The sequence below is a fragment of the Strix uralensis genome, chromosome 1, assembly GCF_047716275.1.
Source record: "Strix uralensis isolate ZFMK-TIS-50842 chromosome 1, bStrUra1, whole genome shotgun sequence".
Lineage (NCBI taxonomy): Eukaryota > Metazoa > Chordata > Aves > Strigiformes > Strigidae > Strix > Strix uralensis.
Genome location: NC_133972.1, coordinates 37,464,646 through 37,536,734, shown reverse-complemented (window position 1 = coordinate 37,536,734; position 72,089 = coordinate 37,464,646). Strand labels below are relative to the sequence as shown.

General features: G+C 39.7%; 2 protein-coding genes across 6 annotated transcripts; both read right to left on the bottom strand.

Annotated features, from left to right (window-relative positions):
• Positions 1–5,414: 5,414 nt before the first annotated feature.
• POLR1F (RNA polymerase I subunit F) lies at positions 5,415–9,089 on the bottom strand. Its single transcript, XM_074863144.1, has 4 exons — positions 8,830–9,089; positions 8,575–8,716; positions 7,262–7,470; positions 5,415–5,886 (listed from the first exon to the last, which is right to left on the bottom strand). The coding sequence occupies exons 1-4, from the start codon at positions 9,042–9,044 to the stop codon at positions 5,490–5,492; spliced, it is 963 nt and encodes a 320-aa protein (XP_074719245.1). The 5' UTR covers positions 9,045–9,089; the 3' UTR covers positions 5,415–5,489.
• A 22,636-nt stretch (positions 9,090–31,725) lies between these two features.
• Positions 31,726–51,627, bottom strand: TMEM196 (transmembrane protein 196). Of its 5 annotated transcripts, none has more exons than XM_074892020.1 (5): positions 51,330–51,627; positions 38,765–38,821; positions 36,717–36,971; positions 34,780–34,853; positions 31,726–32,449 (listed from the first exon to the last, which is right to left on the bottom strand). In XM_074892020.1, exons 1-5 carry the CDS (start codon positions 51,492–51,494, stop codon positions 32,443–32,445), a joined length of 558 nt encoding a protein of 185 aa, XP_074748121.1. In that variant the 5' UTR covers positions 51,495–51,627; the 3' UTR covers positions 31,726–32,442. The 5 variants fall into 5 exon arrangements, with proteins under 5 accessions (XP_074748121.1, XP_074748130.1, XP_074748140.1 ...); XM_074892029.1 differs by having other exon boundaries at positions 51,336–51,627; XM_074892039.1 differs by having other exon boundaries at positions 51,348–51,621.
• Positions 51,628–72,089: the final 20,462 nt, after the last annotated feature.

Here is a 72,089-nt window from a genome sequence, read left to right as displayed (position 1 = left end):
TTAGTTCTTGAGGATAGGTAAAGTTGGAAAACTAAAGCTCATTCCTCCTTACCCATCTTTACCTGGGACAGTTGGCTCCAAAGGAACTTGAATCCATTGTCAGGCTGCAGTTGCTCCTAATTGCGTAACATCGGGTCAATTGAATACCTTGCTACAGCTGAATTTAACCCAGCTCTAACTTAGTTATGTGTAAAGTCATGATGAAGGACGTAAAAATCATGATCTGTGTCTGTAAAAGACTTATTTACTGGCAATATTGGAGAAGCATGAAGTTTGATTCTCAGAGTCTTATTTTTGTTCACATGAATCCAGAAGACAAAATATCTTCTCCCTATCAACAAACTAAGTCTACTGGATACTGAAGTCCTTCAGGCTTTATTAAAATGACAGAATTTCTGAAAGCTAAATAGCAGAAGAGAATCAACATTATGGTAAAAAAAATATATGCCTTATTTGAATTAAATTATTTCAGTCCTTTCATAGCCAGCCCTAACAATCCTGAGAGCATCACATCACATAATCTCTTCATAGGTATATGGAAAAAAATACAACTCCAAAAGTTTGGGTATGTAACTATCCCCATGCTTTTTACAGAAAAGGTCTGTACTGTCTGAGGGCTATCAAAGATTGGGATACTTCCAAAGGCAAACTGCTTATTCAGAGGAAGATTTGATCAAGGCTCATGTTTTTCAAAAGACCTTAGGGCCTTTAAAAAATCCTTTCCCTAGAGCTCATCCACTGGGCTGTTTGGGCTGCATGTTTTAATCAGCAAAAAAATGCCAAGTCAAAAGCAAACAAGTTATTTTTAAGAGAATTAAGGAAAAGACAAAGAGCAAAAGTTAACATTGCAGATCATTGTAAACTTCAGAGAGTACAAAACAATTGTTTTAATGAGAGCCAAAAATACTTTCTTCTAAAAGCACTTGCTCTTCTGCCAAGGGCATGCATACACTGAGAGACATGTTTGCAGAACCAAAATATTTATAATACTACTAAGAAGCAGTCCCTGCTTTAGAACTTATTATAGCTGGTTAAGTTGGAACTACATTTTTCATAACACAGACAAAAGATTGTCAACCACAGACAGAAGTGAATATTGGCTTTGTTGCCAACTTAATGTTAAAACAGGAAAAAAACCCAGCATATGTTTTCTCTAGATCACCTGATAGTTCCCTTGATGTAACTATCAATATAGTTATAGGACAAAATACAATTTTACTTTCTAACCTTATCTTTGCTATGTGACAGAAGTGAGTTGTACTAGAATGCACTCTGAAAAAAAACAGAAGGGCCGTTCAAACAAATCTGATGTCACCTGGCCTCACTGGAGGCTTTGTTTGTTCTCTATACTCAAAAATCTCAGCTCAACTCAAAATTCAATACAACTCTTCATTTGTAGCCCAGGGGAACACAGAAAGCTAAACATTTATGATGATCAAACTTCATAGAAACTTTTATGGAAAGTGTCAAGTTTGTCTTCTTTCCTTTGTTAATTTCAAGCATTGGAAAATCTTACTTTTTTTTTTTTTTTTTTAAAGGGGAAAAAAACAAAGAGAAGTGATTTAAAGTCATGAATAGAGTGGCAATTCACTTTTGAAAATCCAAGTTTTCTTGCCATATTTAGCTAATGCCGAAACAGTGTCTACAGCAACATCAACAGTGCAGCTGTGAGGCTGCCAATACTTGCTCCAACTGTGGAAAGTACTTTTTTTAAGTCTTTTCTTCACTTCTTCCCTTCCAAAGACACAAAACATCAGAAAACAGCCAACTGCTTTGTACAACTGTCAGACAAAGGAATCTACAATTTTATTTTGTAGCACAGCTGCTATTTGCATATTAACCTAGCAAGAATTTAATGCAACATGCTACGGTATTTGCAACATTGGAGCCACAACTTGTCCAACAATCGTGAATTGCCAGCTCCTGCATTTAATTTAATTTTTAATGCTCTCTTCTGCTGTAAAGCCAAGAAAGAAAACCAAAAAATGATACAAGAGGGTGCTGGCCACACTTGTGTGCCAAAAAATTCCTACTTTTAAATAAGGCCCAAAACAGACACATTACATTAAGCTTTCAGAAAAGTTGCTTAATACCTTCAAAAAGCCAATTTGCATAGTTTGTTAAATTACAGTAGGCAATTCTCTTTCAGTAAGAGAATGGCAAAGAAGCAAAAATGGAAAAATAGCATTTAAAGTGCTGAAAGTATTTGTGCTATCTATGTTACTTGATTGGTTAGATGCAACTTCAGTTCTTCCCCCCCCCAAAGTCTCCCTTCTCTCTAGGCTGATGAAAAGCTGGAACAGAGCAAGACAAACTCTTGGTGCTATAGGCTGGTTCTGTGAACTGGTGGGGCTTGGCTCATGCCACAGTCACCAACAGTGGGTCTGCTGCAGATTTTTTCCCTTCCCTAAAAGGGAAAGTGAGCTATAATGATTATTAAGGACTAATAGATGAAGTCATATGATTCTTTGGCTCATCTGCAATAGCTACTGCTTCCATCCTTCTCTTCCCATAGGCATCAACAAGAAATACCTGCAATTGCAATCCTCCTCTCTGATACATCCTCTATACCTATCCATCTAACTTCTTCCCTGTACATCAATCCATTTAAAATAAAAAGGGGGGTGGGGGTGTGGCTAACAGAATTTCTGATTGTAAATTGTCCCAACCTTCTGCCTGTCCTGTGTATTTAAATTTTAAGCATGTTAGGGTAGGACTTTTTGTTTTACTCTCTGCAACACTTAACATACCAGATAGTGCCCTCAGTTGACCTTGTAGTGTGCTGTAACAAACACATTACAAACATTATCTGACTTCTCAGGTTTTATCACAGTACAGGAAGAATGGACAGACAAGACAGTGTTCATGAAATTGCATACTTCAGGTTTCAGCACTGTTACATGTAGAACATCGTGGTTTAACTCCAGCCGGCAACTAAGTCCCCTACAGCCGCTTACTCACTCCCCCCCCCAGCCCCCCCCCGCCCCCCCTCCAGCCTTGTGGGATGGAGGAGAGAATTGAAAGGGTAAAAGTGAGAAAATTTACAGGTTGAGATAATGACAGCTTAATAAGCAAAGCAAAAGCTGCACACGCAAGCAAAGCAAAACAAGGAATTCATTCACCACTCCTCATGGGCAGGCAGGAGCTCAGCCACCTCCAGGAGAGCAGGGCTCCATCACGGGTAACGGTGACTTGGGAAGACAAACGCCATCACTCCAAACATCCCCCCCTGCTTCCTCCTTCTTCCCCCAGCTTTTTATTGCTGAACATGATGTCATATGGTAGGGGATGTCCCTTTGGTCAGTTGGGGTCAGCTGTCCCAGCTGTGTCCCCTCCCAACTTCTTGTGCCCTCCCAGCCTTCTCACTGGTGAGGTGGTGTGAGGAGCAGAAAAGGCCTGGGCTCTGTGTAAGCACTGCTCAGCAATAATGAAAACATCTCTGTATTATCAACACTGTTTTCAGTACAAATCCAAAGCACAGCCCCATACTGGCTACTATGAACATTAACTGCATACCAGCCAAAACCAGCACAAGAAACAAAATGGGAACAATTCATGTTCATTTCCGGACTGTCCAGAAACTGGTTTCAAGATCAAGTACACTTAAGAGCAAGCAGGAGACAATATACTGAAGGTTCTGCTGCCCTTAAACAGCTATTTAAGCTCATCTTAAAGGTCTTCAACAACTCTTAACTTGGTTACTCTTGGTGTTGTAACTTTAAAACGCCTTGTCCTGGTTTAACCAGGATAGGGTTAAGTTTCCCCAGCAGTGGGGGGAAGCTCTAGCCGGGTTATTCAGATACCATGCGGACGTCACATCCTGGCAGGTCACATTTCCTGGCGCGGGAGCTCGGTGCACGTGTGGTTTTGTACATCTGCTCTTCTCACTGCTGTATTTGGTAGCTATTTTGCTCTGTTCATTGCTATCACTATTACTGTTATTGTTATTGTTGTTGTTTGTTGTGTTGCTATTGCATTATTGTATTAAACCTTTCCTTATTTCAGTCTTGGGGCTTTGTATTTCACTCCCTTTGTGGGGGAGGCATTGCGGTCGCGTGGTCTCAGACCCCGGCAGGGGCTAAACCACCACACGCCTGTAATATACTGCCATGCCATCAAGCCTGGGAGACAGAAACCAAGATTTGTCTTGGTAAGTTTAGAGCTTTAGATACATAAAAAACATACCACAACGTGAGTCCTAAAACAAGTATTATTGCACTTTAAATTTAGAACATGTTCAATGTGAATGGATATAAATCTAGTAAAGTGAGCTACTAGCATCAGCACAATTACTAGAGCAAAATGTTTTGTCACCTAAGAACAGATAGATGAACAGCAAGTTTCCACATACATGCTGTTCACTTACAAGGTTTCCAAAGAGCTGGTCATCTTCTTGCAATACGTAAATCAATACCAAAGTAATCATTGCCTCCTACCTGTTAAAGACTTACCCTAGACCATGTCACACCACAGTTCTTCCCAGAACTCCTCACAACAGAAAAGAACTGCAACCACAAGTACCGATATTCAAAAACTTATCATACATGTACACCAGGAAAATTAGTTCTTAATAAAGGCACATTTGTTAATGTTTGACTGTCATTCTCCCATTTTCAAAACTTTCCACTAATTCCAAGTTTGGAAAATACTGACAGTAGGTACCTGCTATTCTAGACAGCAGTGTTTGAAAGTTACAGCTAGTACAAAAAGTTGGGAGTAGCACATTAGTGTTTTTTTTTTTTTTAAAGAAAACTGTGAAGTCAATGAGCTTGATGCATAGAAATGAACTTTATCAAAGTATGCTCCATTACCAACCGCTTTATCAGCCTGTATCTCAGTGGTATTCTAACCTGTAAGGGGTACTTCAGTACATTGATCACATTAATCTTCTCCTGTCTTCCCTGCTGGCTCTGACTCGAGTGACCACACTGTTTTCCTAGAGTACCGCCAAAGGTGTTTTGAAAGACACAAGACACTTGAGTTTGAAACTCTGCAGCTTGACTTAAATGTTAAGCCTTCACAGGCATTGATGACCCCTTACTACAATTAAAAAGAAAAAAAACTCTTCTCAGCCCCTGGAAATTCAGGTGTATTTCCCAGAACCCCAAAGATAAGCCTAATCCACTCTCACAAAATCAAGACAAAGAGCAGCATTAGAGTAGCAAAGATTGTAACTAGCTACTGGTTAATGCATGGAACTGGGAAGCAGACACAGAGGTGATGCCTGTGTTCTTGAAATTATGTTCCACTGTTCTTCTGTGCCTTTCCAGTAAATAAAATAGGCAGATATTGCTTCTATCCCATTTCTTCTATCACTTCTTTAAAAGCTCCTGCCTTTAAACCTCTTTGTGCACATATGCACACAAACATCCCACCTAGCAGAGCAGATTGTTTAGTAAAGAAATATACATATGCATTTTTAAAACAGGATTTTATTGAAAGCTTATGAAAGACATCTGAAATCTTATTCAGGAAAGGCACATCAGAATTTAGTCCCTTTTCTTTTTAGCTTTGGGTTCTTGTGACAGCTGAGATAATTCACTTTCCTCAGCTTCATCGCAATGCTTTCTTTTCTTTTTCTTTGACTTTTTATGGTCACTTTGGTAACCACTGGAGTCACTGGTAGGCAATATATGTTCCTGTTCTTCTTGCTTATGCTTTTTCTTTTTCTTCTTCTTTTTGTTTTTATCATCACATAATCCATCCACAGCATCAACACTTTGCTCTTCTGCATCTTCTGTCCCAGTGTTACCCATCTCACCTAGAGGCTCCTCTGTGACATTATCTCCCCCAGAGTCATTCAAGCCATTTTCCTGGTGGTCAAGCTTTTGAATTTCATCTCCATTTGTACTGTCAGTGACAGCCTCAGATTGTTTGGGCTGCATGCTGTAAAGAAACATACAAAATAAGGTGACAGTAGAGACATCTAAATGCACCTCACACAATGAAATGTCAAAATTTGCTAAAACATGGTATTTACACCAAGTAGATAAAAGATAAGCATTTGCTAAAAACAACAGATGGAGAACACGATACTCTAGTTACAGAAAATCATAAACCCAGTGTAATACCTTCAGGATAATACCCAACTAGCTTCCTTCTTACCACACAATCAATATTCTCTTTCAAACCTTAACCTAAATTTTTTCTCTAAAATGCTGTACAAACCACTTTGATATTCCCACTTTTCTTGTACTCCTTCTGCTAATTCATAATTACATATTGTGTAGTAAAGCTTTTTTTAAGTTATTCACAAACATGCACAGCCAACAGCCTGTTCAATTGTACAAGACACGCTGCCAGTTTTACCAAGCGATTACCTTGCTGAAGACTATACAGTTAAAACAAAGGTGATGCCAGAAAAGTCAAAAAAAGAAAAAAACCCTAAAACAAAATTAAAAAACCCAACAGGTACCTTGCAACTGAGAACACTGGAGAAAATGCCTATAAACAAAAAATATGGAAAGAATGCATTTAAAAACCATGGAGGAGGAGATGTCCCCAGAGGCTCTGAGGAAAAAACTGTGAAGTTTCATTGTAAATTCACTGAAACAATCCAGAGCATCCTTCCAGATTAAAAAAGAAAAAACAAACAGAAGATGTTATGATTTTGCCAGTAGTAGTCATACTGTACATTTAATTAAAACCATAACCACGCTGGTAGAAAAAAACTGCTCAGCAAATGACCATCTGAAAAAAAAAAAATCTGAATGAACTCTTTTAAAGATATCACTATTAAATTTTTTAGCAAGCTGCTCTAAAAATTCACAGAAGCTTAAGTGAAAGGAGAAAGGTGATGCCTTTTTTCCTATCATCTTTGATACTGTTGTTTCAGCAAGCATTTAAGTCATCCACATATATCTATGGTTATGTGTGCATGTGTGTGTAAACACACATTGTGTTCAGGAACTGGACACTTGTTCACCTGAAAAGACTATGCACATTCGTAAACACAGCTACTCTAGACATTTGGGTGTGCTATTCTGAACATGTATTATTTATGCAACCAACAGTTCACAGATCAGCTCACTCAAACTTTTAAAGCTTAAAAAAAAAATAAATCTATTTTTCCAGAGAAAACTTTCATGCGAGTCCTCAACAGTAGAAAGTTTAGTTGAAGAGAACTAACAAGGACTACATACAGACATGGGTTTGGGACAAAATAAGAAAGCTTTAAAGCGTAAGATGTTAAGTCAGATCATTTAGCTTGTAACAAACCCATTAAAATAGTTAAAAATATTCTCTAGTAGGGCACAATTACCTGCTTTTAGTGAGTCCTCCTCGAATGAAGAACACCCCAGCTGCATCAGAATCCAAGTGCAACACTTGAAATTTCAGTTCATCCCCTATTTTTAACCCCAGCTCTTGCCACTGTACAATCGACATTTGTTCAGGTTTAGGGATAGAAGCATTGAAGCATCCATGTATCAGGCAGCCAATGTGACTAGGGGCCACTTTATTAATTACACCCTAAAAAAGAAAAATCATGTCATATGAAGTTATAGTAAGATTAACCCTTTAAATGCACACAACATATATTTAGCTTCCTATATGGACACTTTTCAACTTTATGCACAAGTTATGAAGCCAGTTTATCTACCAAAGAAGCTAACTCTTCTTCACCAAAATCAAAGCTATTCCTATACACTCTTCAGAACTGAACCTGCATCTGCAAGAGAAAGAAAGTCAAAACATGGGATTTAGCCACAGTGAGTACCTGAACAGAACAGGTAATTCTTTCCTCACACTACAGCCATCAGCTTTGCTTTAAAGCTATTTCAAGTTTGATTTACTTGCCTAAAAATGGCCTTCATGCTGACACAGCACTACTTAGCAGGTAAAGACACAGAGGACACATAAAAAGCTTTCAAGTGCTCCATTCAGTGGGTTTCTGTCACATTTGCATGTCAAACATTATTCACCTTTGTTTCCCCACAATGACAGTTTTTCCATTATCTTCCTAGCAAAAGGACACATATATTTCTTATCCCATTCAGACGGACACAAAGCTATGCTGCAGAAACTGTGGCACAACAACGAATGTAAGCCAACTCTCAACTTACCTTTCCCACAAGTACTGACACAAGGGCACTAACAAGCTTAAAGCTATTCTGTGAACTATACATTTCCTTTTACTGAAAGGCAGGCTTCAACTCGATGTACTGCTCTTGTACTTTAAGGAAATAAACCCATGAGAACATCCTAAACATTCCTGCCACTATTAAATAAGAACAAACACATCTATTTGAGAAGTACCTGCTCTTCAGAAAGAAGCATCCATATAAATAATATACAAAATTATGATATAGTATTTAATAATATGTAATCTGATACAATATTTTAATTGTATATAAATTTAACAACTATAGGAACTGACAGTACAGGCAGATGAAAACAAAAACTACTACAAACTGCTAATAAACTACTGTAAACTACTCGTACACGAATAAGCTACTAATATAAACTAAAATATAAGCCCACCTAAGTCCCAGACCTCTGTTGATGATGGGGATAAGCCAAGCTTCGATTACTTAATAAAAAAATGCCCCGTTGGACGTCAACGCATTTACCTACCACCAGTTTTTTCCCTTTCTTGGGGCTGAAGATGATGAAGTCCGCCTCGATATTCAGGTGGATGAAACCTTGGTCGTCGTAAATGTCACCGAGCTCCCCCACCACTCTGATGTTGTCGTAAGCCACCGGCACGCCCTGAAGGCTGGAAGGAGAAAGGGGGGGGGGGGGGGAGGGGGGGGGCACCGTTAGCTGTTAGGCCGCAGCCAGCCACCACAGGGGCGCGGGGCCCGAGCCGAGCCCCTTCCCCGGCCGCACCTCTCCGAGTAGCGCAGGAGCTCGGCATCGAGCTGGGCGCGGATGCCGGTGCGCTTGCGGCCCAGGTAGCGCGGCGCCAGCGCGATGTGCCTGCGGCGCGGCGCCACCACCAGGCACGAGTAGCGCCGCCCCACCAGGCCGCGGGCCGCGGCGAAGGAGGGGATGGACGGGATGGCGGCGGCGGCGGCGGGCAGCGGCCTCCCCGCCACGGCCATGCTGCGGGCCAGCGCCAGCGGGGCTGCGTGGGCGGCGGGACACTCGACGGCGCGCCGCGATGGCGTCACGGCACCATCCGGTGCGGCGGGGGCGCGGCACGGCGGGGGCCCGGCCGCGGGGAGTGACGCGCTTCCGAGCGCGGTCGGTGGGGAGCGGCGCGGTCGGTGGGGAGCGGCGCGGTCCCTGCGCGGTCCCTGCGCCGCCGGTTGGGGCGTGCGGGCCCCGCAGGGCGGCCCGGCCGCGGCGGGTGCGGCAGGCGGGGTGGGAGGTCGCCCCGAGCAGCCGCGGTGGTTGTTTCGGTATCGGGGTGCCCGGGGGCGTGTGGCCGTGCCGGGTTGCGGCCCCCCGGTCCCGGGCGAGCAGCCGTGCCCGGCTCCCCTCGCTGTGCCGCCGTCCCGAGCAGGTGGGGTGGGCGGTGGTGGCGCCTCGAAACAGGCGTGTATCTCCGTTACCGCCCTGATCTCCGCCTGGGCGCTCTGGGACACACCGCTTAGTGCCTCTTGAGATTGTGCCTCCGGGATCAGCAGCATTTTATTCTCTCTTTTCAACTGACTTTGCATCTCCTGACCCCCCTCACGCATCCAATTGCCCCATGAACCTAAATCAAATATTTGGTAGTTTAGACAGAAGATTGTTAAATTTAAATCGGACGTTTGGTAGTTTAGACAGAAGATTGTTAAATTTAAATCGGACGTTTGGTAATTTAGACAAAAGGTCAAATTACCTTAAATGGTGTTCTTCGTATATGGCAATTTTAAGAATACAGAGTTTGTTTTCTGTTGCTGGGACCTAGATCTAATTTGTGCATATATTGAGAAATTTTGTAACACTTTTATTAACCACATACTAGAAGATAGGAAAAAGCTTACAAAAGTCACAAAAAGGGGTGCTGGTGTACTGTATGCTGAAATGACAGGCAAAGTGAGCCACAGTAATAGCAAAAAAAAAGCTTGTTGTACCGTTGTAACTGATGGAACTTGTGGCTGGTTAGTCAAGACTTTGTCCAGAGAAGTCAATCATTGTATGAGTGCAAAGTTAAACAACATTGCCTTGAGGTTTTATTTTAAATTAACTGAACTGGTGCAAAACCTTGAAAAGGTATTCTTTCTTTGACTTAAATCTAATTTACATCAGCTTAACTTGTTTTAATGTACACTTTCACACTGATTGAATCTGCATGGGGAGTTAGAAATTTTTGATGTATCAATTTTATTAAAGGTGTTAAAATTCCTTTTACACTGTGGAGGCCTCAGAAACACTGTTGTTCTGTAAAAACAGCCTTACGTCAGATATCAGAAATCCTTGAACTCCCTGTAAAATGTTGTGTTGCAGAAGCCTTTGAAAGTACTCAAATACTACATCACCAGAAGGTTTGCTTTGACTGAATATACTGTGAAGACAGGACATTGTTGGTTTCACAGGTAAAACAAATGGTATAATTTGCAGTACTTTACTGCAAGTAAAGTTGTATTACTGTGAAAGAACTGACATAAAAATGGCTTTCAGATGTTGTACTGAACTTGCAGAATTGAAAAAGTCTTGAACTACTGTAATCTGTATTCTCTTGTGGCTTTAATCCTCCAAGGTATTTAATGTCTGTTGAAATTAATTGTATGTTATATGCTCTCAGCTTTCTGGAAGAAATGTCTGTATTTTTTTATTTCATCTATTCAGATCATATTTAAACCTTGCAATGTGCTTTCAATCTTGGTTAAAGACTTTATACAATAACTGTGTGCACTTCTATTCCTAAATGAAATATACGTTTTATAACTCTTATTTACGAGTGGATTTAGTTTGCAGTGAGAACATGTAATACACTAAGGGCTACACTCAACTTTATCCGGGATAATAAAAAACCTAACTCTGCTCCTTAAATAGAAATTCAGAATAAGATGGAAAGGCAACATGAACAAACATGTGGACTTTTGTCCTTCTCCCTGTAGTCAGGTTGGACAAGATGGTGCCAGAAGGGCTCCCTCTCTCTGCTCCTGCAGCAATCCAGGGTTATTCCCGTGGACTTCTGTCCCCAGAAAATCCCTACAGAGATCAGGTCTGCACCTTCTAATTGAATCTTCATTTACGCCTGCTACTGTGCTTTGGTTTTCATTGCAAAGTGCTCTTGGGACCTCCAGATTTCCTTTCAGGCTAAAGTAATCTGGACGGTGAACTCTAAATCCTAATGGTCATTAAGTCTATGGGGTCAGGCCGGAGCTAATTCAAAATAACTCCCTTGAAACTTTTAGTACAGGTACCTGGTCCCGGCACCAGCTGTTTTTCTCTGCGAACCCACACATGTCAGGTCATGTTGCTTGCTGATGCAACATAGCATACCTGGACCAAAAGCAGTGTTGTCTTGCAGTCTTCTAGAGACTTCAGACCCATCATATGACTTCAGCTTTCATTACCTGATTGTAAAGGATGTCCCAACCAAAGAGAGGAATCTCAATGCTACTGCCACCTCTCCCAGTCACAGTTCAGTTCTGAAAACCACCTGGGCCACTTAAATCCCGATGTCCCCATGTTTATTTCTTGTCTTCTTTTTCTTCCTTAGTTATATATCTTCTTTTCACTTCATGACATTAACCACTTAAATCCTGATATCCGCCACATTTGTTTCTCATCTTCTTTTTCTTCCCTAGTTATATATCTTCACTTCATGACATTAGCTTTCAGTTTAAAACCAGTCTGTCTCAGCTGACCTTTTAACAGCACTGCAGTGAGCCTGTGTGTCCAAAAAGGCAGCTAAAATCAATGTTTAAAACAGCACAGTGTTGGTACGTTTGCCAAGTCTTGCAGTGGCTGATAAAACTGTGCCGAGCCTGTTTTTCTCTAGTGTTCAGGTTGCCAGTAACAATCAGGACCAAAAACAAAAGCTGCATTTTCAATCACTGCTGTTCTTTTCCTTTCTGTTTTATCTGTGTTTGTCTTGTTTTCTCTTTATGGAAAGAAGGCCAGACTCCAGTAAGGATATTCATTAACAGCCACATATCCAGCACCTCTCAGCTGTCTTGTCTTTTTTTCACATACAGTCATTGCCATCTTCAATCCAGGTTTCTGAATTGACATCATATGTTGGGTAGAAGCTTCCTCCAACTGCCCATTCATGCTCTTTTGTGGCAGCTGCAGCTCATTCATTCAGAGGGCAGCCTCCATCTAGCATTAAAATCCTGCCAACCTTAGCTGCGATGGAATATACTGCATCTCATGCAGAGTGGAAGTGTCTGTGGCACTGTGCTAGAGTAGAAGATACACTCCCTCTTAGGGCTGTGTGCTCAAAGGACTCGGTGTGTTTTGAAAGTGAATCCATCCCAGGTTCCTCATCACACAACTCGTGCTTTATAAAAAAGAGAAATGAAGAAATGCCTTAGAGTTACAAAGAAAGGGTGGATACAGTAGAAAACTCATGCTCAGAATTTTTTTGTCAAGTATTTTAGCTGGCTTCACATTTTTAATGTGGTATCATAAAAACCTACAGTATTTTTAATGTCAGTTGTTGCTGTGGTACTTGGAACGAAGAATCAGTACTCAAACTCTCAGTTTGGTTTGAAGTTGTATGGTAATAGGTTTGCTTCAATATCTCTGACCCTCATCCCAAATAGAGATTATCCTAGAATGTTTGGTCAGAGAGAATTAAACATCTAAATGTCATTGAGGGTCTCAACTTGTGGCCCTAAATATGGAATTGTGTTAGGCTAGCTTTGTGGAAGTTTCTTTGAGAGGACCACGATCAGTGTAAGGGATTAGCTACAGTTACAATACTTACAGTAGTAAAAATTCATTTGATGGGAAATGTGAGAGAAATTATTACTCCCGGCAAAAATCTCATTTGAGCAAATACAGGATGGTAAGATGAATACTGTCATTGGCCAAAGAAGGTAGATATTCCTGTCAGTATATCAGGCATCTCTGTATCACTGGGTTTGTACTTAAACAAAATGTATGAAATGCTGAAAATCCACCAGATGGCGCACTAAAGCCTTGATACTGATTAGTGCTGTCATCCAAGAGAACGATAGTAACTGCATGGCAGGCTGAAAATTTAATCCGTGTTACAACATGCAGACTGTGCTTTGTTTTGTGAGCAATTACTAGGGCAATCTTTAATAGCTAGGAAATTACTTAGAGAAACATTAAGGGAAAGAAATGGGATAAGACAGCAATTATTTTTTTTTTTCAGCTGATAATTTGTCTCAATTTGTAGTGACATTTATGATGTCTGGGATGGACATCTCCTAACAGCTGGGGACTGGCTATATTTGCCTTTGGCCCTTGATTCTCCAAGTAGGTTGTTGCCTGCCAGGAAATGGCTGATATGGCTGGCGATTGGTATTGCCTACACTGTGAATCACTCTTCTGGAGTTAAAACATCTCGTCTATAAATATATTACTGAAAGAACTGTATCCAAGTAGCTCCCTGGCCTTACATCTGTGGAAATAAGAGAACCTGCCGTAGGATGGCTGGTGCTGGCTGTGGTGCCCCTCTCCAGCTTTGCTGGTGTTTGAAGGTGTGGTTTCAATGGTAGAGCCATCATGACCTGTGGAGATCTGACTGCTGATCTGATGCCAAGTCTCCTCCACGTTTCCATCCAGTAAGTGAAGTGTGTTCAGATACTGGCTGAAAGTACAGCAAATATGTGAGAACGTGACTTTTCCCATGTATACAAGAGGTGATGTTGCCACAGAAACAAGGAAGGGAAGCAGCCTATGCCAACGTAAAAAACAGTAAGGCTTTTCTACAGCATTGTAAATGCTTCTGATGAATTGTGCTAACAAATGAGATGGATGCACAGGTTGGAAATGGGGTAAAAGAGGTGTCTCTTAACAATCTGATTGTGTTATTTTGCAGTTCATACTATGAGAAACTTCAATCAACCCTTTACTCCAGCTTTTTAAAAATTGTCAGGAAAGATAGGAATTAAGGATCCACAGGGGACTGCCTCCAGAAAAGCCTGCTGCTATTAAGAGTAGAAAATGTCTTTTTGCCATGCTGCTTTTTGACTCCTGTACTTCTTCAAAATACTACAGAAGACAAAATAATCTTCTGGTTCTACTAGTTCTCTGTCTTTTTAGTGTTCATATCCTGTTAAATCATTCTTTAGAATTGTGAAGACATAATGAAATGGAGAACATTCAGACATTTAGACCTAAATCCTTGCTCAGACAAAACTCTAGAAATTATATAGTCTTTGCTGAGGCTGGGAAACTGTTAATCCTTCTGGCCTGGAGACCAGGTCCCTAATCTGAAGAGTTTGCCATTTAAGAGAGATCCAAAGTTACTACACATTTGAATGAAAGATACTTGACTATATCTGCTAGGCTGCTTTCAAACTAAAGCCCCAGTCCTGCAATCTGATTTTTGCAAGTGAGTTTCAGAAGGGTTGACACTCAAGAAGTATTAAAAACAAGGATGAGGTATTCAGTTATGTGGATTTTTTTTTCTTTTCATCTACAGACTTTAACAGGTAGATTATCACCTGTATTTATGGTAACAAATTATTCTATTTTCTTTTATCTGTATTTTCTTCTGCAGTTAAAGGTATATGTTTTTCTATTGGAAGACCAGAAAACCGAAGCCTTTACCCAAAATGTAATGGAAATGAGAGACAATTCTTTTCTGAAGTTCAAAAATGTGATTAGTTTTTGTGTTGTGACTATATGGTTTTGGTTTAGATCAAATATGGACTTGTTTGGATATCATCAAAAAGTTGTTCTTGTTATATTTCCAGCCTACAAGAATGAAAAAAAAAACCCAAACCCTCAAATCTGATGGGAATTCTGTTCTCATATTGTAGACCAAAGAGGCTGAGTAAGCATCATAACATTTGGTTGTTTGTTCTGTTTATTCTCAGGAAATGCTGGGATACCTTTTCCAGGAATATCCTTTGTTAACTCAAAGATAAGCTTTTAATTATTTTTAATCAGTGTATGGTATGTAAAAATCTGCCTAAATGATCAAGAAATTCTTCCTCAATCCCTGCTTGAAGATGAACATAAAAATAATGACATCAGTGTAAAACAATTCCAGATTTATTATTTTTCTGCTGCCCTTCTCAGGCAGTGTATACTACTTCAGAAAATCTTTAATGTCATTGATTTTCTTAGAAGAGCTGAGCCTTTGACTATCAATAGCAGCATTATCTACCTTCAGGTAAATAATAGTAGTAATTATTCTGAGTGGATACTGAAGAGCTCGAGGTCACCATTTGTGTTTGAATACTGCAGCTCCAGGTGCTGAAGCAAATGCACCTGCAGTAGTTTAGATAATGTCCAATGTACTGGGCCTATAGTAGCTCATCTTGAAAACTACTTGAGTGTCACCTCTGAGTGATTCAATGCTAGGTATCGCTTGATGTGTGCATGATATCTCTGAATGGTAGGGTTTAAGAACAGACCTAGCATAATTTTTAGGCAATTGCCAGATTGTCCTAGTTCAAAGAGGAAATTTTCTGTTCTCGCTTAACTTCCTGCTGAGTTCATGGTTTAGTTTGGCAGCTCACAGAGTTCTCATTGAACTGATTCAACTGCTTACCATCACATCCATCCACCCACATGCAAAAATCCCAAGATAACGGAAGTCATGGTTATAGTAAAAAAAACAAAACAAAAAAAAATCACACATCAACCAAAACAAAACATGAGAATCAGGGTCTCTTCTGTGAGAGTCATGACAAAAGTACAATTTTAATGTTCCCTAGACTGGTGAAAGTAGTAAAAAAAAATGCAGTGTAGGCAAAATCTTGCTCTTGTTTCAGATTCTCTTTTCACTTACTCAAATCCCTTAAGAGCATGAGAAATTTATGAAGTGCAGCATTGTCCTTTATGTAAATTTAAATGTGACATTAATCACAAGGTTCTCATCATTACTTTTACCATCACCATCTTCCTGGAAGCAAATGAAATGCAATAGTCAGATCCCAAGATATTTGTTAGTCTTCACTCAAGCAAATTTCAACTGAAGCTGAAGGAATTTGTCTGAGTAAAGACCAACATGGCATGCTTGCTCCATTGGAGAGGTACCCCAGTATGGCCTTCAACATGACACCCATTCTCCAAGGTCTGTTTGACAGAAGTGTAGCCCTTGGTTGCCATCTGGACAATGCAGTGCTCTGCGTTTCTGCTCTGGTCCAACAGGTAGTACTGGGCCAGCTCTGCCAGCACTGCCTTGCACACAGGGTAGGCAGTTACTTATGCACCAAGTAGCTGGGGATGAAGTCCCTTTTGTGTGATGGAGGAATGGTGTAATGCCTGCTGTGCTTCCGTTTTCTCTAGAGGTGGACCCAATGAGTTGACCTATATTAATACGTATAGTCAGCAATTATTGCTGTCATTTTAAAATGCACAAAAGGCAGGAAATATGAGTGGCATTTTCATGAAACAATGGCAACTGGGAAAATGGGTGTAGTTATTAGCATCATGTAGGGTAATAAAATATGACGATGCAGTGGATTGTCTTCTGTGTGGGCCTTAGAAATCTACAGAGGGGTCTGAAGACTTAAGAATACATTGTAAAAGTACATCTGTTATGTATACGAGGAATAACCTACTTTGTCTCTAATTCTTGTTTGTGCATAATGAAGTGGGACTCTTCAAGTGTTTGCTGGACCTATTCAAAAATACCAAGCTGACTCTGAGTGGAGAGAACTCTTCTTTTTCTGTTTCATTGTGAAAAGAGATGTAAAGGGTCTGAAAACTGAAGTGTCTTGACTGGGTTTTTACTTTGATTTCAGTACATTCTGGATTGGGCATTTAGAAATTATTTCTGCCTCTACTACACAGAATTAACATGGTAGCCATCCTTGAGCACTCTGGCTAGTGAAGACACAGACAGTTCAGTCCCACTTAGCCAGGTTTACATCATCAGTAAATATGGTTAATGAAATATCTTCAGTGAGTAAAGGACATACATTGCTGTGCCATATTTGACGCAGGGAAACAATAGCACAATGACTATATAATGGAGAGGCTGAGAGAGTTGGGCTTGTTTGGTCTGGAGAAGAGAAGGCCAGCAGGGGAATTAATTTGCTGTCTTCAATAACCTAATGATTAGCTATGGACAAGATGGCCCCATAGTCTTCCTGACGTGCAGTGAAAGAATGAGAAGCAACGGGTGCAAGTTGTAGCGGGGGAAGTTCTTACTAGGTACAAGGAAAGGATTCTTTACAGTTAGGGTGATCAAACACTAGAACAGGTTGCCTGGAGAAGCTGTGGGATCCCTGTTCTCTGAAATACTAAAAGAATCCTTTGGACCAGATGGCGTCCAAAGTCCATCTGACTTAAATTATCCTACGATCTAGATTAAATGACGTCTTCATTATAGAAAAATAAATATTTGGCAGTGACACAAACAGGGCCATGCCAGTCTTTTAAATCAGAGTTCATACTAGTAAAAGCTGAGGACAGCAGAACAGATATGACTGTGCCCTGCAGCAGCCCTCAATCTGTCCTGTGGTCTGTGAAACTCTTTATTTAGATATCTACAAGGCAGACATCAGCAAAAGCATTCTAGATGTCTCAGAAAGTGCTTAGAAAGTACTCTAGTTGCAAGATGAGATAGTATATGATATACATCACTATACTCCTCCTGCTCCAGGGACAAATAGAGGCCGTAGCTCCATTGTGTCAATTTGTCATGGACAGAGACTTCTCCAGAGACCCTGGTGGTTGTTAGCTGTACTCCAGCTGTGGCCTCACCAGGGGTGAGTAGAAGGGAAGGATCACCTCCCTCAACCTGCTAACAGTATGTTGTCTAATATAGCCAAGGATACTATTTGCCTTCTTTGTGCATGGGAACATTGCTAGCTCATGTTCAACTTGGTGTCCACCAGGACCACCAGGTCATTTTCTGCCAAGCCGCTTTCCAACTGGGTTGCCCCCAGCACATACTGGTACATGGGATTGTTTCTTCACAGATGCAGGACTTTGCACTTCTCTATGCTAAACTTCATGAGATTCCTGTCAGCCCATTTCTCCAGACTGTCAAGATCCCTCTGGATGGCAGCACAACCCTCTGGCATACCAGCCACTGTTCCATTAAACAGATGTTAAACAGTAATGCCATTGTCGTTGTTATCCATAAAATAACAATCACCTTTCAGAAAAATTACGACATTGCAGTTTCTGAGTTCTGCAGTATTCATCTCAACAGAAATCAGGAAATAAGTGTCCTAGATGCCACTATGTGGTTACTGTTGGTTCACTGACATTTAATTAATGACGTTTGTTGTACTGCTGCTCAGCAGATATTTCAGGTTGCGTAGTATATGGTGGACGAGGCAAAGCATAACTAACATGCTTACTCAGCACAACAGCAGTGTATTGCATCAGCGTACTTTGCAAATCGAAATAGGCTTTTTCAAAGCACTGTGTGCTCCAAAAATAATGTGAACCTCCAACTGCAACTCTCAGCGCTGTTTAGTATTGTGACATTGCTGATATTTGCTAATGATCATGTGCTGAAGGAAATTCGGAAATGTCACATTGCCAGCCTCCAGTTGCACAGCATTTTAAATCTCAGCTGTTCAACAGATCACTTTGCTCTGGAAATGGGCTTCAGTGAAACTGCCTATGCTAACACATAAACATATATCAAAGGGTTGGCAAGGGCTGGAGTCTTAGGTATTTCCACAGGCAATGTAACTGCCTGGGCTAGGCTGGCCTTTGACAAAGAGGGCAATCCAGCAAGATTTTGAATTAAGAGGTTAAATTGTTCTCACACTTGTGAACCAGTCTCCTTGGATCATCCAACATTCTGCAGTCTCCCTACAGCAGTTGCTGTGGAGCGTGTGGGGAGGAGAGAAGTCTAGACCAGGCCAGCAGGGCACAGAGCAGTCATTTTAACTACTTAATGCTGATCTTGCATATAGTCTATATACAGACCCTATATTCCCCTTATATATTCTTATAAGTCTTTGAAGACATATGAATTGGAACTTTTATTGAAATCAGTGTAACTTCCCACAGGGTATTTCTTCATTGCTTGCGTTTTTGCAAGGATAAGGACTGTGCATATTAGATAGACGTGAAAGATGAGAGACGTGAGTGGGAAGCTGAAATGCTGAGTGTGTTTATTTATAGAAGTTTATATTTGGAGCTTAATGAGCTAATAGTGAAAGAATTTAAAGAATACATATATGTTTTAAGGAGGAATTTGAATCTACGGACAGCTTGATTGAATCGTGCAATTAGAATAATTTGCACTTACCATGCAGACATTATTCATGATTTATACTCTGTAAACATTTATATTAGAGTGTTTTGCATGGCTTTAAAAATATTTGCTTTTGTTTTCTTTAATTAAATTAATTTATTATAAATATCTCCAGCTATTTGTGGTGCTTGCGAGTGTTCCCATCAATAAAGGAACTCAAATATGCTGAAAGAAAATGATCCGATTTCCTGAAATGCATCAGTTAAACATGCAGCTTAGCTGTTTGAGTATTCTATCTGCAAAATCATCTAAAAAGCATTCCTCCTGGAGCTGGCTACTATTATTATGGCATTATTTGAAATTAATAAGAGGCTCATGGTGTGCAATTTCCTTTTTTTTTTTTTTTTTTTGTCGCTACTGTTTAGGTTAATAAGTAGCTAAAGGGTATAATAACCCTGTTGAACTGGTGAGGCAAAGCACGCTGGAAGTTCTTACTGGTAGTGATAAGAAGCCATATATTGCTGCTGTTAAAACAGTTCTTTCTGCTATTGACATAAAAGAGTTTCTCAGAGACCTAACACTGGAAATAGAACACATTTTTCTTTTAAAATTATGATCATGTGATTGGTGGTTTCCTATACCATTTTTGTAAGCCTAACTTTGTGTTTATGTTGAAATGTCTGTACATGTGTCTGTAAGACATGTTGCGTAACAGTTAAAGTTAAAATTAGATTTTTGGTTCATTCAGTTGGCCCTGCTAACGACTGCCAGAGTGCAGCAAGGACACTGTCCCACAGGACCTGAGCTAGAAGAGCAGAGCATGTCCTTGATGGTAACTGGGGTCAGCTGGGGCCAACCACGAGCTCAATGGGTCTGTAGAGAGAAGGCAAGTCTGAGGTCAAGTCTAGAAGTCAGGTTGCTGGGTCAGAGTCAGGTTCAGAATCAGAGAGATTTGAGACCAAGCACGTGTGGACCCGCAACAGGGACCGAGATTGATCCTCCACTTAAAGGCATTTCTGAAGAAAAGGGGAGAGCTGCTGCTGAGGCCTCTTCCAGCTTTTTTTTCAGAGAGCTCTTTCTTCATAACTGTTTCAAGGCTTGACAGCTGCTTGTCAAGCTTGGGTCTTAGCCCAAGCAGCCAAATCCCCAGGAGGGAGGGAATGTGCTCAGGGCCCTGACAGTGATTAAGTTTGAGACTTTGGGCCTATCAGCTTGACTGTATTTATCTTGACTTCAGACTACTTATCCGTTTGGTACAATAATATCAACCTCACAAAGATGATGTAAGTCTTAATTCATGCTCATTAAGTACTTTGACTTTATTAGATGAAATATGGTTTTTTACTTATTTGGACGTATTATTATTTTTACATGGTGTTATTTCAGCCAGTAATAGGGCAGGTATATTTAATTCTTTAAATAGAATTTAAACACCATCTTTCAGTGTTCTTCACAGAGAAGCAATGATTTTGTGCAGTCATGGCTCCCTTTGCATCATTTGCAGGTGATTACATATGTACTCATCAGACTGAACTACAGCTGCATTATTATTATTAAAGGAAGGTAGTTTATCTCACTATGAAAAGATCATATGAGTAACCAAAATAGTCATACTTTGCCATGTCACAGTATCTGTACTGCTTTTAAGTCTATACAATGAGGTCTTTTCTTTCCAGTAGTTCAAACCATGGGACACAATTACATATAGCTAAGGAGAACCTCAGACTTAAAACTGCCTACTATAGCCAGTGTAAGGATTCATACTGTTGTCAGCATACAAAGAATCAGATAGTTCCACAGCAATAATAGGACACAAAATCTTGGGGAAAACTAGCTTATCACTACAACAATGGGGTAAAAAAGTCTATCTGGTCCCTTTTCAGCAAGGAAGGATAAAAATAAATAAATAAATAAAACCTTTGAACCTTGAGTTGCTTTCCATGAAGAACAGCTTTGTACAAAAGCTTTAGGTTGGTAAAGTACCTCAGGTTTATTGCAATAAATTATCAAAAATCAAAGTATTTTCTTTTATGTAAAGTATTTTTTAATTATTTTCTTTTTTTATCACAGGTAGAAGAAGCAGCTATTTGTCATCTTTAAAATAATTCCAATGAAAAATTGTTTGTAGAGAAAGAGTCTCTCAGGTGATCTGATCATGGTAGTGGGTTATCATCATTCCTTTGGGCAATGCTATAAGGAAGAAAGGAATACAGAAGTATTGGACACAGTTGTTTTAGGAAATAGTAGGAAGGAACAACCTCAAAACCACTGACTTGCACAAGTTATTTATGCCTTCAGTTGCAGCTTGTACACCTCACTAGTTAATTTTATGCATGTACTATAGGTTTGGATGGTTTTGAAAAGGTTTCAGTGTTAGCCAGTCAGAACTGATTCTTCTCCCAAATCTGCTTTTAACCTTGCTGACTTAAATGGAGATAATGATGTTTTTCAGCCAGGGTAAGGAAGAGGAGATAAAAAAATCTGAGTGTTTTGGTTTAAATCTTTACTTCTCAGAGTGAAAAAAAGTGTGCTAACTAAGTCTCAAATGGGAGTTTCAACTAATGTGCGTTTTTGTTCCCTTTTTTTTACTGCATTGCTTATAGCAAGGACAAAGGATCAGTGATGTTCTACAGGTTCATGCCTGGATATACCAGTGTGGGAACTGTTGTTAGGCTGCATTGTGTTGATGGAATAAAGATCTGAACTGTTGTACAAAAAGAATCAGATCCTATTAAATACTTCAGCAGCTAAAGCGGGGCTGAGATGGATTTCAGGTGCCAATTCAGAAATTACATTTTTATCCTGGGACAAAACTCAGTATGAGTTGTTCTGTGTTGCCTGAAGCTCAGTGTGGTGCACTGGGCTGACCTGCCACACTTCAAAAGGCTCCTTCTCTGACTCCATCCTAAAGCTTGCCGGGAGCCAACCTCTAAGCAGAAGATGTCTGGAGAGCCCTAATCTGTGACATGATGAGAATACTTGTAAAATACATGGATAGTATCAACTGTCTGCTCCCCTCCCCCCCCATCCCCCATTTGTAGTCTTTTTCTTCAAATGAAGGTGGATGACAAGCCCTTATTTTATGCAGTGGCTAGAAGAGTGAGCCAGAAAGTGGCTTTGATTCCCTTCCCAGTTGGAGGAGGTGCAAACCTTCAGTATCAGGGAGTGCTTTAACAACCCAAATGTATGGCTGAGAGAGGACAGGAAAAAAGAGCAGGGTTAAGACAGCTGTCCTGCAGCTGCTGGAGAGGGAGGTGGTATTGGGTAATGCTGATTTTTTTCAGCAGTCTGCTTCTGCTTTCATGTTTGCTTAGGCTGTCGTGGAGGAAAGAATCACTTCAACCACCACCCCGAACACCCAACCCTGAAAGAAATGCTGCGAAAAGCTGACAGCAAAATTCAGGGCTTGTAGCTGACTGTCCTAATCAGTAGTTCCCAGAGCTGCGCTGCTTTGTGTGCTCTTGTGCAGTAAATCATGCATGCTTCATTTCGACAGAAGAGGGCCTCCCAGCTTAACCTTTAGCAAGACATTTGGTGAATACTCCTGAGAAATGGGGATAGGAGCTTGAGTGCATTCAGGCTCTGCAAGAGACTCTTGCTATTGAGATGTGATTTAAGAGGTAGAACCATTAAGTCTTCTCAAGGCAGCCTGAGTTTTTAAGTGCCCAATTCCTTCACAGGTTCCTGTATGGTAAAGATTCAGAGCTCTGGATCCTAAGAGCAGGAAATATTTCCTTATGAGGGGCACAGCTCACCCCTTTCTCCCTGGTTAGCCAAATACCTAAAGACACTTCGGATATTCCACTTTGAGAGCGAGGTACGTAAGAGATCAGGCTTGCAAGGCCTAGCTTGAAGCTACCCAAAACGTTTATCAGAATCTAATGCCTTTTAACGCTGTATTAGACTCATCAATGGGATTTAACTTTACATGGTCTTAAATTATGCTTAGTCTCGGTTTGAGTCCATGTTACATTCCATTTCCATTTCCATTGGAGGCTTTCTAAGAAAATCGAGACCTGTTCTGAAACTCAGGTTCACCATCACAACCAGGCTCAAGCCAAACTCCAGAGAAGAGTGGTGAGAAGAAATTGTGTGCTTTAGTATTCTCCCAACTTCTTCACAGCCAGATGAGTCAGGTGTGGTGTGAGTGCGTGCGGCCGGTTCGCCCACAAGCAGCGAAGGGTCAGATCTTCCAACGCAGCATGGCTGCAGCAGCTAGACTGACAGCTAGTGGGAGCTATGAATAGTGAAGGGCACAGGGTTCAACACGCATGAACCCATGCTCAAGACTGCTCCTAATCTCTTGCTGCTGACCTATCCAAAAATATAAGTAATCTGGGTTAAAACAGCACTACGCTCATTCTGAGTAGTGTCTGCTTCTGTAATCACCCCCCGTGCAATCAGTGGGACTGCTCACGTGGTACTGTGAATTGAGGGTGTCAGTTGGAAAAATACACTTTTTTTTTCATTCTGTTTTCATTCTGTGTCTCGGAGCAGAAGGCCAGTGCCTACATTAGTGTTGTGCATCTTTAAGCCATCTCCACTGATGCTTGCTGATAGGAGGAACTAAACAGCTCTCCCTGGAAGCCTTCTCCCTGCTAGGAAGAGAGCATACCAGTGAAGAGGACAACTTGGGGTGTCTTTCTCTTCCTCACTTTTTGCTAATTTCGAACTCAGCAGAGAACTGCGAACACTCTTAGGAGGAAAAGGTTTCCTGTCCTTTTTCACAACTGTATTCCAGTGAACCTATGGGATAATCTAACATAATTTTCCTGGCAGGTCACTGCTACTGGACATGTATATTTGTAATTATGCCTGGGCTGATGCTTTCTTTTGGATGAACTGTCTTGCACAGATTTATAAATTGAGAATAATTGATCTTCTTGGCTGCCATACACTTTTGGTAGGAAATATTACACATGTTTATATGGAAAAGTATTTAAAATTCTTATATTTATAAAGTTAACATGAGCCTGCCAAGTTATGAAACTTTATTTGGAAATAAAGGTTCTACTTAAGTGTTCTTAAGACAGTAGTATAAACATTGGAAATGTAAATGCCAAAGATATGAGTGTTGCCAAAGAAGGAGATTTAAAATCAGATTCTTAATTCCAAATAAAAATGCAGTTTTGACAGAACCTTTTCTCTTTGCCAGTAAGCTGGTGGGCATCTGTTATGTTTCTGTTCCTTGACAGACCCAATGAATATCCTGGAAGTCCCCAGAATGTACATTTATTTGAAATCAAAAGTAAATCCTTCCAAACAAACCTTCAGAGTTCAAGCATGAACCCTTTCTGGGGGTTAAGAGCAGTGCATTTTGGGGGAACCATTAAAGAGTCATCTTAAAGTCTTGCAAGTATTGCAGACTAGAAATGTTGGTACTGTGAAGGGTGAAGGATGGTGCAGTCTCCCTCAGGGTACTGTGCAGGCAAGGCAGCTGTGGTTGCACTGACTTACAGAAATGGGCATCTTTCACTGTTGGGTGCTAATGGAAAGGTGGGGAGAAGGCAATAGAAATCCCTTTGTTTTTCCCTTTCCTTTTTTTTCCCTCCAGCAAATCTGTACTTAGAAAATTAATCTATTCTGATTGATCACTTCTGTGCCTTTGGTCTACACATCCAGTTGCTATTTTTGCAGAGTCCAGGGTGATGCAGATTAAGGGCCTGATTCTCACATTGACACCACTGCAAACCAAGAGTAATTACTAGTCATTGGACTCATTTCAGTGTTAGGCTGTCATTCACAAAAGAATCCTTGTTTGAGACAGTTGTCCAGGTTTAACTCTAAACATAAATCTTAGTCCCATTGCTCTCAGTTCCTTAAACACATGTTTACATATATTCCTGGAAAGGAACATTAATTATTTGAGAAGTTGGGCACCATGGCACATGTACATACTACCCTTTGTTCATAAAGCATGAACAATTAATTTTAAATATTTTTCATTATTTTCTACGTGTTATTATTATTTTCAAACCAAATATTTAATATAATACTATACAGCATAGGGGAGTCCCAAACATATGACATAAAAGAATAAATTGAGCACAAAAAAAATTGTTAAAATGAAAATGGATTTAAAGATACATTGAACAAACTTACTTTGTTTTTCTTTTTTTTTTTTTTTTTACTGTCATTAGATGTATGACACGCCAATACATCATTAAACCTTTTTCCTCAGAATTAGGTTTTTTTTCCGAATATTCCAGTCTTGCAACAGGGATGCAATTGGTTCCTTTGTGCCTACACTAGTTCATCACTGCAGCCATAGAATTACTACAGAGTTAAGAATGTTGCAACACTTTATTGAACGGCAAATTACAACAAATTAGTAGTTATATATCCCTGAAGCTGTTTTGTTGGATGCTCATTCTGGCTGCTTTACTTGCCAAGAGACTGTTATGACTCAAGTCCATAGCATAGACTCTGAAAAAGCTAATGTATATCATAAGAGTGGGGGAAGAAAGGTCATTCCCTCTTGAGCAAGCCATGTAACATAAGGCAAACATCTTTCTTTTGACTGATAGAAATGTAATCTCCATGTAGTCTTTCAGCTTTGTTTGACAGTTGGCTTTGAAAGCTAGCAAGAGCAGAGCTCTCTCTGTGCAGAGCTAGACATGGGTTTGAAGCAGTATAGGTGCACCTGTGCCACACAGTGCATTATGGTACATGATCTGTAATGTGCAGAAGCAATGTATTCATATGTGTGTGGTTCTCTGTTCAGGTTTGTCAGCCCTACCTCTCAGCATTTCTAATTAGATCAGGTAGAGGAGTGCCTCATTAGTACAGTTACACTTGTAACTAGCTCTGCGTCTGAGGATTATGGGGGTTCTGTAGAATTTCTTATTGTGTGGTGTAAAACTTTTAAGATCCTTGGTGTATAGGTGTCAGTGTTAAAGTAAATTTGCCAGCCTGAAATAAATTCACACTAAAGATCTGGCTATCCTTTAATGGAAATCAGGGAAGGAGACAGATTCCAAAACATAAAGAATTCCTTATTTTCCTCATTACTCCTAGGGGTACAATAGGCCTTTTGTGTGAAAAGAAACTGGGGAAAGAAAGCAGGGAGAGTATAAAATCTTATTCAATTTTAAAATCCTTAAAGATTAGTTCAAAGCAATCAGGGGAAGACATGAGATGAGAACTCTTAGCTTGCTGGCTGTCAGTCCAGTGTAACTTTGGTAAGGCAGGGATGAATGGGGTAAGTAGTTAAAGACACTGTCATAATTCCTATGCACAGAAAAGAAAGAGTAAATTTACATGGAAAAATTGAAAAAGGTTTAGGAAAGAAGTAATATGTATATATAGATTTGAAGTCTGGAAATCTGCTCCACAATAAGGGAATTTAAGAAGCTCACCCAAGAGAAGGTTAAGACATGACAATCCCAGTTTCTCTAAGGATCCTTGATTTAGCAGATAATAGCATAGTAAAAGCCAGTGCCTGGGAAATAAAGCAAAAAAAAATCTGCATAGAAACAAATCACTTTAAAGTGGGAAAGTTTCTGCTCATTGGAATAAAGGAAGTGATAGATTACATCTTCTGAAGTCTTTAAATAAAGATCAGATTTAATTCTAAAAATATATATTGCTTACCCAGACGTTATGTGATTGATACAAGAGTTGTCAGGTGAAGTATCATGTCTGGTGCTGTACAGATGGAAAAACTAGCTGATCATAAGGTGCTATCCAGTCTTAAAATCCATTCAGGTGTTTCTTCATGATTGAATGTCTTAATTCACAAACTTAACAGTTTCATGGTTTTGGTTTTATACAATATTTTTAGCAAGCATAAAATATAAACAAAACAATCCCTTGCATAAATACAATCATACAGAATCCCATGCCTTTTGTAGCATTTAGATCCAGAACTCTTGGGCCATTTCAAGATCTCTGCTGCTGCCACCAGTCTGGGTATCAATATTAACATACTGTCCTTTATGTGTAATGGTTACCAAAGGAGCTCTGACACATGTATTTTTCCAGGGTGCTACACAGTTCATAAATAGTCCTCAGAAAAATATTAGCTGTCAGCATTCCTGGAGTTTATGCCTGGATTTAGGGAGGAAGACGGCAGTGATATCAGTAAGTGCAACAAACCACAGGAATTTAATACTGTCAGTCTGGGTGTTTGGACTTGATGATTTAGATTTAGATTTGCCTTGTTTGCAGTCTCTCTGTAATATGAAGGCAATGATCTGTGTTTGCTTTCTCTGGGCAGAGAAGGTAAGAATTTATTCAATACTTAACACTTTAAAGGATACAGCTATATTTTAACAGAAGAAAAGAGTAAGGGAAGATATAAGACATGACCCAGCTTGAACCAGCATGAAGTGGGAGGGAGAGAAAAAAGGGATCACCTAATGATGTGGGAGAGGAGCTCCACAAGTTTGTGGTCCCATTTACATCATTTGATTTGTCTCACACTAACTACTAGTAATGGGATGTGAGAAAGAGGGCAGGAAATCTTAATGGTGCTTAGCTCCTTTTAAATCTATGTCTGCTTTCTCAAGGGTACAAAGAGAAGTTGTGTTGACTTATATACTGGTTTATATCCATGGAATTGTATGCAGCATTGTAGTGACACTTTGCAGTTCAAAGCTTTTTCAGTTGTGCTTGTGGTTCATCTTCCTGTCTGCCTTCCTAGCGTGTTCTCTTGCACATTATGCCAGTTCATCAAAATGACTATTTTATTTTTAATTAATGTACGTGGTCAACCTGTTCAACATGCCATAACTGCATATATTTGTAGAAAGACACATTTTGCAGGTTATGGGAGGATTAAAACTGGATTTCAGAAAGGATCTCTGGGAAAAAAAAACCTACTGATTACAAAGCAAAATTACACTGATGTGGAAATCATTAAAGCAACCTGCTGTGACTTGGTGGTTAAAGGACATAAAAGGTACCTTACAGAAAATCAAATGTAATGCAAGGGGGAAAAACCAAACAAACTGCCACTTCTGTATATGCTCAGGGCTCATTTGAGGGAACCACAGAGGAATTGTGAGGCTGCTCTACACAGTTTATTGTTAGTTCCCTGGCAGAAGTAGATATGTCTACCCTCTGTCTTCCATATTTCTTTGACTACTTTGCAGAGAGATGACGAGAGAGACCTTGGTGCAGCCCTCTGGACTTTTTGCTCAAAATCAAAGCTGCTTCTTTCTGAAGCAGAACAACAGTACCACAGCCAAACAAATCTCTCCAGGCACATAACCTTCTGCTGAAATTTCAGCTACTGATTCCTCCCACCCCGTTCACTCTTCAAAACACTGAATCACATTTTCATAACTTTATAATTAGGGGTAAAAAAGGCCTATCTGAACAAGCTTCCCAAGTTCACTCAGAGTTCCTCAGACTGATGATATTAAATTAGGGTGAGTTTAGTATCTTCATTCCAATCAAATTATGTTTTACCAAAAAATTCTTCTTTTTGCTCTTTTTTTTGCTTTTCTTTTTTTTCCTTGGAGATTGTGAGTCTGTCTGCCTAGCCCTTGTTCTAAAAATATTCTTCAAAATCTCTCTCCAGATGCATGTACAACAACCTTGTGGAACTTGTTGGAGGCTTATAGCGGAGCTAAAGATGTCACTTTGATACAGGAAGTGAAAGCTAGCTAGGATGGTTTTAAGCGGAAAGATTATGCAGTAATATCTACAATTATATGGTAGTCTAATACCAGTCTGCTTTTAGATATTTCTAAGCTTTTAATTATAATAGGCTCATTTTAACACCTTAACCTGCCTGGGACTGGGATCTGAAAGGATTAAAAATGTCTTAAACCGTTGTGCTCTCTTTCCTCTCAATCTTCAAAACCATACTCTCAAGGAAAATTTTGGTATAAATATGACTATTTGTGATTATGGCTTACTGCATGTAAATTTCTTACTGCATCTGACCTGCTCCACTGTCCTTCATACCTCCCCAGACCATCTGAAGGGCAATTTATATGTCCTAATGGAACAAATATATATTGAAGATTGTGCAAGACAAAGATTTAAAACATATTATATGCACTTTTCTGCACAGTTTGCAATAAGAAGTGTTGATTGTTGTAAATTCAAAGCATGTGTGTGTTTCTCATAGGCTGAGGTTCTATGAAATGCCAAGCATAGCCTGAATTATAACCTAAAATATTAAAACATACATTAAGGACTTACCAGCTAAGTCCTTTGCACAAAGTTCAATAAGTAAGCCCCTTCAGGAAGAGTGTTGCTTGACCTAGTAAATAACAGCTGAATATCTCAGAGAATTCTGAGCCAGCATCTGCTTTTAAAGCAGCATGAATCAGAAATAACTGCATCAAGGACAATAAATGTTTCATCTTATTTAGATTAACATGGATTTTGGTGCCCGGCCTTCAAGCTATTGGTGTAGATATGTTGGCTGGTCACATTATGAAAACTGAAAGTTTTGTTTTTCATACAGTTGCATAAGTGGAATGTGTGTCCTTTCAACTGTACCAGTAATGAAAACACACAGAAAATATTTCCATTACAGTTGAACTCTGTATGCAGTTATGGAACAAAACTTCATTAAACAAAGTGAAACATTTCCTAGAATTCCCCTACCACATCCATGTATTATGGTAATTTACTTTGAATTTAAGAATTCTGATCCTCTTTGTACGTCTCAGGTAGGAGCCATCGTCTTTGTCACATTTGTTCCTAAGTCTTTTTAATTCCAGCTTTGCATTTTCAAGGCTTTTATTAATGCAGAGACCAGCCAGTTTTTCTGCATTCTACAGGCTTGGCAGCAAAAGAAGTAAAAAAAACCACCTGAACATTTGAATCTTTTGTTCTCTGGGGCCCAGACCTCTTCTGTCTCCTTTGACCACCTCCTGAAAAGCAGCAGAAGTGGTGTGATTGTGTTTCATAAATTACAGTAAGGCTTCAAACACTGTGAGCTTGGAGAACGTATCCTCCTTTCCCCTCCAAAGCATGAGAAAGTGACTGTTGCACTGGACTACTGTGTTGGATATTACCTATTCCCCTGTACCATCCCATACTCTTATTACCATGCTGGGAAATGAAGTGTTTGTGAATGGGTGGTGCTATGGTCTGTTCTTTCATGTCATTCCTGAGCAGATTCTGAACTGCAAGTCCAAGCCACTCTCTAGGATCTGAAGTTACATTCCTAGTCCTGAGGTGTTGCAAGATATGTGTATGAAGTGTGATTTTGCAGTTATCCTACAGAGCTAGTGATGAACCTCAGCCAGGTCGTTCTGAGGTGGATTTCTGAGTAATTTTTATTTTACTCTTGCTTTTCTTTGTTAAAGCCCTTTTACACACTTTGTACTGATGCAATGAGGAATGGGATCTTACAGAACCACCTCCTCTTGTTCTATGTCCCGTGTGGATTTCTTCAACCTGTATGAAACTCTGCAGTCCACTTAGACAGTAGTCCTGCCTTTACAGGTTGTGTCCAGAGGTGCAGCAAAATTGCTTCCAGAAGGGGCACATACTGGCAACAGATATACCCCATATTTCCTGCTGCTGAGAAGGAGGAGCATCAAGCTGAAGAGGCAATGACACCTACAAAGAGCCCAAACAAGCTGGAATGCAGTAGGGGAGACAATCTAAAGGCTGGTAGGACTTGGTAAGGGGAGTGCAGAGATGCCTTAACATTTAATTCTTTTGCTATGACAATATATATACTCTTCTTGAACTTGAACAGTCTCGTTAGCAATTACTAATGTACGTAATACATAGTAGTATATCAGGGACTTCAAGAAGATTCAAAAGCCCTTTGAGACATTAGGTAAGTGAAGAGAAGCCTTATAAGGTGGGTAAGTTTTTGACTCACAAGCTTAGCCATCCAGCTAATTTGCGTGAAGTCTAAGTGAGAGACTTAAATCACAGTGAAGGTGTTTCCTATGTTGTAATTAGGTTGGAAACTCCCTCACAGTCTTAGAAAATCCAAAAATAATTGAAATAAGGATTATTTTATACCATATAGATTCACAAAATATTTTAATATAATTTCTAAAGGTTTCTAAGTGCTCAGCTTTACACCACAGTCATAGACTCATTATGTAACATGAGTGATTTTATATTAATATTTTATATTAATATTATGCTGTATATGTTCTATTACAGATTACATCTTCCATTTTTCGTGGCTACATGAGCTAGTAGGTCCTAGAATAAAGTTTGGGGTCAGTTAAAGCTGCTGCCTTAGCATACACACTGCTTTAACAGACCTCAAACTCTATTGTGGGTGTGCAGAATTGCCAGTGTGTTCTAACCTTGACCGTGCCTCTGTTCAGCCTTTGTGTTTCTCCTTTCTGAGCTTGCTTCCCCCCTTTAGGAACCTTTCAGTGTGTTGTGCAAAACTGCAAGCATGACAGTTCAGCTTTGTAAGATCTTTCTAACAAGAAAAAAACAGAAAAGATCTCTAAAATCTCTGGTTTCAATTTCATTTTATTTGTCATCTTTTATGAACAAATTACGAAATATACTTCATTCACAAATTGGAAATATTTACAATTTCTTTACAACAAGGCATTGTTGAGGTTTTGATTTATGGCGTTCTTAGAGCATTCTGTCTTTCAAAACAAAGACATTGGTGTTGTTTTCAGCACACTGTTCATTTACACTCTGAATGTGAAATGGGAGCCTTTTGGAAGAGTAATTTGCACTCTCTTTTGATATGATCTATTGGGAAAACTGAGGCTGAATGCATTTGCAGTGTGGGGAGGGGGACTGTGCAGATGCGTTGCTGGTACCATGCCACATGATCTGAAGCCATCATATTACACCAGATGCTCCTAAGTGGAGAGGAGAAAAGATTCCCCTGAGCCATCCTTCTTCTGTCCTCTTCTCTTCTCTTTAGGAATCCTGTGACCAGGCTAAATGTGGTCCAGTTTAATTATTTTTTTCTGGTTTTTGAGACTCCATGAGAAGAAGAGTCTTGAGAAGTCTATTTCAAATACTATCACAATTCTGAAAAGTTATTCAGACAAAAAACCAAAAGAGAGTAGCTAGGAAGTGAATAAATATTGTATATCCGCAAAATATTTAGGAGACAAATTTTGAACATGTTTCTAAAAGAGAAATGCAACTGTGCTGTTCTGCAGTTGTGACATCTGAGCCATAAAAGCTAAGATAGTTCCATTTTCTCAATTTCTTGGAGTCTATTTTTTTCCTGAAGAAAATTCTAAAACCACTTCTTTCCATGGAACTTTTTAAAATCTCTTAATATACACTTCCATTATAAATCAGATGTGGGCCACCATTGCTTAGGTTGTCTGTCATTTCCTGGAACAAGAAGAGAAAACACTGATTAAAATTTCAATTGTTATGGTTGAAATTCAGTTAGCTAAGGTTGTAATAAAAATTTAACAAACTCTGAATTTCATTCAGAAAAACTTTACATTTTTAATTTGGTTTGATAAACCTCACTGTACAAAAAAAAAAATCACATTTCTTCCTACATAAATTAAGTACATTTGAAAGCTGATAGACTCATTGATACTGATTAAGTTGAACATTACTCTCAGACCACATGTACAGCATTGACGGCATCCATGCAACTTTTGTGACGTTGTCGTTTGAAAGTGCATCAATTCAAGTGTGTGTGGTAATCTACAAGGGAACAAGGTGGTAATTAAGTCTTCATTTCCATTCAAACCTTTTTCTGTGTTGACATGCTACAAACAGATGCCATTCAATGCTACCTGGGATAGACATTTGGGAAGTAGGTCTAGATCCAAATAGGGTCTAAGGGTTTTGACTGCTTGCCTTGGGATGGGAGTGATTTTGGTTTTCCCTTAATATGCCAGACAACAATTTTTAGCAGTTCAGCAATTGCTACTCAAGTGGCAGATGAGTCATCCCGGAGTAAACTGACCTGATCATGAGTCAGAATCCTAAAGCACCTGAACCAAGATTTGTTTGGAGTTAGATTTTTCTACTTCTCAAATTGCAATCCAAAAATGCCTACTCATTAGCTGTCTAAGCCTGGAGATGACTACGTTAATTAAGCAGTTCTCTGACCTTCAAGTCTGCAAAGCCACATAGAGTTTATGCTCAGAACTGCCTTATTCTGAGCAGTCCTAGGCTTATTTCATACTAAATCTAATCCAGATGCAGAAATGAAGTGATCTGCTGCTTATGTCCAATGACAGATCCCAGAGAATATCTAACTATGCCAAGAGGAACGGGCACACATAAAAATGCAATTTGGGTTATTCTTTTTAAAATTCAGGTAGATGAGGTGGAGGTGCCACCATTGGGCTAGTTCTAAAATATTTGCATGAGAACCAGAAGCTCTTCTCTGCATGGAAAGATTAAATTAACCTCTTCTACCTCCTGGGTACTCTTGAAGAAAATGTGGACGAGAAGGGATTTGTTTGTCCCCCTTCTTGTGGAAGTTTCTATGAAGAATGTAAAGCAAGATTCATTGGGCTAAACAGAGCGACAGACAGACAGACAGAGTGAGCCTGACTCTATAGCATAGTAGCTGAGATTCTTGTAAAGAGAAGAAAATTCTGGGACCTGGTCTTTATTCCTGGTCTGACTTTTTCCCTCTCTTCTTTTAATCCACAATACTGATTTATAAATAATTTGCGAAGCAGAGACCAGAACTCAGGAGTTTAACATAAAGTGGAAGCACTGATGCCTCCTCTCTCTGGTGTTATCAGCTAAATTTTAACGTAGATCACAAGACTTAATTGTTTCCTGCACAGTTTTTGAAAGGATGTCCTATTCCTCTCTACAAAGTAAATTTAGGGCCATCAAACCAAGCAGCCTTGCCAATTAATACTCCTGAATCAAGTGTAAGCTTCAGAGAAGACAAGGTATGTAAACTTAGTGAATTTTGAACATTTCCTAACACCCATCTCTCCATTCAGTAAGTGATGGTGTTGGATGGTTTTGTATGGTGCCTTATTCTCCTCGTATACTAAAGAGGAACAGGCATGCCTAACACTGGACTCTGGATCCCAGCTTGGGGGTTGTCTGCTCTGAAACAAGGCACTACGTTTTGCCTGGTTTTAGGTGCCTAAACCCTCTGTTTGGTCTATGCTGAGGATATTAGTCAGCTGGGAAAGGGACCAAGAATGCCAAAGCCATTTAACTATCAGTCAGCCACAGGTTGATAGTAGTGATCTGTCAGAAGGCTACTCATGGATGAGTGTAAGTTTCCTTTTGTCAGCTTTATCACTTGAATCCTCTGCAGACATCAGCTATTAGAATATCATCATAATTTCAGAAAATACTGAAAACCATTTATTTTCCCAAATATTTCTGTTTTCAAAAATAAAAGTATTAATAAATTAAAAAACATTGCTGAATTCAAGAAATGAAGGAGCACACAGATTAGAAGCAGAGTGAGTCAATGGTGGCAACATCCAAATAGGAGCATTTGGATGTCTATAACTAGGGTGAATATTTTAAATACTCAACTTACTTCCAGATTGCAGCATTCACCACGTAGAATTATGTCACTACCTGGAAGCACCATTCCTGACTTAGAGTGACATCACAGCCTCAGCCAACTTCGATTAGCTGAAACTATGACTTCCTCTTAGAGGTGGCCCTTCCTGAAGTGACATAACAACATGGTAGCTCCCTAGTGTTCAGCGTACCTTGGAGGTAACTCTGGTGTCGGGGGAACCACCGGGCAGCTGGGCAGGTCGGTTATTTCAATACCCCTCAATCTCTAATATAAATATAACAATTATACAATAAATATAGCACAAACAAATGCACATGCAGTACATGTCTATATTACTGTATATCAGTATATATATACAAAATAGTCTTATAGATAAAACACTTTAAAGCTATTTTCTAAATCAGGGCCTAATTTAATGTAAGTTTTTAAGTAGCTTTCATTAATTTTTAGGGGGATGCCTTGAGCTAATGTACTCAAACCTGCCAGCAGCAGGTAGTCCCCAGGCTGTAGGTCTAAGAAGTCCCAGATCAGACCATCTACACATGCTTACTTGATTCTACAACACACATGAAGGGTGTCCACCATCAGTGGGTCACGTTGCACGTTCACTGAGCATGTGCAGTAGGGTTGCTCTGCACATGCGTCACGGCCATTCACCCAAGATAAGTGAGTACCTGGCAATCCTCACTGCTAAAGTGTCTAAAAGCTCGGTGGGTCATCAGGCCAGGAAGGGAGGCAGTGAACTACTGCTATACATGGTTATCTTCAGCCTAAATTGATGGGGTTGGCAGGTGTTTGTATCTTGAAAGATTTTTCTTCCCAGGCCATTTCTTTTTTCTTTCCCTCTCTTTTTCTCTCAAATGGGCTTAACCTTTGTCCCTGTTGAGGCAAGATCTAGTCTACCATCTGCAAGACCATGGTCATACTTGTCTACATAGCTCATCAGAATTCTGCTTCATTTTAAAATGAGAGGGAGAAATGTATCTCTTCTCTTGATTTTATCACCCTGCTTTATGTTACTGTTGTAACTTGTACTATTTAACCTTTTAAAACATGTTTAAAATATCTTCTAAGGTGAATTCAGTCCATATTTCTACTTGGAGTTTCATTTCAGTTCAGAAGCCAAAGAATAGTAACAAATAATTTCTACTCAATGCACACTTAACTGCTATAGCATGTTTTGTCAGGGAATCTGAAAACATTCTACAGTCTGAGTGAATTAATCCTTGCTCTGCTGTTCAGAGGTCTCAGTAGATATGATACAGACTGTTGAACTTAACTGTAATGCAAACTTGCATGTGGAGGTTTAGATGGGTGGTCCGCTCCTCTTTTGTTCCTTCCTACTCATTTCTTAAATGAAAGGCATTGGATACAGAGTCCAAACATAAAGCGCAGGGTGTCAGTGAATATTTTAGTCCTCAAACATTAATCAGATCTGTAAATCCAAGGAGCTCATTTAGAGAATTCTATTCAATTAATTCTTTTGGCCCCACGTGCTCAACTTTGGGAGCTTAAGTTTCAGCACCTAAACATAGACCTAGACACCCTGGTAAACTTCCTTTTAACAGAGAAGGGCAGTAAATGCTCAGTGCTGCTGCAAATCAGACCAGTTTCATTTAGGTGTCTAAATAAGCCCTTAGGTGCTTAGGTTTAGTCATCTAGGTTTGTGAACTGTGGCTTTTGTGTTTAAATAACCTACTTTATAAGCTGAGTACTTGGAAGAGGAAGAAATTGATTAACTCCTGGAAGCATGCAATGATGTGGTTATAGAAAGCATTCTGTGCTTGTTCACAGTACAATACATGATAATCCATATTAATAAGGCTTCCAATTATTTATGAAGTGCTATATTTAGCAGCTAAGCCCTTGAATAGCTATAAAATGGAATTATGTTGAAAATGGATGTACTTCATTGAAATGGATGTACTGCAAATATACAGTACCTAAAAATAGCTCCATATAATGCAACATAAGAAAGCTTAGACAGAATGGCAGCATTTCATTTCCCAGAAGCTCTTTCTCATATAAAACTGAAAACTGAATACATCTCTTGCCAATTGTAAACGTTAACACATACAGTAGCATTTTAGGAGAAGCAGAACAAATAAGGCAGGACACACAACTCACTTTTTCTGCCATTTCATGGGAGTGATGCAATGAATGTTCTCTTTCTGAGAACATTCGCCTTTGTTCATAGCTGGCTAGCCGACAAGTGAGCCATGAAGAAAGGGTGCAACCCCCAATTCCAATGCATGCAAGAGACATGGAGGCAAGATGCAAAGAATAGAGAGCAGACGACTTCTTTGTCAGAGCACGAAGAAATTGAAAATTTAAGATTCCTCCGATTAGTCCACAGATGCAACAGGCAGAAAAAAGTATCATCTGTCAGGAAAGACAAGAGAGTTATGTCACAGTAATATTTTTCAGAGACGGATTCGTTCATATAAAAAATGAGACTAACCATAATTCAGTGCTTCAATAGCATCATGGACTACAAAACACTGCACAGACTCATTTCTAACTCCCTCAGATCCTACAAAGCTCCAAGGGAATACAATACTTTCTGCTGTAAAAGAGTTAAGATTGATGTTGCATGTAAGATAAAGTTGGTCATGTTAAAAGCTACTCAATGGAAGGACTACTAGGACACAAATCTTCTGATTTTCAGTGTTTCATTCAAAACAGAACATGACAGAATGTGTCATAATTTTCTATTGTGCAGTTTCTCACCACTCCTCAGGAGTGAACGCCTTATGTATTTGCAGTGAATCTCTCTTGCTTTCTGTGCCATCTGACTCTGCCTCCTGTTCAATTCTAATTTGTTCAGTCAGACAGCAGTTTGGAGGCTTTCTACAGCTTTTGTGGGGACTTCAAAAGTGTTCAAGGTAAATGTGCTGGACAAAGAAGCAAGAGAAACAACAAAGAAACCTGAGTTGTAGCTCTACAGAAGGTCAGTGTAGTGCTATGTGTTTGTTTTCAACTTGGTTAAAATGTTTCTGGGAACTTCAGAAGGATGTGAAACAGTCTGCAGTTAATGAGACATGTTTAAAGACCTCCTATCACTTTAATCACAAAGATGCCACCCTGATTCAGGATGTCCTTGATCCACAAATGATTTGAGGGCAAAAGACCTTATTATGGAGACACTGCTAAATTACTGTCTTATTCTCTTCCCCTGATACTGCTGGCCTGTCAGATGTTGATCTAGATGGGCCTTTCATGTTGCTCAATATGGCTTTGTATATGTATTTATCTACTGTGATAGGAACAATTTATGGACCCTTACAGACCACTTCTGTACACAACTGGGATGAGAATTTCGTCAGGAATGTGGCATTCAGGCTGCATGCTGCAGTCCACTGGGAAGTGACTGTTCCATGAGAGACCACCAGAACAGACAGTTTTTAGAAACTGGTTACGGTCCACATGCTTTAAGAAATGAGGCTCTCATTGTAACAGGGTTTAGGATAATGCATTGATATTCAAAAATAATTTGAAAGACATCTTGATTCCCTTCACACTTATGCTGCTTTTACGTGACTTCCATCTGTATATGGCAGAATAATCAAGCTGACAGGAAATTAACCCAGACATTATCACTTACAATAGGATCATGTCTTTAACATGTGCTTCTGCTATGACTTGTGTAGTAATAACACCATTTTGCTGTAGTCAGAAAAATTACTGTACTTCTGATTCTTAGAAGAGACAGAAAACATCCGCCATCACTTTAAAACTGGCTTATACATTATTCTGATTGCAAAAAGAACTTATTTAAACAGTGAACAGCTACAATATCTAGAATCGAACTTAATCAGCAGCCTCACTGAGGTGGCAGCCCAGTGTTGGGTTTTGAAGGAGAGAAGATACAATCCAGTGACGTTATTGGGGAACTTTTTATTGACTTGGCATAAATTTGTGTCAGGAGGTTTTCTGTCCAAATTTATCCAGACAGGGATAAATAGGGATGCGTGACTTAAATAGGCATGACCTAAATAGGCCATTTCAAAACTGCTTTGTTTTGCTTGATTAACCCAAAGTGCTGATTGCTTTTTTGGACCACTGACTTGCAGTTTTTACTGACTTGGACACAGAAAGCCCCCAGTAAGGAGTTCAAGTTAGATAAGCATGCCTTTCAAATTCTTATGCATTATATATGCAGCAGAAAAACTTACAACAAGTCCAGATTTTTTTTTGGCGCACAATATTCCACATATTCCACAAAGAAGAAACTGCAAAGAAAAAAAAACAACAATTATTTCATCATTTAAGGTCTCAAGTTTAAATCCTGCTGTGTTGCTGTAGTGGTGGCCACAACAGCAGGTAAGGCAGTGGTTACAGTTGTCAGCATTTTTGTCACAAACCTTATGTTTCAGGAAGTTATAACCCAACCATAAACACACTTATCCAAGGAGAAAAAAATGGAATGAGAAGTCAGACTGAGGATGATTACTCGTAAAAAAGGAAAAAAAAAATCGTACTTTTAAGCTGCTTGGGTAAACAAAACACAAAAAAACCCACCAAACACAATGTTGCAAGGAAAAGATGTCTTTTTACTCTTTTTTTTTTTTCTCAGAAAGGTTTAGCAAGGTAATAGTCAGTGATCCAAATCATCTACTTTCAAGCATAGCTGAGGTACTTAATGCCCTGATCCTGCCATCTGAACCACTGAGGCATCATACATGGATTGTTGTCCTCAACACAGTGGAACACTGGGCAAGAATGCTATTCAGTCACCTCTGTGGGTGCAGGTGTAAATAAGAGTACATCTGTTGGTGTGACTACACTGATCATGCAGGAGAATCTGTTTCAGATTCTAGATAGCCCACTTTTCAAGAGATAGCATGAAGGTATCTACTTTTTTCATGTAGTTCCCTTTCACACACTGATCTGCCAATTGTTGCATCAAGCATTAGGCAAAAACTAATTAACAAAAACTGAAACACCCCCTACCAGCTGATATGAATAGATATCAGTGCTTTTTAGTGACCTGCACCAAAGACTGATGATGTTCTCTGATGTCTCTTTTTCCTCCCACAAAAAAGTTTAATGAGGGAAACAGTGAATAATCCCTGAGGGAGCAGTCTTGGTAGAAACTACGCTAGTTGTATGAAAGCAATAAGGCCTTCTCCAGGTACTTGCAATGCTGTCAAAAGATTTCTTCGATACCTCATAAACTCCTTTATTAAGAAATCTATGCTACTTATTTTCAGTAAAGCTAACTCTACATCCCTATTGGGAAGTAATTTTATAGCTTTAAAACTAGCTTTTTCCACATCCTTTTTGCACTGAGATGGTATTTCTAGCAAAAGGCTCTACTTGACCTTGATTTAAGATTAAAACACAGAACAGACCTGGCTGTTACATAAGAAATGAAAAAAAATATTAAGCGGTTTCTATACAGCATTCAGGGTCCATGTGAAATATTGCATGTACATCACATTCACCCTCCAAAATTTTGCAACTTCAGCATCTCAGTTGAGGAGATGCTTTAATATATAGTTTACCTCCCTCCAACTAAAGAGTTCATGCATATAGCTAAGCATAAGCCTTGAGATGTATTTTTACTCTGAGTTAGGCCCTCTGAATCCATTCCCCACAAAGAATATGGTTAAATTTTGTATATTATTTACCTCTCACTAAGCATGGGATGTGGACTTAATACCAATCTGGTTATGGAGAGGGCTGGGTCTTGTAGACCATTGGGCTGAATGGCTTAGGACGTGCCAGGACATGATAATTGCTACTAGAGCTCACCCATTGAAATAACAATTGAAAAACTGATGGGTAGGTCTCCCTCTGCCCCTTTCCCATAGGCAGAGGAGATTTCCGCTCAGAACTATCAAACCTGCCTTGCAAATTTTAACTCAGGCTTTCTGTGAAGTTTTGAAGTTTCATTCCCAGTCCTGTTATTGCATCTTGCCTTCAGCTGAAGGCATGCTTCAGGTTTTCACATGTAGTGTTTTGTATTTCTCAACATTAATGCAGAAACCTCAAAAAAAATTGTTGAAGACATCACTGTAATTAAGTTCTATTCAGTCAGACTTGATAAAGTGGATTAATAATATAATTTTTCTCTGTAGTGATTGAATGGGATTGAAAGGAAAATTTTGTATAGAGAAAAATTGATGAGTTCTGGAAAGCTTACAGAAAGGATCTGGAAGATACCATCAAAGATAGTTTCAACTTGTAACAAGTGTATGTGAACTAGTTTAAAAGCTGGAGGATTGATAATTTACCTTCAAAGCTGAAAGAATAGATCACCCATTTTTTCAAGAATGCTCTAATTCTGCTCCTATTAAAGTCAATGGATTTTTTTACCTTTGACTTCAATTGAAGAAGACTTTCTATTTCCATTGTGCAGTCTTTCCTAGCCAGAAGGGAATACAATGAACAAGTTATATTAGCCTTGCATATGACCAAAGAAGCAACAAGCAAATTACAGATTCACTCAGCATTAGAACTCACCAGTTTGGGCAGTTCTGCTATTCTTTACTGTTTTCAAGGACAGGACACTCACCCTTCCAAATCACCTTTATGCAGTGCCATACACATATATATTAACTAAGGTATTTCCCAGTTGAAAACCAAAGAATAGTGAATGACCTAATCTACAAGCCCTGAGGTATTGGCTTCTCAAAAACAAAGGGTGACTACTGTATTCCATAGTTGTTAAAGTATCTGAGGGACTACCTGGAGTAAAGATCTGAATGCAGGAGTTGAATGTACATTAAGTAAGTTTGTCAATGATACTAGCTAGGAGGAGCTGTGGACTCCCTCTAGGGTAGAGAGGCCTTACAGAGTGATCTGGATAGACTAGAGAGCTGGGCAATCACCAGCCACATGAAATTTAACAAGAGCAAGTGCCGAATTCTGCACCTAGGATGGGGTAATCCTGATTATACATAAATGCTGGGGGACAAGAGGCTGGAGATTCCCAGAGCCCTGGGACCACAGAAAGAGATCTAGGGTTTGGGTTGATAGCAAGTTGAATATGAGTCAGCAGTGTGCCCTGGCAGCCAAAAGGGCCAACTGTGTCCTAGGGTGCATCCAGCACAGCACAGCTAACCGGTCGAGGGAGGCGATTGTCCCACTCCATGATGCACCGGTGCATCCCCACCTCGAGTATGTTTTGGGCGCCTTAATTTAAGAAGGACATCAAACTCTTAGAGTGTGTCCAGAGGAGGGCGACCAAGATGGTGAAAAGCCTTGGGGACAAGACTTACAAGCAGCGGCTGAGGTCACTTTGTTTGTTCAGGTTGGAGAAGAGAAGGCTGAGGGGTGACCTCATCGCAGTCTACAACTTCCTCAAGGTGGGCAGTGAAGAGGGAGGTGCTGATCTCCTTTCTCTGGTGACCAGCAATAGCACACAAGGAAATGGAATGAAGCTGCATCAGGGGAAGTTCAGACTGGACATTAGGAAAAGGTTCTGACAGAGTGTTCGGTCACTGGAACAGGCTCCCCAGGCAAGTGGTAATGGCACCAAGCTTGTCAGAGTTCAAGGAGCATCTGGATGATGTTTTTAGTCATATGAATAAGTTTTAGGTAGTCCTGTGAGGGGCAGGGAGTTGGACTCAATGATCCTTATGGTTCCCTTGCAACTTGAGATATTCTATGATACTATGATATTTTATTGTGTCAGGGTCTTTATGTATACTCTGTATGTGTTTTCTTTCTGTATATCTATAGTATTTATACATATACACAAGGGATAAGGTCTCCTGTAGTTAAAGAACTCAACAGAAAACCAACTGAAATTATTCTATTCTATTCTATTCTATTCTATTCTATTCTATTCTATTCTATTCTATTCTATTCTATTCTATTCTATTCTATTCTATTCTATTCTATTCTATTCTATTCAACTCGAGGAGTTGGGTATTTCTGGTTCTTCCACGTTCTTCTGTGTGAGCTAGAGAAGATCATGCCAGAGTTTTATAATCTGTATGACTACAAGACGAGTAAGTTGTGAAACTGCACTAGTGTGCCTGAACATGTTAAAAACTTTGGAAGAAAAGCACTTAGGCAGTAGCAAAGGATTAATATTATTTGGGTTTTTTAGATGATAGTGTGTTACATTAACAGAGAAAAGGCTTGCCCCAAAATCAATATGGTTATTTATTTACGACAGCAGGCATTTTGCTATTAAAACCAATGGATGAATTTCAGCCACAGTGTCAGGCAGTTAAACCTCATGCAAAGACTTGAAAATGATAAGCCAAGTTTACCACTGTCTTCTGAGGCTGCAGAGGAATCTGATTCACTGGAAGCAGTGGAAACCTTTACAGAGAGAATATTAGCAATACCCAGGCCTCAGGAACACTGCTCGTGCAGAGTTACCTTAGCTAGGCTTCTCAATATGGAGACCTCTAGAAAGGTTAGGAAGTCAGTGGGACATATGTGATTGACTCTGGTCATTGCTTTTTGACAGAACAGCTAGGGACTTTGGAATTTTTTTGTAGATGCTGTAGTAATTTTCTGTAAAATTTTTGATGTCTCAGTATTGTGATCAGCAATAGTGAAAAGTAGATAGGAGAAACTACACTAGCTCTTTGTACCAGAAAAAGGATGCGAGTACAAATCAGACTCAAAAGGAATTTCCTATGTTTGTCTTTTAATTTTGAACTCTTCTATTTTATAACACTGACAACTGGAATATAGACACCAGGAGCTCTGTTATCTTGCCACTCCCTATCTGTTCTTGGCTACCCTGAAAGACTTCATTTTCATGTCATATATCATACCAGTTAAACTTGGAATGTAACCGTTGAGCTACTCTGGACTACAGTTTACCCATGACTAACTAATACTGTCATGGTGAAAACTTGCTCCTTTCTACTTGATCATTGTTTTTCCTTAGTCAATTTTTACCAACCTCTTGGACTCTTTAAATGTAGTTACATTTTCTAACCATGTCAAACATGAAGTAAGTTAAGGCAAACACACTTATGCTGAAAATAAAGTAAATCAGGAGTGGAAAAGAAATACATCACTGAAGATAACCTCCTTATAAAGAATAAACAATTGTTGAAGTGTTCACAACTCATGCTGAGAATAAGGCTAAAACATTTCATGAAGGATAAGCTAAATTAATAAGCCCTCCAAAATGCCCTGTGAGCCAGAAAGGGACCTTCAGCTGGGACTTATTGAGATAGATGTTTTACTGTGGTACTTTGGTTTTAATTATTATTCGTCAGAAAAATCATAAAAGGCTAAAAGACCCAAAATCTCACTTAAAAACCTACATTGATCACTATTTACAACCAATTCCCATTGCTCTGGGGTTACTTTTAGTTGCAGACTTACTCATACCTCCTATGATACATGATGTTCATGTCAAGACTAGCAGAGGAGGCAGGGATTGAATATATCATCTAATAATAGATAAGGGCAGAACCACTTTTGGGTGATTACTAAAAATCCAAAGAAAGATACTACAAAGCACAAAAGCTACTCAGAGACTCGGTGAGCTGTGAGTGCCTCAGTCCCCCTTTTCAGTGAAGTTTTGCTAGTTGCCAGGGACCTAGCAGAGTCAGAGTTGCTCTGATAGTGTGGTTGCGAGGTGATGCAGTAGCGTCTGTTTGTCTGTGGAGTCTTTGTCATTCACACTACAGCTGTGCCTGCTTATGTTCAAGGTGCATATTTGAAAATCTCTCTTTTGGTCTGTTGAACTTTGGAATAAAGAACCAAAGACCTCCCAGAAAAGGAGAATGTTTATTTTGAGCCTGCTTTAATTTACTTTATATTAAATATGGGCTTGAAACAAAACCTCAGATTCAAACACTCAGAAATTTCAGTAAGGAGGCTGAAATCTCGATTTAGATTCAAGTTCTGTGGTTTGGATCCATCCCTATTTCATATTTTCTGGAACAAAAGACTTGGCCTCTTTCACTTTCTCCTGGAAAAAGGGGGCTTTTTTACTGGTAGTCTGAAAAAAAGATTCAGTTTTAATTATACCTGCAGAGAGCCAAAGATTTGTTGGTTTCCATCATGCAGAAGAAAAGGAACTATTTTTATTTTATATATTGAAGCTAAGAAACCTTTCTTTCTTCAGTTTTGAGGAGGCAAAAGCAATGGTGAGTGTAATTCCCCTGAGAAAATGAAAACTGTCTATGGAAAATATTTCTAGAGAGAGGCTGAAGAAAATAGTAGAGAAAATCTGTTGAATATAAGGACTGCTTGATCCCTAGTTATTGTTCATGACAAAGAAGCAGCCCAAACTACGTACACTCTGTAGAAAGCCCTCCAGTGTTCTGGGTCATCCATATGTATCTGATGAAACAGAGGAAGGGAAATTATTCCAAATTTGAATATAACACAGTAAAAATGCAAGCACATCGTACCTATTCAAATAATCCTCTACTTGGAAGAATAAACCATCAAAACAGAATCAACAGCTCCACTTCTATCTACTCTTGTCAGGTGGTAAACCAGAAAATCTGTGTTTTACACTGAAACTGGATAAACATATGACTGCTATGAAAATACCCAGAAATCTGAAATTAGTAGTGTCTAGAAAGGACCATTCTATTTAATAATTTTGTTGTTTCAACTCCATCCAAATGACAAAAAAACCTGAAATCCCTAATGGATGAATTGAGCAGAGAAGGTATCTCTAATTGTAACTCTTTTTCAAAGCAGTATTTCAGAACAGGATTAAGTTTTCTTAGTGAAGGCATAAAGGGCACAGAATCCGCTCATGAAAACAAAGGCATCAAGCTAGAGAAAAATGACAACGGGCAAAAAGAGTGAGCATGGGTGGTAGGTTTGCCTGTTACCTCCATAGAGAAACAAAATAATCTTTGCAAAAGCAGGATGGAAATTTCTAATGGTGGTGTTGTCCCAGGCAAGGGGTTGTAGAGACAGGTATGTCTATCTGGCTGCAAATCACCCAGACCCAGACCCATAAGCAACAGCATTGCCACAACCCAACCCTGTGTCCCACCAAATCCGTCATGCTGAAAGGGGGGCTCTGCTATTTGAAGTGAGACAGTGTTAAAACATGTCTAATCTGAGCTAACACCTTGACCTGACAGTGTGCTGTTTGGTCATATCAGCTCAGGTGGTGCTACAATTCCCACTGATTCAAGTCATATTCAAGCAGTTTAAATTCCATCCCAGTCCCTGTGATTAGTGTTTCCATTCATCTAGTTCTAGGCCTGCAGAGATGCTTTGAAAATGGGAAATGGTTTGTAGAAACACTCAAGGAAATTTAGAAGTGGGTCTCTGAATCATAGAATCATAGAATGGTTTGGGTTGGAAGGGACCTTAAAGATCATCTAGTCCCAACCCCCCCTGCCATGGGCAGGGACACCTTCCACTAGACCAGGTTGCTCAAAGCCCCGTCCAACCTGGCCTTGAACACTGCCAGGGAGGGGGCAGCCACAGCTTCTCTGGGCAACCTGTTCCTGTTTCTCACCACCCTCACAGGAAAGAACTTCTTCCTCATATCTAATCTAAATCTACCCTCTTTCAGCTTAAAACCGTTACTCCTCATCCTATCACTACACTCCCTGATAGAGTCCCTCCCCATCTTTCCTGTAGGCCCCTTTAAGTACTGGAAGGCCACTACAAGGTCTCCCTGGACCTTTCTCTTCTCCAGGCTGAACAACCCCAACTCTCTCAGCCTGTCCTCATAGGGGAGGTGCTCCAGCCCCCTGATCATCTTCGTGGCCTCCTCTGGACTCGGTCTAACAGGTCAATGTTCTTCTTATGTTGGGACCCCCAAAGCTGAACACAGCACTCCAGCTGGGGTCTCACAAGAGAGGAGCAGAGTTGGAGAATCCCCTCCCTCGACCTGCTGGCCACACTTCTCTTGATGCAGCCCAGGATACAGTTGGCTTTCTGGGCTGCAAGCACACATTGCTGGCTCATAGTCAGTTCTCCATCCACTAATACCCCCAAGTCCTTCTCTGCAGGGCTGCTCTCAATCCACTCATCACCCAGCCTGTATTTGTGCATGGGATTTCCCCAAGCCATGTGCAGGACCTTGCACTTGAACATGAAAGTCTACCTGCCATCAGTAACTCAAAGAACCTCTGGTCATCTGGAAAAATGCTCAAATTCTCAGCACAAAATAATAATACTTATTTACTTGTTTAGGCCCTATCAGAATAACAAATAGTAAATAATGCTTTTTGTTGTTTTTTGCATCAAATATTTAGTTTAGAATATGACTGCTTTTGTCTCAAAAAGTAATAAATTAAAGATTATTCCTTGCAGGTGAACTAAAGTCTTATCTCAGCAAAACATTTAAGTATATGCTTATGTCAGTCTATATTCAACAGATCCTCTTAAATACAACCCAGGAACTACAAGTCCCCTTGGACAGACCATCTTCCAGATTGGTTTCTGTTTCTGGAGTGTCTGAGTGATAAAGAAAACCTACTGAAAGACTTCTCAGCTGGAGTGAATTGTCCTGGTTCCATGAAAGGCAAGAAGCTCCCACCCTTGGTACATCCTCCCTCATCTATAGATACAGAACTCTCCCCATCTTCCACTGAGCTCACTGACAGTACTGAGATTCATTTCATCAGGAGCAGGAGCCAGCCAGAAATATGGTCAGTTTGATGAAAATGCAATGCACATGTTAAAATAAAGTAGGATCACATCTGCATTTTGTCTGCATGCTAAACAATAATGTGAATCTTTTAGCGTTATTTAAAAAAAAAAAAAAAAAAAAAAAAAGAATAGTTTGACTGTTCTTTCCAAAGGAAACTTGGCAGCAGTAAAAACTAGATGCAATATTTAATGTTTTAAAATTATAGGCCACCAACATTGATTTAAGTCTAAAGTGATGTTCTTGCTCTGTGAGAGTTTCATACTGACTGACCCTTTTTCTTTTCCTTCAAATTCTGAGTAAAAAACAGTCATTGGAATCAAATATTTCAAGTGCCAGTTTGGAGCAGATTTCTGCAGCCAAACTATAAATGCAGATTTTTAATGGGCAGGCAGACTTCCACTGTGCTAAAATCACAAATCATAGAAACAATATCTCTGCTCCTACAGACAGACAAAGAGACTGATCAACATCCAGAGAATGCATATCTCTCAAATACATTTAGATATTTGTCTTTATAAGGGAATAAACTATTACTCTTGAGGAGCATAGCCATAAGTGAATCATCAGGTATCTCTCTTGCATATAAAGATGGATGGCATATTTGACTAAAGATGTGGCTTTCATCTCTCATTATCTCTCTTTCTTTGTGAAAGAATCTCATTTATAGCAAGAATTTTTTCACCACTGCAGAATGAGAATTAGTGCCATATACATATGTGTGTGTGTGATTATATAGTCACTACTCATAGTGATATTGATGCAACCATTATGTTCTAAATATAGATGGTAAAGTATGTGACCATTTAAAAAAATCTGTGAATACTTTTTGAATTATTATATTCTGGGTTTTTTTGTTTGTGCAAAAGCCTTTGCTATGGATGCTGTCATTCTTGTTATGTTAGTGTTAGTGGTTCAGCATGCTCATTGGTTGGATCATTTCTATAGTATGTCATATAACTGAATTGGAATGGTGGAGTTCAGAAATATACCTCAGTTTCTGGAAAAAAGAAATCTGGGAGACACTGAGTACAGCCTGTGGAGTAGGTTATACCAATACGATCAGAACAAACAGAAAGAAAATCCAGAAACTAACAACACATTCACCTTAGGTTATGTGAGATCGTTTGTTTTTTTTTTTTTTTTTTCCAAATTAGCAACCATGGACTATTTTTTAAAACACCAGACTGGATAGGATGTAAAATTAATTGGATAGTCATCTCCACATGCTCCAAATAATTTGATAAGTCAGTCACACCTTCAGTTGTTTTCTTTTGGCTACTTTTTAAACAATTCTTACTATCTTAATCCATCTCAACTCCAATGAAAACAACAAATTTAGAAACTGTTTTCCCATTTTCATGCATTTTTGATGTAGACATTGTCTAGGCTTTCCATTTCTTCATTCTTGTCTACTCCACTTTCTCTGGCTTGCTTATGCATAACACAGGACATGCAATGATCAGAGCACTTCAGCCCATGCTTACCCTCACTTGTATCTATGGGTGGGATAATCCTATGGGGGGGATTCACATGCTTAAAGTTAGGTACATTAGTAAATTATTTGGCTGAAGACAATGAACAATAAGAACAACTCCTTTAAGAAGAAAGCTAATGTGCATCAAATGCAAAACATCATAGGGAGGCAAGTATGGGAGATAGAACGTGTATGATTTTGAGATGCCCAAATTTTAGGAATTCGTGTTAAGGTTTCCATGGTGATGCTATCTTCATCTGCTTTCTTATGAACTTGGGCCTCTGATGACTTCCACGCACACAGAAGGATAGAACAGGGTCGAAAGTTTTCAGTATATTTCCAGGTAGTTACAATAGGAGAGATGACACTGTTCAACGTAACTCCAGTGTTTTGCGTCCTAACATGTCAAATGATTAGTTTTCCCTTTAATGTCCCTTTCTTTACCTTAATGTTCATGTTGCAAAGGAAAACCTTGATTCAGGAGTATGAACTGGAAAAACAGAACATATTTTATGCAAGACATTCTTTAATGCAGGCAACATAAACCCAATCCATTGAGCAGAAACGCAGCTTGTCATTTCTGCAGCAGGACAATTCTGAGGATTGTGCAAACAAACCTTTCTCCAGTTGTTTTAATTTGGACCTAGTTACCCATGGCCCTACGCATCCCTGGAGAACAGTAGATCTCTGGCCCCTTTCTTGTCCTGTCTTGCTTGCTAGTCCTCCAGTCAGAAGAACACAACCTAGCAGACAAATTGAACTGCTGGCGCGGTACAAAGACAGTGCCATAATGGTGACAATGCAGGCCAAAGATCTTTAGTTCAAGGCAAAGTAAGTAAGCCTTTATAACCATGTCACCCAACTCTGCAAACCTCTGTGATTTCTCATTTCCTCTACTACATGAAGCATAAGCTTCACAGTTTCTTTGTGGCCTCTCTCTGCCTACCCAGCCTGCAGTTTTATGCTCAGTTCCTAGCAGTTGATGCCTGCCTCTGCTGGCTGTGGTTGTGGGCATCCTTCACCCACTTGTTACATTTTCAAACAAGTCCCTTTGGGTTCCCTTCCATGCCTCTGCACTCACACATGGGGAGAATTTCCTGTAAACAGCTACAAAATCACTTCATTGTCCTCTGTCTTATTCCTCTCTAAAACTCTACTGATGAAGAGCTTGAAATCAGCAGACTGCTGGTGTGTTAATGCAACCACCTGTTATACCCGTCAGTTTTGTTTGTTGTTTCTTTATACTCCCTTAGATTTTTTTTATCCTACGTCTGTCTCTTGCTTTGATTTTAAGGTCCTCACAGCCAACATCTAATGTAATATGGCTAGTACAAACTCTGGCGTAACAGAAACCATAAAAATGAATGAGACAGTTGAGCAGGAAATGTGCATTGTCATGAAATGGTATGAGCTGTGATAGTGTTGTCACAAAATGCAATCACTGCATAAAATACTGATCTCTGACTGGTGAAAACTCTTTGACTTCAGTGAAACCCAGGATATTGCCCTCTGTCATTAAATCATCAGATAGACACCTGTTTTTGAGTAATCTTTTTTCTTCATCATCAATGATCAGAAACCTCCCTCTTTGAAGTGATTTTGATAATATCATTACCTGTTGGCCACTGTATCATCTTATCTGGTCTTCATTCTCACTTGTCACCTACCTGTTCTGCAGTGCAGAATTATGTGTGTGTTTATATACTGCCGAAAATATTTATGACTGTTGTCAATAATTAATAATTACTGACAGTGAGAATATTACATGAAGCACTTTGTCAGAATGAATCTATAAATTTCAGGAGGTTACGCTGATGAATAACCAAGAGTGTTTTGCATTTATCATCTTATGTCAAGCAAAGCAAACAATCCTTTTAGAAATACTGCTATACAATCCAAGCTGGCCAAAACCAGCTTTGGAGTTCAAAAATGCCCACTCATGTTTAGGCTGAATGTTCAATGTTTCCTACTCTTTGTTTCATAAATATAAATAACCATTTGGAGGAAAATTTTTCCTAGAAACATGCATATCTCAAACTGAAAAAAAAAAAAGAAAAAAAAAAAAAAAGAAACGTTTTGGAGAAGTGGGAAATGCTCTGTGATATGAACATGCTGCTTCTATTAACCCATTATTGGTGTTTGACTTTTTTGTTCATTTTACAAGAAGCTCAGGGTACCCAGATCATGGGCATCTTTCCTTTTCCTTCCCATTTCCTCTTTCTCTTTCTCCTCCAAAAGCTGAGAACTCATCTGACATACCCTTGACATTATTTTAAAACACCTTTTGACAGTCTTGTCATAAGGGACAGAGCTGTTCTTTTCAAAAAAGCAAAACTCACGGTCAATTTAAAGATTGTAAGCCATGCTCTGTGTTCCACTCGAGGCATCGGGCTTTCCCAGGTGTGAGAGTGGGTTCACAGAAAGTTCATTGTTCAGAGCAAAATTGAAAAGCGAGAAAGAAGGGGTCTCCCCCCCCCGCAACACACACATACACATCTCTCCCGCCCGCCTCCCCCCTCGCCCCACGCGTATGCAGACCGTACCCCATGCACATCGGCAATGGACCCGGCGGGGCTCTCGGCGCAGCATGCACACGCGGAGGGGAAGGGAAAGGAGGGGAAGGGATGGGAAGGGAGGGGGATGCCTTCGCACGGTCTGATCATCACCATAAAGAGTTAAAGAGAGAGTGAAATGGCTAACGTACACACACCCCGCTCCATACCGGAGAAGAGTCTCCCAGCTGAGGTTTATGCTCTGTGAGGACCAGGCTGAAACTGACCGCCCCCACGGCCACGCTGGACACCCCTAACCCTATCTCCAGCACGGAGAGCACCAGGAGGCTCCCGATGATCTGGCTGCTGGTGCACATCCTCCCTCGGTCATCCTTCCTTCCCGCTCAGCCGGGGAAACCGCGCATCCTCCTTCTCCGCCGCCGCCGCTCCCGCCGCCCTAAGTCGCCCCCAAACTTTTCTTCCTTCGCCGGCAGCCGGGGCGGAGCGGCGCATCCGCGGCCGCCGGGCGCTGCCGAGGGGCGGCGGGGCGGCCCCGGGCCCCGCGCAGCGCCGCGCAGCGCCGCGCAGCGCCGCGCCGGCAGCGAGCGCGGCCCCGGCGCCGCGGCGCTCTCCAAGGTGCCGGCGCGGCGGAGGCGGCGGCGGCGGGGGCAGGGGCCGGGGCCGGGGCCGGGGCCGGGGCCGGGCGGCGCGGCGGGGCGGGCAGCGCGGCCGTCGGTATGCAGCACCACGCTCCTCAGGGGCTGCGGCTCCTCCGCCGAAGTCGACCTTGTCTGATCGCCTCCTGCGCTCTCATTGAAATGACCTCACTGGGGGGGTTTTCGGTTGTTCTTCCCCCCCCCCCCCCCCCTTTCTCTCCCCCCCCTTCTCTTCCTGGGTTGGGGGTGGGGGGGAAGAGGAGTGTGTCGAGCCCACCCCGGCTGTATTTATGTATGCATGGAGACCCAATGCACGGGCGAGGCGCTACGGCAGCCCCGCCCCGGGGCCACAAGGCGCGGCACCGTCCTCCGCCCCCCCGGCACCCCGGCTCGCAAACCTCCCCCGTCCCGCGGCCGATGGGGCTGGCGGCAGGACGCCCGGAGCCGTGGCGATGCCTCCCTGGAAGGTGAGACCCCTTCCTTGATGGGGTGGGCGCAGGCCTCCCTCCTCCCAGGTGCTGCTGTCAAAACCCAGGAGGAAATCCATCTTCCTCTTGTATTAGTAAAAGGGCTGGAGTCTGTCATGTCTCACCACTGCAAAACTCTGTGGTCTCTTCCAAAACGCCCTTGCCAAAATAGGCAGCTGCTGTAGCCATTCTTGTCACTCTGACAACAGCCAGAACTGTGTCAGTCCTAAAGCAAAGGAGCAACAAAGCAAAATGTAACAAGAGATCCAGAGCTGCTGCTTAAGCCATACTGGATTGCTTGGAACCAATCTTTGTTCCTGTGGCTCAGATAAAGGGAATGCAGAAGAATCATCTAGGTTGGAAAAGACCTTGAAGATCACCTAGTCCAACCCTTAACCTAACATTGACAGTTCTCAACTACACCGTATCCCTAAGCGCTATGTCAACTCAAAATGCCTCACCACTCTGACTGCAGTTTTGCCATCCAGATGTGCTGCACAGCATGGTAACACATAAACACTGAATCTAGCACCTTGGCTCTCCTAAATATGGATCACCAACCTTTGGACACTGACCTTAACAACAGGGCAAAAGTGCTGGTTAAACAATTATATCCCCCAAATCTAGATCATGATTCAAAACCATCAGCATCCTGCAGGATTTAGCTAATTTTCTCTATATACATGCTATTTTTTTATTCTAAACAAAAACATATATGGAATTTTTCCTTGTATTCAAAAATCTAGAATCTTGAGCCTGTCTAGAAATCCTGCACTCAGGCGTCGGAATCTAGAAAGGCAGTCTAGACTTATCCGTTATTTTGATAGTGCAATTTGAGGCAAGTGCAAAAGGTTAGCAAGGTCCGGATTGAACTCATATCTTTGGGCTCCAAAACCTGTCTCCTGTGTTTTTGAGAAGACTGCCACTGAAGCACTGTCATGAACACTTGCTAAAGTGCAAGAGAACAATCTATACATAGGTATTATACACACTTGAGAAGATTAGATCCACCATTACAGGCCAGAGTTTAGTTCTCATTTGTAGAATTCTTGCATACTTAATTGCTGTGAGTGGAGTGAGACTGGCATCAAAGTCTGTCACCTTAAGCTGTTCATGTTCTTTAGGTATCTGAGAGTGAGAGAAAGGGGTCCTAAGATAGTATCTTAATGCTTTCTAGTTTAAAACTTTAGCTGTTTCATGTTTTCTCACACTTTTCCCAGTTCACAGAAGCAGAACAAGTGACTAAATCTAAAGGAAAGCTGCATTACAGTTAAAGCTGAATGGTCTCCTTTTCATCTCTTATGTTTTAAATGGTACCTGACATCTCTTATCATTAAAAATCAAGGCACAGCATAAAAGTTCCTAAGCTACTATCTTTATGTAGGAGGATGGAGAAAGCACAGATTTTCAAGTACCCACATGGGTGTAGGAAGGTGTTTCTGCAATGACAGTATCCTTATTATGTCAGATTGTTATAAACGTTAAAGTGTGCTAAGGTGCAATGATTTTACTGCTCAGAGTATATTTTACCAGGACTATAAAACCCAGTGGTGATAAGAGGGGAATTGCATAATAACAGATATAATTAATATGTTTAATGCTTGCATCCAGATAGTGTCTGCCATATCAGGCTAGAGCTCATGTGACAGAAATAAGATTTCCATAAACAGCTTGTTTTATGTAACATTTCCACTTCAGTCATAATAAGCTGTCAGAAAGATGGGGGGGGGGGGGGGGGGGCGGGGGGGAGACCTTGTGAAAACTGTGTCCTAGATGGAGATCGCTTCATGCGACAGTTATTAAAACAGGGATATAAAACTGGAGTCCAATGGCAGGAGGGGAAGTGCTCTGTGTGCCTGCTTTCTAATCTGCAGACTGCAGAGGTGAAGAGCTAAGCAAGACCTCAGTCAATAAGACTGAGTTAATAAGACTGCCCAGGAGGAGCTGCGTGAGTTATCTCTGTTTTGCACCCTTTCAAATGAAGACAGGAAGGAAATGTAATATTCTAATCATTATCTTTTTAAAATGAAAAGATACAGTCTTTGTCCATTTAATCACTTTAGTTTATTTGTACTATGGTGCTGCATCATCATTATGTGCTGATCTAGGCAATTAACTTTACACATAAATGTATGTCGTGCATACATTTAGCACATGTTTACATCTTTGCAGCATTAAGACACTCTTTTCCAGAGTTATTTAACTGCTTGCTGTCTCAACTGGCTGGTTTTGAAATATTTTCTGTATTTGTGATTCCCATAATAAAAAGATTATGATGAAATACTAGGGAAAAAAATTTAAAAATAATTCAATGTGCAAGCAAGTTTTCATTATGACTGCAGAAAGTTAAGTACTGAAATCCCATCTCCAAAGTACAATTAATTAGAGTCATGAGGGCTTTGGACTTTTTAATTTAAACTGTTGGATTCATGAAAAAAAGTCATCAATCTTATTCTTCTTGACTTCTTTGAAGGAAAACTTTTTTTTTTCTCTTTCTTATCATTGGAGACTTTAAAAATGGTTCATGACAAAAAAATTCTAGTCACACAGCAGGATGAATGGTAATTGGATGACATAGTACTAGCAGTGAAGAAATAGAAATCCGACTACAAAGATTCGTCTATGTTAAGTCCCTTTCATATGGCTCTGATGACCAAAAGGAGAGACACTAAGATGGTTATAGCCTCTCCACTGGAAATTACTAGTTTTAGGTAACACTTTGAAGCATGTATTCATAGCTGGATACATACTGTTAAAGTGGTTGAATTTATTTATCAAATTAGCACGTGTCTCTAAAACAATACTTTGAAGAGCTTTATTGTGAATAAGAACTGGACCTATAGCATTAAATCAGAATTCAGGCCATTGAATCCAATTCAGCCTAGGTAATAAAACTAGTGAATAAAACTGAAACTGTACAGCCATCCTATGGCTACTCAGAAGATGAGAAATAAGTTGGTGCAGTTCCAGGAGGGGAGGTAGTAACTCCCTAAACATTGGTGTTACTAATATGCAGGTATAAGGTAGCAGTCTTGGGCAGATAAACAGAAGTTTGAGTGATCTTGGAAGATGGATTACTCTTTTGCCTTGTGGATTTATTTTCTAGCCAGTCCCAAGGAATATCAGTTGAGCTATCTTGGAATAAATGACCTAGACTAAATGACTTCTACCAGGACATTCTTTAGGAAACGGAAAAATTCAGCCTCAAGGGCAGCTTGCAAATCCTCTTCTTTTCACAGACACCTTCTGCCTTCACCTGACTTTGCAGATTCCATCTCTTTACACTGTTTTGTCACCTGGATCCCTTCAATTAAGTTTGACTGAAGCAAAAGCAATGGAGAGCAGCACTCTAACAAATGCTTTTTAAGTGTTTGAGGTGATACAGTGCCATGGGTTCTACAAAGAGATGACCATTGATTTCATTCTAAAACCAGCTGTATCAATTGCATCCTATCTATAGAAATGTGTACAAAACAGCCTTTAGAACATTCCCTCTTTTCTGTGCAAAATAACTCAGTACATTTTACTCCTTAGTTTGTTCATACTCTAAATTAGCAGGCACTGATGTTCTAAAATGGGAAGAAAAACCCATCAGAATCTTGTATGAGAGAAGATAAGGGACTGTCATTGATTTTGTCTGTTTAAAATGCAATACTCAGACAAACTTTCTGCTGGATGGGTAGCTCAGCCCCAGCAAAGCTAGGATCTGTGGCACTTATGTGGCTGTTAAGGTTGTTATGTCACAGTTGTTTTTCTTGGGTCAAGTCATTAAGGTATTGGTTTATAACACATAAAAAATCTGATGACATATTCTAAAACTTTTTGCCACGTTCTCATTCAAGAGAAGATAGAGGATTTGTGACAGTCATTGATGTTGGGTGGCAAATTTCACGTTTTCAGGTTTTGTTTGGGTAATGAAAATTGAATGAACTCTATATAGTCCAAATTAAAAGTGGGTGTAAAATACTTTTTCTTGGATTTATTCTAACTACCCTCTCTGTCTACAACTGCAAGAAAGTCTGTTCCCCTCAAGGCACCTTTTACTAACTTGATTAGATGGAAGAAGGATTCTCCTTCAGTAGAAGAAATCAGAAATCTGTGCACAAATTCGAAGTCTTCCACTACTCACCAAAACATTAATTAAGAGTGCATGTGAAATTACTTACCTCCGTGTTACATACAAGGATACACATCTTTAATGTGACTTGCCTAACATTGTACATACACTCTGTAACTGAACCAAGATGCTCTCTTTAATCCAACTTCAATGTCCTTTTAATCACTCTTTCTACATTAATATGGTTTCTGTGGAAATTGCAAGAAAAAATGATCATCAGAAAAGGCTAAGTTTTCCCAGGAACTGTGATGCCCTGGCTCTGCAGCAGATAATTCCCTGCCAGTGAAGACCCTTGGACACATCTGCAAACCCATGTTCTCCCAGCAGCTCTGTTCATGAGTATAATATACAGCACTGAAATGCCTAATTAAAACAAGTACTCTTCTGTTACACATGAATTTAATAGTTGTAAAACAGTTCCTTTGCATTTCTTGGTGCAGTAGCACTGTGCTAAACAGGCTGTCATAGAGATCTGGGGAACATAAATCAGATGAAATGACATTGGGTAACCCAGAGGTTGAATTTTGTAGATCCATCACCCCTGATTCACTAAAAGGAGATGTCAACCACTAGGGAATCTAGGGCAGAATGGAAAACTGGTTACTGTAGGAACTGTCTTGAATTGTATGGTTAAACACTGTGTGTACACAGTAATTATATGTGTATCAGACAGTCATTAAAATATTTACCTTCTTTCACAGGATGGACAGGCTCTTGACTAGGGACATAAGAGAGTTCAACTGTACATACTTTCCAAAGTGTTTTGGGCGAGTGGTGACCTGTCAGTAAAGTTTCCTTTGAGAGGGAGCTCTCCCTGCTTAGTAGGAGGAAGTAATTTAAGCTGTTAAAGGAGAGTTTTCTGGAGATGGTATCTGTCTAGGATTGTACCCTGCTGAGTAAGATCTAGACATAAGGAAAATGATCTTGACATGGGGTTTCCATGGGATTCAGGATTAAAGAAGAAAGAAGTTCTCCCTACCATGGAGAAGGAAGGCTTGGAGCTATATGCTTTTGGAGGGCAGAAGCAAAGAGGGCTGGGGACTGACAAGGCTGGAGGCCAGCAACTTACCATTCTGAGCTGAGATATTGTTTTATGTTAAAAGCCATAGAGTGGGAACATTTTAATGGAACCTGTTGTATTTGTTTCCATGAGGAAGGAAAAAAAACCAATACTAGTCTTCTTAACAATGTACGCAAGTGTTACATTTTTCTACCCACTTTTGTCCTAATGGGGATAGCAAATGCAATTTTGTGATGATGACAGCATAACTTGTTGGAAAAGGGTGAGGAGGAGACCAGAGAGGGATTACTGGGGACTGACAGGTCTGGGAAGTGTCAGCAGTGCTCATGCGGTTAAAGGAGTTTAGGAGGAATCAGTGGTTATTTTGGTGGGCTGGGACTGTGAGAAGATGGGACAGTTCAGTAGGGCATGAAGGGGATGGCAAATGAGAGTATTCGGAAAGTAATGCAGGGTCTTTTTGTCTCTTGCTTATCCTTGCAAGTATGCATGGACTCACTACAAACTAAAGCTCTTAACACATGAATATTTTGAATATGTGAGGGGAAGAGAAGGGTCACATAATGCCATCCTTTCCACAAGAAGGGAAAAGAAGAAATAGTGTGGTATAGAAAATTCAGAAAAACCTTGCTGAGGCCTTTTCATTTTGAAGCCAAAGGGCTGTGAGTTAAAAAGTGTTGGGGCAAAGACTGCCTTGTGCACTTTAACCTGTGCATCAGCAGAAACAGAGATCTGTGTTGACCCTGTTTCATCTGACTTATGTCTGACCAAATAATATGCTCCCCTCAGCAACCTGATTGCTTAAATTATTATGTATGTTGTTTATGAGAAACTGAGGCAGGAACAGGGTCTTATGCTGAAGGAGTGAGTCCTTGCTGAACTCTCCAGCTTCTCTCTGCCTGATGTGTGTACTACAACTTCATATCTTAGCATCTCTTTAGGTTTCTTAGTAGGAGAGGATGCTCTGAAAAAATCGGGACAGGAGAGGAGGATTTTCACAGCATCTCTGGATCTCAGTCAGAAAGAAAGGTTCTATCTAGGACCTTTGCCTAGATGACTTCCAAGAAGATGATCTGCAGTAATACACTAAATAGAGGCACTTTGAATTTTTCACTCTCATTTTGAACCATGAGAGAATTTATGCCATAGCTCTATAGTACATCTCATAGCTCCACTTCTCAAGCTGTGAAGTTATGGAGATGTGTTATAGGGGTATATAGCATGCTTATAGCAGCTCTACAAATTAAAAAAAAATAAATTGCTATTCAGTGCTTTCTTATTCTCAGTAATCCTTAAATCTAATGAGACAGTGAGCATTTTGTTCAGGCATTTCCGAAACCTACCTATAGTCTTGAAGGTATTGCACTTTAAATAACGGACTACCATACTAGGTGTGAGCATGCAGAAGTTACCAGATACAGTTCCTAGCACCAGCTGTGCCATAAGTATCTCACTGACATCTTCCAAACACATCTCATTTTCATCTTGTCCTCTGCAATAAACTGAGCAGTTTTCAAATGACATTTATGTTGTTTCTGATTGCAAGAAGTCTCTACCGATTTACTCTGCTGGTTGGGATGAACACTAAGCATACTGATCCAAAATAAAAAGAGGAACATAAATCTCTATTCCAAATAATTCATTCAATGTAATGCCCAGGAAAAATCCTGACTTAGTCACCTTTTTTGGTCTAATACATTAACCTTGGATGTTCAAAACAAAGCAAAAGTGAGATAACATCATTACTGTCTTACTATATAAACAGAATGTATAAACAGTCTCTGCAGGATAGTAAATTAAAGTGCTCTTTGAATTGCATGACTTACATAACCCGTCTGACATTCTGCCATCTTTCAGTCTCTGGCCTTCTCTTTGCGGGGTAAGTTTCATATTCCACAGAAGTCCATTACATCAAGATTCAATTAAACCCTTCCAATCTGAACGCAGTCAAAATATTTTCTTACAGTACAGGTATTCTCAAGCATTCTCAAACCTAAAATGCCTCAGTATGTTATAGATCTGCCATAAATTTTAGAATCCTGCAGCACATTCAGGTAATAAAGGTTAGAAGGTGTCTTAGTAATATCAGTGTTCATACAGTACAGCACTCAAGTGCGTGTTCAAATTTCACCTTATGAATAACACCCTCCTGAATGAGAATGAACCTAACACATGTACAGGTTAAATGTACTGTTACATATACTGTAAGTATGCGGTAAAGGGCTTTTTCTGAAACAGAGTCATTACAGCCTCCACCATGTAGATTCACAATGCTCACATTTGCCTAAATGGGAGCATGGCCTGCACAGGCGTTAGAACAAACCGGCACATGTTAAGTGGCCTGACAGACTGTATAACTCATGCATGATAGAGATTTATGCTGCTACACTAACTAGGAATAGTGCCAACCCAGAAAATAGCACTCAAGAACCTCAGGACCAGTATCTGCTCCCATTTTTGGCATCTGATACACTGTACTCTAGGCAGAGTCCAGGCTCCAGCTGTTGCCCGTTCATATTCTTTGGATGACTCATGAAAGAGATAACAGCTGGGATGAACCCTGTTAAAAGCCCTAACCTGAATCCTGTTAGGATAGTTTTGCAGATGAATAAGGAGCATGGTTATTTCCCCTTTACCAGCTCTTTTAATTAGATCAGAATCCATCTCCCACTGAGTAATTTTTTCCGCTGAAGACATGCACTGTGTCTAGCAAAGTCCTTTAGCATGGGGCTTCTGGACTGTTACTTGAGAAGATTTGGAAATGGGTTTTCTTTTGTTACATTATACTTTTGCAAGACAATTGTTAAACTTTTATGCCCAAGGTAGAGGACAGAAAAAAAATCATAAAAATTTCCAAATAAAAATGGAAGTATTTTGGGACTAAACTTTAATTATTCCCATTTTTTCAATGTTAGGCAAAAATAGGAATTAATGGTTAACAAAAAGGTTTTCCTTCAACTGTACATGCCTCCATCAACTCCTTTTCTCTGCCAAACTATAATAATCACTTTTATAAGAAACACACTGTATGGAGAAAGTGAGAAAGGAGTCCAAAATGGAAAGCTCAGAGGGCATGGAGTGATTTGTCAACATGCCTGGAAATTATAGTTTTTCTTGGACTACACCCAGCAAACTGTTAGTTTCTGTAACACAATTTTATTAAAGATCTATAGTCTGATCCAATTCCTTGTCTGGTTGGTAGAAATCTTTCTACTGAATGAAATGTAAATGGAATTTGGTATAGCTGTGTAATGGCTATTAGTTGGTCAACATTTACAATTAGTTTTTACAGCTGAAACAACACAGGGTATATTGCTACACTAAAATTCTAGTACATCCATCTATGAAATTTAAATAATTTTTGGTCAGTAATTTCTGTATATTGATGACGGTTTAGCAGTAGCAGCTAGATCTGCTGTCTGGCTGGGAAAGTTGTCCAGTAACATCACTGTCATGGGATTGGGGAGTTTATGTAAAAATGGCCAGTATTAACAGCAGAAGGAGGCCAAAGACACCCTGGCTCATTTTTCACCTAATAAAATCATATCTGGACTTTATATGAATATATGCTATAGATGTAATATTATAAGTTAAAATTCTGGCCTTACAGCTCTGAAGAGCAAGTGTATCTGAAACAACTATCCCTAGAGACACACCTTGAGTCCTCCGGACTGCTGGTTGCCCTTGGAGCATGTGGTTCCCATGGGTTTCAGTGAGATCAATTTACACACATCTGACAAAGAAACCAGGTCCCATTGTCAAAATCTTCCCTCACTTAGGTACTGCTGCATTTTGTGCCAGACGAGCTCTGCTTACTCAGGTAATTGCCACCTGCACTTAGTGGAACAAGATAGTGCACTCAGGTTTGCATCTGAGTCTTAATGATCTGTGCCATCATACTGTACTGCTAATCAGCTCTCTGACTCCTTCTAATTAAACGTTAAAAATAACAGTGTATCAACAAAGCTGTATTCCTTAGCTAAATTGTACAATGATTAATTTAGTAGCGTTTTAACCTGGGTGAGCAAGAAAATAATGTGTCTCAGCAAAAAACTGCCGAGGAACATCTTAATTGCAATTGTTTCAAGATAAAATACTGAGGGCACAGGAAGGATTACAAATAATGGTCTTAAAATTGCATCCATCTGGCAGCAATTACTGTAGTTGAGCAATCCAAAAAAATCCCATACCTTCCCAACGAGCAGAACAGTGAGTACTAGCTAATAGCAAAGACTGATTTTGTAATAATTTCTAACAGTCATATTGCAATAGTATTTTCACTTCTGTGTAGAGCTTTCCATCTTGAAAAGGTGATCACAGAGCTGTGTTTTGGTTTTTGATTCAAAGCTCATTCCCCAACATGCATTCCTGATACGTTTTTTGACATTTTGTGTTATATCTCGATATGGTAATTACATCAAACTACTTTAAAAACTCCTTATTAGTGCGTAATAATTTTTGAGGGTTGGGGGTTTTTTCGTGTATAGAGAGAAAATCAAAGCATCTTAAAATAAAACAATAGTAGTCTAAGAAATGTGTATTTTAAAAGCTTTCACAGACTTTCTCATGCCTTCCTTAAAATACATTAGCAAGCACCGCAGCCTCTGATGGAATGGAGAAGGTTATCTTCATGGGACTGACATTTTCTTTCAGAGCTGGGACTGTGCCACTCTGAGACCGAGTGAGCAAGCCTTCATCAGACCTTTAATAGGGGAGACAGAGCACTGCCTTAGGCCATCTCAGCCATCTCTAGGAGACTTCATTCCCATTTCCTTTTGACATTTCTTGTTTCACTGGGCCTGAATAGACTGTCTCTTGCAAAAGCATGATTTCCCTCACCATTGTTCCAAGCTCTCGGATTAAACCATACACACAGTCACTGATTATGCTTTGCATCTCTTGACTGCTTTAACACTACCATGAACAAAAAAAATATGTGGAAACTATTTTTGTGACTGGCTAGCCATTTCAGGGTACTTCCCTTTTAGTACATTCAATATGAGCCTTTTCTCCCAAGTGTATTAGGAATAATTGTTAATGCAGTTGAACTGTATATTTTTCTCAAAAAGTAATTTTTAATCTAAATTAAATGCCCCCAAAACAGTATTTTCCTTTTGAAAATGAAATGCTAAATGTACATATAATTTTTTAAAAAATACTTTAAAGTTATTTTTTAAATGAAATTAAAATATAAGGTAAATTGTATCATGCTTGCAAGACACTTACATGAAAAATGGTGACAGTTTAGAAATAGATGCAAAAAAAATATTTTGGAGAGAAAAAGAGAGGTCACTTAAACATAACAAACAGAAAATTTTCCTTCTGGCCATGGTACCTCATCTCCCTTCAACAGCACTCTAGAAATAACACCATAGATTTCTGCCTACTCTTCAGTGATATTTGGGAATTGGAAAAAAAAGATAAAATATCACTGAAATAAGAATATTTTAATTGGTTCCTATCTAATGTGGTCAAATGCAATTCAACATAGATCATACAAATACATTTCTGTCATTTACAGACTTAAATATACTTAAGATTAAGCATTGAGTGCATTAATCTATTTTAAATCTGGTGGAGCTGAACCAATGAGATATCTATCACCCAAGAATCTACCCTGTGGGAATGGATATGAATAAAAGCCTCCTGCACCCATATTTAACTACAGAATAATTATGGTTTTTAACTTTGCCTACTCCTACAACATCACATACAGCTTTTTTTCGTCAGCTATTTCTCAGAGCTGTAGTACCTCAGGGAAGACCATCACTCTGGAAGATTGTCTTGTCATTCATAATTCATTTATGGTTTCCCTCACTGTAGACTTAGATTATATGGAATTTGAAGAATATAGAAAAAAAACCCATGTTTTTTACAGGAGACTGTCTTTTTATATTATATCTGTTTTAGAATTGCTTCAAATTATTTAGCATTCGTCCTTCTGGTTAGTGATTTAGAAGGAATATTTGCACTTTCAGAGAAGAGTGCAATTGCCCCAGTTAAGCATGCAAATAATTTAAATATGCCAACCAAAAGATGTTCTTACTTGTTTAGGATCTAAATAAAGCCTTTTGTGAAATCTTCCTAGAATGCAAAGACAGATACATATTTGTATATGGCCCTATCTATATAACATTGATGAAGAAGAAAACAGGACATCACAACTTGAAAAAAACCCAGAAAACATTCACCAGAGTAAAATCTGCACAGCTAGTGAAATACAACACAAATTTACTAAATCAAACTCATAGTCACATTTAAAGTTAAATAAAAAAGAGCCCATCTATATATGCTATATTCTCTTGTATCACTATAAACCAGGAATACGCGACTGAAACTAGTGTGCCATCAGAAGATGTAAAAATAAGAGGGAGCATTTCCATGACAAGGTAAGTTGTTTCTATACCACATGCTCCTGTATAACCCCTGCATTTCCAGAGTAGCATAAAGAGATGTAAGTATATATAAGAATCAGAATATTTGCTTCTCATTAAGTCATGGAGTCTGTTAAATAAGAACCTGTTGTTCCCTGAAAATAACATAAAAATGAGCAAATAAACTATTCTACAAATAACTTAAGCTCAGAGTCAGAGATTAAGGGGCTTCCTGCACCATTGGATTGAGGGTGAGTAGTGGCAGGGTCAGCTTCCAGATTTGCTGATGGACAGAATCACAAAATGACAGGATGGCTGAGGTTGGAAGGTACCTCTGGAGGTCATTTTGTCCAACCACCCTGCTCAAGCAGGGACACCTAGAGACAGTTGCCCAGGACTGTCGGAGTCACCATTAGCCGGGGTCCTTATTTCTCCGTGCGGGAACAGAAACGACGCAACACCAATGTGATGATCAGGTCGTCCATCTTTTTTATTATTATATTATATTATTCCTTTTCTGGTTACATTTATACTCTACTAAGTTCCGTACATGCACTCATCTATCTTCTAATAGGCTACAGGTCATCTACACGCGCTCTTCACGCACCTCTACAAGCATTTGCATTAGTTAATTGCAATTAGCACATAAAGCCCAAAACTTGCCAAAACTCCCTTATCTCATACCCTGTTTTGCTCAGACTTGTGTGCTTTTGCTGACCACAGGTGTTTCTCACTTATCTGCTATCTTGTGTGTTTTTGCCAGCCTTATTTTGCTGGCCTTGTCTTCGTCCTTGCATTCTTCTGTCTGCACTAACTTTCTCCCAGCGCGGCCCAGACTCCTACACAGGACCATGGCCAAACAGCTTTTGAATATCTCCAAGGATGGAGAGTCCACAACCTCCCTGGGCAACCTGTGCCAGTGGTCAGTCACCCTCAGTGTAAAAAAGTGTTTCCTGATGTTTAGACAAAGCCTCCTGTGGTTCAGTTTGTGTCCATCACCTCTTGTCTTGCCACTGGGCATCACTGTAAAAGTCTGGCTCTGGCCTCTCTGCATCCTCCCTTCAGGTATTCATGCACATTGAGACCATGTGAGCCTTCTCACAAGGCTCTTATTTTCCTTCTGTATTTGTAAAATAGAAATAATCCTTGTGCTTTCCTTTTTGTCTGATTCAATTTAGAGCATGCCCTTCTCAGCAGCTGGTTCTTGTTACATGTCAGCACTGCGCCTACTCTAGTGTCATTTGTTCACACAGAAGAAAGCAGTAAGTGTTGTCACTCCAGGTCTGAATCAGTAGGGTTTTGCTGTGATGCCAGCTCAAGGCACAATATTCTGTGGTTTTGGACAGACATGATGATGCTTCAACTCAGAGCCTGTCAGCAAGAGAGTATCCATATTAAAAGGAAGGTACCCAACTGTTTAAGGTTTCCTTGTGAGGTGGTTCATGATAACCACCCCAGCACTTGAGGACAAGCCATGTCCCTGACTTCCACTCTTGTTTCAAGCAGGATAAAGGCCTCCAATTAACTGAGAGCCACTAAACCAGCCTTTCCTTTTTTGGAAATAAATGAGTGCTTTTTGGTTTAATTTTTTTAGCTTTCCATTTATGAAAATAGGTGAAAAGAAGCATTAATAACAGAACTTTTTTTTTAATCTTTGCTGCTGCAGAGAGAATGCTGTATCGTCTTGAGAATTCATAACATGTCCGTAGGCATACAGTTTTCTTAATTTAAACAAACAAAACAATTAGTAGCTTGACAAAAATGGCTGAAGATATTTCTTGTTATTCAGTTTCCAAAACAACTGGCTATTATTCAGTGTACTTTAACTCCAGAACAACATTTTTCAAATTAGATTAATTCAAAGAGATCACAGGAAAATGCCTCAGGATGAGGTAAATACAGCATAATCTCTGACACAGGCTATTTTAATAGATGTCACTGGCTTCAATCCTTTGTGTTGCCATATAAGCATAAATCACAATTTGAAATTATTTGAGCAGTAATGCAAAAAGAAACAAATAAGAAGAGCAGAACAAACCATATCTATAAATAGACAGGGTCAAACAATTTTAAGAGAACAGTGCTTTCAAGAAAATATGAATTACATGGGAATGACTTGATTTCAATAACATTTTTAATTAAAAAAATGTGAAAGAATTGCTTTATTTCCTCTTAGTAATTTTGTTTTCAAATTTTTGTGGATTGATGTGAAATTATTTTATATATAATAATAACAACTATTAACTTGATGTTGACATTCTGTGGCAAAAGGAAATATTTTAGCTTGACTGTGTTCCAACAGGACAGAAATCAAGTTAGAAGCATTTCTCACAGAAAGAAATGTAAGGTTTCTGACACCCTCCACAAGTTGTTGTACTGGTCCTCTTCAACAGCTATAGAGATTAAGATGTAGGTCAATTAGTTTGTCTGCCCTGCATATAACTTGAAAACGAATGTTTTCCATGTATAAAGAAATTGTCTGACTTAAACTCTTAAGTCAGGTATGAGACATTTCCTGCTCCACTGGTCAATCTGCAAAAGAAAAATAGTTTTTCTTCATACTCGGAGAACCCTATCTTGTTCCCTCCCCATCCTCTCTCATCTTCTATTTCTTACTCCTCAGTAGGTAAAACAGAATTCTCTCAATTACTGTGGTATTGTAGAAATGCTCATATCCATGAATATTTGTCTTCTACTTTGGGTTCTTTAAAGTCACATTTGTTTGAAAAAATACTTTCAAGCTTCTTCCTGTGTGTGTCTGCAGATATTGGTGTCAACTGTCAAAGGCTTGGTCCTGCTGTCACTGAAGTCATTCAGAAAACTCCTGCAGAGATCAGGCACACTGGAATAGCTGCTGCAGTAAACTCAACTGTAGGACTGTAGAAATTAAATTATAGCAACATGGAGTATATTAATTTTCTACTAGGTGGGAGTCCATCCCATTGATTTCATTGGGCTTCTGATCTGGCAATTTTGATGGAGGTACATATTTGCTTACTATTCTAACACCACCACAAAAGCTATTATATCAGCAACATACAGCTAAAACAGATTTGGAAGAACAATCTGGATTTTCATCTGCTTTGTGTATCAGCAACAGAATTGCCAGCTAAACCCTAATAGTGGATTCTTTATGACAGGTAATAATACGAGATGCAAAGAGCACAGCTTGTATTTCAGCTACCATGCTGAGCTGAAAGAGCTAGCAACTTAAAAAACCAAAAAAAACAACAACAACAAAAAAAAAAACCCAAACATGTTTTGATTTGTAAGCAAAGCACATTTTATTTGGGTGTTACCAAGAAAGAATACACAAGGGACTGTACCCTAGATGGAAGCTGACCCTGGGGAAGCCAGTAGGAATTTTCCCAATGACTTTAGTGGAACCGGGATTTCATCCAATATCTATTTTCTCAATATCCTGCAGCTTTGCAGGCTTATAAAATAAAACCCCAAACAATACTTGCAAAGAACACAAGAAAGATTTTTCTGCAGAAATATATTTTTGTTTCTTTGTCAAATGCTCTGCCTTGCAACGTAGGCATGCTACTCCCACTGACTTTGGCAGGAGCGGGGCATACTCATGTGGTGAAAAATTTGGCCCCTGGTCTTGGTGCCTGCTCAGTGGTTTGGCACACAACCACCAGACTCTTTGGATAGTGGTCTTGTTACTTCTGCCTATGCATTGACTGGAATTTAACATTACATCCTCAGCTAATCTTGATATATCTCTGAGCTCTTGATATGTCTCTAAGCAAAGCACAACCTCAGATCAAAAATGAAACTAATTATTTTCAATGCATTAAGCCCAGCTTGAAGTTCTGTGACAGCGGATGGTTCTAAGTTAACTTTGCTATAATGTAACATAGGACATTTTGTTTTCATCAGTACAATGTAACTTTCCCTATAGCTAGTTTTGTGCAGTAACTGACTCAGTAAATCTCTCATTTAAAAATGTTCTGGAGCTGATGACTGAACTTGGAAACACACAGCAGGGTTTTTAAGATGAATCTCAGACATGTTTCCTAGAATATAAAGCCTGCTCAGGTTAGCAGTTTTAAATATAGTCTGGTTGGGAATGACTTTTGCCCTCACTTCATTGTAGTTGTCAATTATTTAGATAGACATCTGACATTGCTAAGTCTGGTGTCTCTTGTAAAGTCTCATGCCTGGCAGTAGAGAACAGGTCTTTGCACTCATTCTTTCCTGCTTTGCACCCACCAAGCTCATGCTCAGAGAAAGTATGAAGTGATTCTAAAATGTCACAAAATAGGAAATAAGTCATCTCACCTCAAGAATACGTGTCATGGACAAAACAAGCTAACAGGCAGGGGAGCTGTGGACCAAATTCTGCTTTCTGATACATAGTATTGTTATTCTTATTTTCTATTTATTCTTTTATATCAGCAACATACAGATAAAACAGATTTGGAAGAACAATTTGGATTTTCATCTGCCTTGTGTATCAGCAACAGAATTGCCAGCTAAACCCTAATAGTGGATTCTTTATGACAGGTAATAATAGGAGACATCGTATGCAAGGTAAATGCAAGATAAATCTGTATTGATCCTCTAAATCTTAAGCCAGGTTTTTCCTCATGGTAATAAATTATTTAGACCAATATCCTCAATTTTTATTCCATGGTCTTTCTGGTTACTCTTTGTCTAAAGGTTTTCATTCCATACAAAAGTATTTATTAAGAAAAACTTTAGCTAAGTATGTGCAGAATTTGGCTCACATACATTTATTTATCAACATGCCACCTCCTTTTTTAAAATGTTTTATGTTGATTCTGCAAAGTACAGGAGACTTTTCATTTATTTTGAGGGGGAAGATTTAGGTGGAGAATCCCTTGATCTAAAGCTTCACAGAAAGATAATAAAGTTCTTCAACACAGATCCAGAAACAACTACTTAAAAATATGTATTCTGATGGAATCAGAGTACTTTTCAATCCTTATTTTTTAATACACCTTTGGAAGGAAGAATCTTTCACAAACAAGGTTAGTTTAATTTCACATTCACCTTTTTTTTTTTTTTTTTTTATTTCACCACAGGGCTACTTGATACTGGGACATGTCTTGCTGGCTGCAGTTTTCTTTTTATCTCTTAGAATACAAAACATCTTTCAGAAAAGGAAACGAAGCACAGAGGCCAGTTCTGCTCTCCATCACAGTGATGCAGATGGGTCGCTCCAGTCTCCTTCAGCTTGTGGAGGCCTCTGAGTTCAGCAGCACATTGCTGCTCCACGCACTGGCTGTTAGGATGAGACCTCATCTCCTCTAACGAATTGAGTAGCTGGGACTTGAGAAAGAAACCCATGTTATAAAAAAAGAAAAAAGAAAAAAAAAAAAAAAAAAAAGCAGCAAGTTGTTTCCTTCTCATCACTTCCATGAAATTAATTTCCCTAAATTTAGCTACTCTGAAGATAATTTTCCAAGGAGCTGCTTCTTAGTCTTTTCTGCATTAACCTGTGGGACAGAGCAGAAAAGGTGTCTGTCAATGGCACACACTGGTCTGAACCCATACCAAAAGGCTGCTCACCATTACTCCACTGATCCTTTTGAGCCCAGGAGTAAGAGGTGGCTGACCCAACTCCCCGTGAGATGCTCATTACACAGTCTGCTCTGCCTTAGCTCCACTGACTCAGTGGATTCTCAAGGCTTGAGTGAATATTTGATTGTGGTCAGTAACACTCTTCAAACTCTACCAACAGCTTAGGCATTGAACTTTGCAACCTTCAGATCAATGGCAGATTTAACACTGCTGTAGATTGTTTTAATACTAGAGGGGAACAAAAGCCATCTACCACTGGTGTCAGTCAGGCTAACCAGGTCTGTCTGGCAGGTGAGTCATCTCTTGAGCTCTGCAGAGCGTGTTGTTTCTCCAGTTTCATTAATACTCAAATCCACTGGTCAAGTTCAGGCCCTCATGGACTATAGGGCCAATGCTGAAGATTAGTACTCTGCATAAAGCCTCGTTAGATATGAAATCAGCCGGGACTCATGTTCTGGCAAGATGTGCCCTGTATGTTGAGCTTTATTCATGAGGAGAACATCAGTCAGGCAACCGCTGCCATGCACTTTTCACAAGCAGGTAAATTGGTTTCCAAAAGCATGACTTCGTTCATAGCAACTGAACTCATGTTCTGCAGTAATGTTGCTAATGTGTGGGTATAAATGGCAAGGTTGGGCCCTAATGACCAGCCTCTATGGGAGGAGGTCAGGGTCTGCCCTGTGCCAGACACAGCCAGTTAGTGCCACCTCCACAATGGACCCACCACAGGACACAACTGAGCCCAACAGTGGAGTTGGTGTTGCCTCTGACCCAGTCAGAGGAGTTTGTGGTGACTTGGTGAAAACATATTTCAGAAATTAGAGAAAAGGAAAAAGGCCAGAGGAGCAGGAGGTGCTCCGAGCTGGAGCAGGGACACCCACAAAGGACCTGCAGCCTATGGATGAGCCCACAACAGAGCAGATGTACCCACAAAGGGACTGGAGCCTATAGTATTTATGTTTGTCATCTTTGTTTCCCAATACCCAAATCAGTAATTAAATGCTGTAAATTAAGTTAAATCCCCCAAGTCAAGTCTGTTTTGCCCATGACAGTAACTGCTGAGTGATTTCCCTGTCTTTATTTTGACCCATGAGTTTTCTCTTGTTCTTCCTATTTTCTCCTCCGTTCTGCTAGAAGGTGGAGAGTGAGTGACTGGCTGCGTGGGTGCTTGGCTGCTAGTGAAGGCCAACCCACCATGTAATGTTCATTTTTTTCTAAGGACTATTTTTCTCCTAAATATTTCTTGTACTTTGTGTGTATTTTAACTCATTTTAAAATATAAGAAACTAGACTTGACAGTAATTCATGATGGAAACAGGGAGAAGGAAAATAGTTTGTTAGCTCTAAATACCACCAGGTGTATGGGTGGACTTAATGACAGGCATCATACAAGTTATGAACACGTATATGGGGTCCTTACACTCTGAGAGAAAATTTAACCACTTAATGATGCATCCATACAGATAAGGCTTATTGACAGTAGCATAAATATTATTTCCCTGATAGCAATATTCATATGTTTCTTTATCTGTTTTCATATATTTAAGGTTTTTACAGGTTACATATAGTTTTCATTTCAGTTCACAGTTACCTAGTGGGGTTAGTTTCTTCTAAGTGTTGAACATGACAACATTACTAGACATGCAAATATGCAGGAAGACAGTTATCAATGTCAGGGTCAAATATTCATGTTTCAATCCATGTCTAAATGTGTCCATCCCTTCCTCTTCTCTATTAAAAAATATCAGCTGAATTCCTCCAACCACAAGTTGTGAGATATTGCTCATTTTTATCTGAACACTGCACATGCCCAGGTACATGCAGTAGGTAGCCTCTTTCTATTTCAGCTCAGACAAAATTCAGTATAGACAAAACTGCTGCAGCTCATCTACTCAGTCACCCTGATGAATGTTTTATATTTCTCTACTTCTTTGTCCCATTTCAAATATGATTAGAAATGTTCTTTCTTTTCTCTCTAGTGTGCCCTCTGCATCCTCACCTTTTAGTTATTTCACTCTTTAATTGCACTTTGCTTATTCTGAGGATTCCTTTTTCATGGCACCTTTATCATTTAGGGAGAGGTGTTCTGAAGGTAATAATGGCAATATTTTTTGTTAAATACAACTGTTTGCTAAATACAAATATAATAGTTACTGACCTCACTAAAAATAAAGGCTGACCAGAGGAGTGTTGATCAAAAATAATGTAATTTACAATTAGACTTTGTGATGTCATGTCCTGTACAGCTTGTTTGAGAAGACTCACTTCAGTTTTCAATTTTCAGTTTCAATTTTTTTTTTTTTTTTTCAGAAGTAAGCACTAGAATATGAGTCTTCCATGAACGATTGTCCAACTGGAGACATTGCCATGCAGATGCTCTGAAGTACAAAGAAGTATCTTTAAAAATAAAGCCCTACATGTATTTCAGAGAATGTTCCACATCAGCAAGAACCCATACAGATGAGCTGGTGGGCGACAAATCTAAAAAAAGAGGGAAGAGGCATCCCACTATAAAAATCTCTCCTGAAAAGAGTGTTAAACCTAAAAAGTACATGACAAAAAGAAAGGTTTGGAGACAGTAAGAAATTACTTTGCTTTACCTTTGTTAAAAAGGGGAAAGTATATGAAGAGTTTAAATTTTTGTTTGTTTCTGTTAGCAACTAGTTCTTCCTTTTCATAATTAAATCTGTCTCAATACAAATTGGCTTCAGGCACTTTATGATGATGATGATGATGATGATAAAGTGGTTTGCTATATGTGTAATGAAACATCCTGCACTGGTA

What these genes read in the sequence shown, in the direction of transcription:
- POLR1F (XM_074863144.1), bottom strand. Translation starts at nt 9,044, where the DNA reads ATGGCCGTGGCGGGGAGGCCGCTGCCCGCCGCCGCCGCCGCCATCCCG. An exon ending in CTCCTGCGCTACTCGGAGAG is followed by an intron (nt 8,717 to 8,829) that starts GTGCGGCCGGGG and finishes TTCTCCTTCCAG; the next exon opens with CCTTCAGGGCGTGCCGGTGG. An exon ending in GGAGGACTCACTAAAAGCAG is followed by an intron (nt 5,887 to 7,261) that starts GTAATTGTGCCC and finishes GTTTCTTTACAG; the next exon opens with CATGCAGCCCAAACAATCTG.
- TMEM196 (XM_074892020.1), bottom strand. Translation starts at nt 51,494, where the DNA reads ATGTGCACCAGCAGCCAGATCATCGGGAGCCTCCTGGTGCTCTCCGTG. An exon ending in CGGTATGGAGCGGGGTGTGT is followed by an intron (nt 38,822 to 51,329) that starts GTACGTTAGCCA and finishes TTTTCTTTGCAG; the next exon opens with TTTCTTCTTTGTGGAATATG. An exon ending in AAAAAAAATCTGGACTTGTT is followed by an intron (nt 36,972 to 38,764) that starts GTAAGTTTTTCT and finishes CTTTCCTGACAG; the next exon opens with ATGATACTTTTTTCTGCCTG.